The following is a 72,089-nucleotide window of genomic DNA, read 5'->3' as shown; positions in this document are numbered from 1 at the left end:
TCATGGCATTAAACTATCATGAAAGACTTTTGAACTACTTGCAATACGTACTCGAGGGTTCATGGCATCTCTATGTAACTCAAAGATAAACAAAAGATACTCTTGATTTAAATATATCAAAATGACTCAGGATAATTGCATCGATATATATATGAACTGTTTACAGTAAATGCGAAGGTTAAGTTGAATCACTTGCCTTGAGATAGACTGGTCTGGTCTGACTGGTAGGAGCAACAACTGGAGCTTCACTCGACTTTTATGGCAAGTTTTCCCTCGTCTCGAGATCCTACATAAATAATAATAATCCTCATTATAATATATTCTTTCCATCTTAACCTATTTACAACCCGAAATTAAACATGGATGGCACTTAGGCCTATACACACTTAATTCATATCCACCATTTATATTTTCAAATGTACACACGTAGCCACATAATCACATATCGTATATTAATACCAAATAACATCATATACACCATAATGCCACACTAGGCTTGGATGATCTCGACTCACCACTTAAGTTACTTGGTCGCTAACTAAACGAAGTCTTCGAATTTGGGCTTCCTAACTCAATGTGCCTTTCCTAAATTATCCAAAACCTATTGACCCTCACTTGTGCCTTTTGCTCTACTGACCTTATACTATCTTACAACTATGGTGGTCGACCTAATACTCACTTCTAAGTGTCCTAAAACTATGTGATAAGTGAAAGTGCTCACTGGTGCAAATTTCAGAATGGTAACTAAGGTTTCTTGAGTGCATTAGACACTCTTAAACTACAAGTTTTTCTTCAAAATTTTTACACAAGACTCTCCTGACCTAAGGGCATCTCACAAGCTTGATGTGGCTCAAAGGCCTGGCTTGGGCCTTCTTGGGCCTAAGCTAAAAGTCCAAGGTACCCCTGTTTTTCTGGGCAGAAAATGCCCTGACTTGAATTAACTTGTGACACATGGTTCTAGCTCATATCCTATGAACTATGGTTGGAAAAACTTCTCTGACATACCCTCTAACTAAGGCCCAATTGGGCCTAATGAGGGCCTACCCATGACATGGCCAAATCTCCCTATTTCTAAGTTGCAACAAAACTGTCCCCTGCTGGACAGATTTTGTTATTCTACTTGTACACCTAACCAAATGACATGCAAACCTCCAACCAACTCCTAAAACCTATTATATACTCCCCATACTAACTTCTGGTGGCTTGGGCCTCAAAGTGCACATCAATGACATGGTCAAAACTCACTCTAAACCTCAGGGTACTAAACTGATTTTTCTGCAGAAACTATAACTCTCATTTTCCAAGGTTTTGACTTGACAAACCCAATTATCAACAACTAAATACTTAAACCAAGACTTATACTTGGTATTCTACTGAACTAACTCCCTTTTTCTCAAAATACCCTTGGTGAGATCATCCTTACCTATGGTGCAACTATGGCAAAATAAAAGAGACTACTCTTTACAAATCACAAACCTTTATGCTCTTGAAGCAACAAGATATATATATATATTTATTTTTTTTTATAAAAGATAACCACGAATTATTACCATGCAATAAGAAGTATAAATCAATATTAATACATTATTCCTACTGAAATTAAGGCTCACTAACAACCATGAATCTAAATGATCAAAACTTCCAAAAATATCAAAAGTGATTTGCATGCATGCATGCTTTCGGATCTTTCAAGCCAAATCAACATGATTTCCAAATAAACTTTTATCATAATTCAACATGCAAGCCTAACATGGATTACAACTAAATGATCAACTAGCATGCAAAAGGATTTTATCAAGATTTTACTACAACATTCATGTTATCATCACAAAATACACAAAAATGTTAACAAGGCAACAAAACACCATCCATTCGGCTCCTATCAAGTCATGGCCGAATGGATTAGGGTAAAAACAGCATTCGCATAAGTGTAACACTCTTATGTCTAGCCATTCTTGACCCTATGATACTATAACTCATGGTGAAAGCCTTAGATTCACAAGAATCAAGGAGGTTCACTTTGAGTTTAACAAAAACATCACCATGCAAGGTCAAAACATAGGTTTTTCACTCTAAACTTTTGAAATATATAAGAATAACATATAGGGAGTAAAATTACTTGAATATAAGATGATTGTTTGGGTGAAAGAATGAAGAAATGAAGGGGATGGAGGGCCTCGGCTATGGGATGGCCGAGAGGGAGGGTTGAGCCGAGAGGGAGGGAGGAGAAAAGGGGAGGGTGGAGTGAAAATGGAGTGATCATCACTTTAGTTTTGTTTTTATGTCTTTGACTAGGCTAAATGTGAGTGGATTTAGGAAATGACAAGAGTAACCCTCTAGCTAAAGTTAGGCAAATTTGCATGCAAGGTCAAGGAGGTAATTTGGCTAGCAAAATGTGAGTTAGTGGGGTGGAGAATGTCTTCTTTGCCCTTTGGTTAAATAGAAGAGAGTTTGCATGCAAGGTTATTCATGTAATTTAATAATTATGACAACTAAAATTTATAATAATTTATTTTTATAAAATAAAATACAAGTTCAAAAATTATAAAATTTCTACCATAAATTAACTTGTATTTTTAGAGACTTTATAAAATCATTTTCACAATTTGTGTACAAAATGTCTTTTAAAAGAAAATTTTTCCAAAGCTTAGAATATTCCTTATAAATCAAAAATAAAGAAATTAAATAAATTCTTGCTTTGAAAAATCATATACTACCCAAAGCAAATTTATAATGCAGAAATTTTCACTCACACAAACGTACAAGCATTGAATATATTTTTATTTAACTTAATATTATTCACAAATAATATTACATAAAATGCCGGTCGTAACATTATCTCCCCCTTAAGGGATTCTGTCCCCAGAATCTAAGAGAACAGATGAGGATACCGGGAACGCATATCAGACTCTAACTCCCAAGTCGACTCTTCGACCTTAGGGTTCCTCCAAAGTACTTTCACTAACTTTACTGATTTATTTCTAAGACTCTTTACTTGCCAGTCGAGTACTTTAACCGGTTGCTCCACAAATGACAGGTCTGCCTGAATTTCTACAGGTTCATATTCTATCACATGGCTAGCGTCAGGATTGTACTTCTTAAGCAACGACACATGGAACACATTATGCACATGCTGATACTGAGGTGGTAAGGCCAACTCGTAGGCCACCTTTCCTACTTGACTCAAAATCTCAAAAGGACCTACGTATCTAGGTGCTAACTTTCCTTTCTTGCCAAATCTTATCAACCCTTTCCTAGGTGACACTTTTAGCAACACAGCTTCGCCAATTTGGAATTGAACATCCTTACGCGCTGGATCCGCATACTTCCTCTGTCTATCTTGAGCAGCAAGCAACCTTTTCTGAATTAACTTGACTGAGTCATGCAACTGTTGTACCAATTCTGAGCCGAGAATTCTTCCTTCTCCTACTTCATCCCAACTTGTTGGTGATCTACATTTTCGCCCGTACAAAGCTTCATATGGTGGCATGCCGATACTGGAATGATAGCTGTTGTTATATGAAAATTCAATCAATGGCAGGTGGTCGTCCCAACTTCCAGCAAAATCGATTGCACAACTGCGCAACATGTCTTCAATTGTTTGAATTGTTCTTTCACTCTGGCCATCAGTCTGCGGGTGATACGCCGTGCTCATATTCAACTTCGTGCCAAGACATTCCTGGAATTGCTTCCAGAATCTTGAGTTAAATCGGGGATCTCTGTCTGAAACTATTGATACAGGTACTCCATGCCTTAATACGATTTCGTGCACATACAGATGAACCAACTTGTCCAGTGACGACTTCTCATTTATTGGAAGGAAATGCGCCGACTTCGTAAGACGATCAATTATAACCCATATTGCGTCATGTCCGGACTTTGTTCGTGGTAGTCCTACTATAAAGTCCATAGCGATATTTTCCCATTTCCATTCTGGAATCTTCAGGGGCTGAATTAATCCGCTTGGTCGTTGATGTTCTGCCTTTACTTTCTGACAGGTATAGCACTTCGCAACCCATTCTGCCACGTCTCTTTTCATATTTGGCCACCAAAAGTTCTTCTTTAAGTCTTGATACATCTTGGTGCTTCCCGGGTGGATTGAAAATTTCGAATGGTGGGCTTCATGGAGGATCTCATTCTTTAATTCAGATACATGGGGAATCCATATTCTGGATGAAAACCTTAGTATTCCTTGCTCATCCCTTTTAGTATTAATCTCTTCTCCAGATAACTGATTTTTCTCTTTTTCCATTACTTCCTCTTGATACTTCTTTATCTTTTCCAGTAGTGTTGGCTGAAAGGTCATTGCATGACAAACTTCTTTGACTTTCCCATAAGCACAAAGTTCCAATTCAAATTTTCCGATTTCTTCGGATAACTCTTTTGATGTTATCATTATATTCAATCTTTCCTTCCGACTCAGCGCATCGGCCACTACGTTCGCCTTTCCAGGATGGTAATTTATCGAACAGTCATAGTCCTTAATCAATTCCAGCCATCTCCTCTGCCTCATATTGAGCTCTTTCTGAGTAAAAATGTACTTTAAACTCTTGTGATCCGTGTAGATTTCACACTTTTCTCCATAGAGATAGTGTCTCCAAATCTTGAGTGCGAACACTATGGCGGCTAGTTCCAAGTCATGCGTCGGATACTTTAACTCGTGCGGCTTCAACTGTCTTGACGCATATGCTATTACCTTACTGTGTTGCATCAACACACAACCCAAACCCTTATGTGAAGCGTCGCTGAATATTACAAAATTCCCTTGATCATCGGGAAGTACCAACACCGGAGCTGTTACCAACTTCTGTTTTAACTCTTGAAAGCTATTTTCACATTCTGCACTCCATTCAAACTTTTGATTCTTTCTGGTTAACTTGGTCAATGGTGTGGCGATCTTCGAGAAATCCTTGACGAATCTTCTATAGTATCCGGCCAATCCTAGAAAACTTCGCACTTCCGTAGGAGTCCTTGGCCTCTCCCAACTCATAACTGCCTCAATCTTCGCCGGATCCACTTTAATTCCATCATTTCCAATAACATGCCCCAAAAATTGAACTTCCTTTAACCAAAACTCACATTTGGTAAACTTGGCATACAACTTCTCTTGTCGGAGTATCTCCAATGCTATCCAGAGGTGCTGCATATGTTCTTCTTCCGATTTAGAATAAATAAGGATGTTATCAATAAATACCACGACAAATTTATCCAAATACTTCTTAAATACTCGATTCATCAGATCCATGAATGCGGCCGGAGCGTTGGTCAATCCAAACGGCATTACTAGGAATTCATAATGCCCATATCTGGTCCTAAATGCGGTCTTGGGAATATCTTCTTCCTTGATCTTTAATTGATGGTATCCCGATCTCAAGTCAATCTTCGAAAAACATTTTGCTCCCTTTAACTGATCAAAAAGGTCATCTATCCTTGGTAGCGGGTAGCGGTTCTTGATCGTTACTTTATTCAACTCCCGGTAATCTATGCATAGACGCATACTCCCATCTTTCTTCTTCACAAAGAGAACAGGTGCTCCCCATGGCGACGTACTTGGTCGTATCACTCCCTTATCCAATAATTCTTGTAGCTGGCTCGCCAACTCTTTCATTTCTGCTGGTGCCATCCTATACGGAGCCTTTGAAACTGGTTCCGTGCCTGGAGCAAGGTTGATCTCGAACTCAATTTGTCGATCTGGTGGTAAGCCTGGTAGTTCGTCGGGAAACACATCGGGGAACTCATTAACTACAGGAATATCTTCCATGCTAGGGCTGCCTCTCTCTGAATCCACTACATATGCTAGGAACGACTCACAACCTTTTCTAAGTAACTTCTTAGCCTGAATAATTGTAAGAAATAGTCGCTTTTGCCTCTGTCCCTTAAATACTACCTTCTCTCCACTCTTCGTCTTTAAATACACTCTCTTGGTCTTACAATTTATCTGAGCGCTATTCTCTCCTAACCAATCCATTCCTAAAATTATATCAAACTCTCCCAGCTTGAAGAGTATCAAGTCGGCCGAGAACTTATATCCCGAAATATCAATCTCACATTTTGGACAAAATTGATTCACAGGAATCTTCTCTTGGTTCGCAATTACCACATTTACTACCTCACTCATAACCGTTTTATCACATTGGATCTTATCAACAAAAGATTCTGATATGAAAGATCTTGTGGCTCCCGAATCAATCAATACTTTGGCTTTGACATTATTGAGTAAAAGTGTACCTGCTATCACCTCAGAATTCTGAACAGCATCTTTCATCTTTAGATCAAATGTCCTTGCTGTTGCTTGCGGGGTTGGTGCGGGTGGTGGAGGTAATGCCAATACCTCAGCTGGCACGCTTGCACTGGTACTTGCCACGTTCATCAGAGCTCTGACTGGTCCTGTTGCCTTACACTCCCTAGCCATGTGTCCAGTCTTCCCACATTTGTAGCACGTAACTCCTGGCTTCGGCATCTTGCACTCATTTGCCAAATGTCCCTTCTGATTGCACCTATAACAGGTCATACTCAGCTTATTGCATACTCCGGGGTGCCTTCTTCCACAGTGCTTGCATTCTGGCCTCTGGAACCTGTTTTCTCCAACTTGCCCTTGGCTTGCCTGATTGTTCCCTTTTGATTCTTGCCTTTTGCCCAAATTTCCTTTCCTTTGAAAATTTCCGCCCTTCTGGAAACCAATCCTCTTTACATTCCGATCTTGCGAACTTCCAGCTTCAGACTTTTCTCCATAAAATGGAACCTTCCTCTTCTTGTTATCCCTCTCTTTCCTTGACTTCATCCCATTATTCTCAATCAGAGCAGCTTTCTGTACTACTCCCGCATAAGTTTCAAGCTCAAACATAGCCACCCTATCTCTGATCCAAGGCTCCAATCCTTGCTGAAATTTCTTTGCTTTTTCTTCCTCAGTGCTAGTATACTTTGTCACAAACCTTGACAACTCAGTGAACTTCTTCTCATATTCCAGTACAGTCATGTTCCCTTGTTTTAACTCAAGAAATTTTAGCTCCATCTGATTCTGCATGTACTTAGGGTAATACTTGTCCAGAAATAACTCCTTAAATCTCTCCCAAGAAATCTGCTGAGTGACTTCCATAGCTTTTACTGATTCCCACCAATAAATGACTTCTCCCTTCAAGAAGTAAGTGGCATACAGCGTCTTCTGATCGTCTCCTAACTGTACCAACTCAAAAGCCCTTTCCATCTCCTTGATCCATGTGTTTGCTATCACTGGATCAGTGGTATCATGAAATACAGGTGGATTCACACTCTGAAAAGCCTTGAAAGTGACAATTTGTCTTGGTGGTACTGGTGGTTCAGGTGGTTGATATGGCTCACGGTTATCTTGGTTTTCAATTCGTTGTTGAAGAGTTAGTTGTTGTTGAGCTATAGCATTGGTTTGCTGTTGCAAGGTTTCCAGTAGTCGAAGAATATTTGGGTCTGTGGTGAAGGTGGTTGTTGGATTCTTCTTTTTGGGAGGCATGATCCTGAAATAAGAGTTGTGTCATAACAAATATGAATGATAAAATGATTCGAGGGTATCGCATGGCATTCTTGTTTACTTATGGGGTCAAGTTTCCAGATATGATGACAAAACATAAAATAACAGTTGAGAGCAGATGGAACAATAGCACATAATTATTGAAATTTTAAAGGTCACAGTACATAGGATTGGGACATAGTCTGATTCTAGAAATAACAGGCTTATTTAAAGGAAAGACGGAATCAACTGGGGATTCCATAGAGTCTGATAGTACAACAACATGAAAGGTAAATGGAAAGAACTAAGGCTCCACTCCATCTGAACGGGGCTTGGTAGTCTTTTCCTCTCGGAGCGTCTTCACAATGCTCTGGAGCTCATCCGCCACCATCTGAATGACATACTGGCTGGTACGGTCCCGGTGTGCTGGCATCTCCTCAAGCTTAGTGTTGACATACCGAACCAAGGTCTCAAGTCTCGCAATCATCTGCTCCTTGGGCTTCCCTTCGTAGTTTCGGCTGTCCGGATACACGTTCTTCAGTCGGTCTATCAGTCGGTCGTACTTGCCCTGAAGCATGTCGAACTCGCGCCTCAACTCAGCATACACGGAGAAAGCAATAGTGTCGTCCGACCCAGAGGATGACGAGGAATGCGCCCTTTGCTGACAACCAATAAGAGGAGTATTAATAATAATTTACTTTACCTTCTCTCTCGCGTAATATCTATAACCTACACACAAATCCTATAACCTATTTGGGCTGTCCAGGGACTCTAAACCGTAGCTCTGATACCAAAACCTGTCACACCCCCAACTTAAATAGCAAAATAATTATAGCTATTACATCATTTTAATGAGTATTACACAACCAAAATCCAAGATCTTACAGTTTAGGGTTTGGAACAGCCCAACACTACCAACTATTACATCTGATTACAAATACCGAGTCCTCACACAACTATTATTACTTATTCTACCTGAGCTCGAACATAAGCATCAGCATCACAGGTCTTACGGGCAGTCTGCTTGAATCTAACCATGGCTGCTAGCTGTAATATCAGGGTAAAGCAAGAAGTGAGCCAAAAGCTCAACAAGTGCTAACAATACAACGCAAAGCATAAATCGAGATATACCTTTAGGAATGACAATGGAATGACATAATCAATGATAATCGAGAGATAAAACTTATGTGAGTTGGCATCATTTTGCTTGCATCAAAACAAATTTTAAAACCATTCTTAATCAAAATCATTTTATGACGCTACGGATTACAGCCGGTGATCAGCCGCGAAGTAATCCCGAACCTCGCTGGGTTCTAAAACATTATTGGGAATCCCTAGGCAACTTTTAAGCCTAATATAAGTGTGGAAAGGACTCGCGTCTCAGTCCAGATCCACCATTCAAGAAAACATTTGTCCCCCTTTGGGACTGAAAAATCCACCTTTTATTCATTTTGAAAACTGATGCCGATTTATGACAAAATCTCTTTTGACTGAAATCATTTTTTTTTATCAGGGGATTATAGATCAACTTGAAACACTGGAAATATGACACTAAATCTCAGGGCCATGATCCACTAGACTTTACTATATTAGGGTAATCGAGAGATTTCCATAAACAAGAATTTTGACAAGGAAATTAAGCAAGGCTATTGGATAATATGAAAGAGTAATGCCAAACTAGGCTTAAAGCAATGGTTGTAGACAAGGTATAGGTATTAGAACATCAAGAAGATAAGCATCACTGGTTCCAATAGGATAGAGGTGCTAAAATATAAAGGAAGTGATCATCAGCTCAAGATATAACAGGGTATCAAGCTTTAGGGTAAGGATAGGGTTATCAAACAATCATGAATGAATTTAAGAAAAGATTGGCTTTTAGGTATCAAGATAAAGTTTCTATCGAGGTTATTTCAAGAGTTGAATCAAAGCATCAGGGTGCAACATCAAGATTTCTCAGGGATCAATAGCATGATAATCAAAAGGATCAATAAGGTATTATAACACATCTCTATTTTATCATGGCATTAAACTATCATGAAAGACTTTTGAACTACTTGCAATACGTACTCGAGGGTTCATGGCATCTCTATGTAACTCAAAGATAAACAAAAGATACTCTTGATTTAAATATATCAAAATGACTCAGGATAATTGCATCGATATATATATGAACTGTTTACAGTAAATGCGAAGGTCAAGTTGAATCACTTGCCTTGAGATAGACTGGTCTGGTCTGACTGGTAGGAGCAACAACTGGAGCTTCACTCGACTTTTATGGCAAGTTTTCCCTCGTCTCGAGATCCTACATAAATAATAATAATCCTCATTATAATATATTCTTTCCATCTTAACCTATTTACAACCCGAAATTAAACATGGATGGCACTTAGGCCTATACACACTTAATTCATATCCACCATTTATATTTTCAAATGTACACACGTAGCCACATAATCACATATCGTATATTAATACCAAATAACATCATATACACCATAATGCCACACTAGGCTTGGATGATCTCGACTCACCACTTAAGTTACTTGGTCGCTAACTAAACGAAGTCTTCGAATTTGGGCTTCCTAACTCAATGTGCCTTTCCTAAATTATCCAAAACCTATTGACCCTCACTTGTGCCTTTTGCTCTACTGACCTTATACTATCTTACAACTATGGTGGTCGACCTAATACTCACTTCTAAGTGTCCTAAAACTATGTGATAAGTGAAAGTGCTCACTGGTGCAAATTTCAGAATGGTAACTAAGGTTTCTTGAGTGCATTAGACACTCTTAAACTACAAGTTTTTCTTCAAAATTTTTACACAAGACTCTCCTGACCTAAGGGCATCTCACAAGCTTGATGTGGCTCAAAGGCCTGGCTTGGGCCTTCTTGGGCCTAAGCTAAAAGTCCAAGGTACCCCTGTTTTTCTGGGCAGAAAATGCCCTGACTTGAATTAACTTGTGACACATGGTTCTAGCTCATATCCTATGAACTATGGTTGGAAAAACTTCTCTGACATACCCTCTAACTAAGGCCCAATTGGGCCTAATGAGGGCCTACCCATGACATGGCCAAATCTCCCTATTTCTAAGTTGCAACAAAACTGTCCCCTGCTGGACAGATTTTGTTATTCTACTTGTGCACCTAACCAAATGACATGCAAACCTCCAACCAACTCCTAAAACCTATTACATACTCCCCATACTAACTTCTGGTGGCTTGGGCCTCAAAGTGCACATCAATGACATGGTCAAAACTCACTCTAAACATCAGGGTACTAAACTGATTTTTCTGCAGAAACTATAACTCTCATTTTCCAAGGTTTTGACTTGACAAACCCAATTATCAACAACTAAATACTTAAACCAAGACTTATACTTGGTATTCTACTGAACTAACTCCCTTTTTCTCAAAATACCCTTGGTGAGATCATCCTTACCTATGGTGCAACTATGGCAAAATAAAAGAGACTACTCTTTACAAATCACAAACCTTTATGCTCTTGAAGCAACAAGATATATATATATATATATATTTTTTTATAAAAGATAACCACGAATTATTACCATGCAATAAGAAGTATAAATCAATATTAATACATTATTCCTACTGAAATTAAGGCTCACTAACAACCATGAATCTAAATGATCAAAACTTCCAAAAATATCAAAAGTGATTTGCATGCATGCATGCTTTCGGATCTTTCAAGCCAAATCAACATGATTTCCAAATAAACTTTTATCATAATTCAACATGCAAGCCTAACATGGATTACAACTAAATGATCAACTAGCATGCAAAAGGATTTTATCAAGATTTTACTACAACATTCATGTTATCATCACAAAATACACAAAAATGTTAACAAGGCAACAAAACACCATCCATTCGGCTCCTATCAAGTCATGGCCGAATGGATTAGGGTAAAAACAGCATTCGCATAAGTGTAACACTCTTATGTCTAGCCATTCTTGACCCTATGATACTATAACTCATGGTGAAAGCCTTAGATTCACAAGAATCAAGGAGGTTCACTTTGAGTTTAACAAAAACATCACCATGCAAGGTCAAAACATAGGTTTTTCACTCTAAACTTTTGAAATATATAAGAATAACATATAGGGAGTAAAATTACTTGAATATAAGATGATTGTTTGGGTGAAAGAATGAAGAAATGAAGGGGATGGAGGGCCTCGGCTATGGGATGGCCGAGAGGGAGGGTTGAGCCGAGAGGGAGGGAGGAGAAAAGGGGAGGGTGGAGTGAAAATGGAGTGATCATCACTTTAGTTTTGTTTTTATGTCTTTGACTAGGCTAAATGTGAGTGGATTTAGGAAATGACAAGAGTAACCCTCTAGCTAAAGTTAGGCAAATTTGCATGCAAGGTCAAGGAGGTAATTTGGCTAGCAAAATGTGAGTTAGTGGGGTGGAGAATGTCTTCTTTGCCCTTTGGTTAAATAGAAGAGAGTTTGCATGCAAGGTTATTCATGTAATTTAATAATTATGACAACTAAAATTTATAATAATTTATTTTTATAAAATAAAATACAAGTTCAAAAATTATAAAATTTCTACCATAAATTAACTTGTATTTTTAGAGACTTTATAAAATCATTTTCACAATTTGTGTACAAAATGTCTTTTAAAAGAAAATTTTTCCAAAGCTTAGAATATTCCTTATAAATCAAAAATAAAGAAATTAAATAAATTCTTGCTTTGAAAAATCATATACTACCCAAAGCAAATTTATAATGCAGAAATTTTCACTCACACAAACGTACAAGCATTGAATATATTTTTATTTAACTTAATATTATTCACAAATAATATTACATAAAATGCCGGTCGTAACAGTTTTGACAAAAAACTTTACGGTTTTTCAAAATCAAATATGAATAGTGTTGTGCCTTGCGTTGGTATGTTTTTTAACACTTTGGATGAAGCCAAAAATTTTTATAGAGATTATGGTAGAAGTGTTGGATTTGAGATTATTATTAGGAGTACTCAGAGACATTCACGGGGTAATGGTATCTCCTCTCGTTTGTATATTTGTCGTAAGGGTGAAAGACTAGGTTCTAGTACGAAATTGGATGTTGATGATGAAAGAAAGGAAAAAAGAAGGATTAGAGATGTAATTCCGAGAACAAATTGTAGTGCTCGAATGTGTGTCACTCATAGAGTTAAAAATGATAAATGGGAAGTAACTTTAGTTAAATTAGAGCATGATCATGATATGGTAACCTCAGATAAAGTACAATTCATGCCAAGGTCCAAAAATATAGATCCGGTTACCCGAGCATTGCTTGAGTTATTTGATAAATCGGGCATTGAAACCGCTAAAGCGATGAGATTTCTTGGTGAAATATGGGGTGGTATGGAAAAACTTGGATTTTCTAATCAAGATGTTCGTAACGTAATTCGTGATATTCGACGACGGGTGTTCGATTCCAGTGATGCGGAGAGTGGGATGGCATTGCTGCGAAAATTGAAAGAAAAAAGTTTTGGAAACTTTTTCTATCGAGTTGATTTGGATGAAGAAAATAGAGTTAGAGGTTTGGTTTGGGTTGATCATCGATCATTGAACGCATACACGAATTTTGGAGATGTTATTTCATTTGACTCCACATATAGGACAAAAAGGTATTGTATGCCGTTTATACCAATAACCGGGGTCAATCACCATTACCAAAATATCTTGTTCGGGTTTGCACTCATGCGGGATGAGACGGAGATTTCATATAAATGGGTTTTGAAGACATGGTTGGAAGCCGTCGGAAACAAACCTCCCCTCACTATTATTACGGATCAAGATATAGCATTGGGAAATGCTATTGCCGAGATTTTACCGGATACCAAGCACATATTAAGTTCGTGGCACATAAGTAATAAATTTCCCAAAAAATTGTCGGCTTTGTACACACAATATCCAGAATTTAAAGGGAATTTTAATGATTATTTGTACAAGTCGTTGTCACCCACGGAATTTGTTGGTAAGTAGGAGGTTTTGGTTGATAAGTATGGACTCGAGGATCGTGTTTTACTAAACGATATGTATGCCATAAAAGATAAATGGATTCGTGCTTACACAAAAAAATATTTCTCCGCCGGTATGACCACCACCTCAAGAAGCGAGTCCATGAATTCATTTTTTGACGAGTATGTGAAAGCTTCAACCGGGTTGAAAGAATTCATTGAGAATTCACAAAAGGCTTTGGAAACACAAATTCTTAATGAGGTTAAAGCCGACTACGAGACCGAGTATAAGGAAAGTTGATTGATATTTAATTCCGCCTTGGAAAATCATCATTCTTCTATTTACACAAAAGAAATGTTTAGGCAATTTCAAAATGAGCTTAGAAAAAGCACATCTTATGTGGTAAATAGTTGCAAAGATGGTTCCAATTACATGTGGAAGTTGTATTTAGTTGAGAAGTATAATGTGCCGGAGAATCTTAGAAGAAGGTATCGGGTGATGGTTTCTTTGGAAGGAAATATTGATTGTGAATGTAAAAAATTTGAACATTCCGAGATGCTTTGCAAACATATCCTACGCTATCTTGACAAGAAACAAAAAACTATGATACCAACAATTTTTATCAAATCAAGATGGACGGCGAGCGCAAATAAAATTGATGGTTTTTCGCCTTATAATCCTCCCGTTCTTGTTGATGTTGGTGATTCAACAACGGCAAGGTATAGTGCTTTGTGTAAATCTTTTCAAGGTTTGGGTGCTCTTGGAAGTTGTTTAAAACCACGATACAATTACGTCATGGATTTGATTGAGAAAGGAAAATGTTACATGATTGAAAAGTTTCGTGAAGAAGAAAATAATTCAAGAATGGAGGAGGAGTTCCAAGTTTGTGATGAACATGATCCAATATTCAATCCTCCAATGTCACAAACAAAGGGAAGAAAGACGGATTCGGCAAGGTATAAAAGTGGCATTGAGACGTCAACAACAAAGAAGAATTTAGGAAGGTCTAAAAGTGGTATTGAGACGTCAACTAAAAAAATCCGTTATTGCGGCTTTTGTGGTGTGGCCGGACATGATAGGAGGCGTTGTCTAAAAAACCCAAATAGAAATTTTAAATGATTTAATTCGCAATTTATTTGAATGTAGAAATTTAAATTAATGGAATGTAATATTTGAATTTGGAATGTAATATTTGAATTTGGATTTTTAATATTATTTGGTATGTATTTGAGCTATTATTTACTTTTTTTATAAGTACAAATTTTAAAAAAATTAATGGCTGAAAAAACAGGGGAGCTAATTCCTCAAAAATCGAAGCTAAGCAAAAACATGGGAAAACAAGGGAAACAGGGGACCTTCCGCAATGAATCATTGCTGAATATCTTTCCTTCCGCAATGATTCATTGCGGAAGGTCCCCTGTTTCCCCTGTTTTCCCCTGCTTTTGCTTAGCTTCGAATTTTTGAGAAATTAACTCAATTTTAAATTTTTTAAAAATTCAATATTAAATGGAAAAAAGTCAGAAATGGTGAAAACAAATTAGTGACACTATTTTTTAACAATTTCAGTGTCTCCTCTAATTTTTGATTAATTTTTAATAAAAGTCCATTTTTTTATTTTTTTTCTTTATTTTTAATTCGAATTAATACAATTAAAGGAAAAAAATCAAAAAAAAAAGAAAAAAGTCAGAGATGGTGAAAAAAAATTAGTGACACTATTTTTTGATAATTTCATTGTCTCCTCTAATTTTTGATTAATTTTTAATAAAAGTCCATTTTTTATTTTTTCTTTATTTTTAATTCGAATTAATACAATTAAAGGAAAAAAATCAAAAAAAAAAAGAAAAAAGTCAAAAATGGTGAAAAAAAATTAGTGACACTATTTTTTGATAATTTAATTGTCTCCTCTAATTTTTTATTTTTTTTAAGAATATTCCATTTTTTTATTTTTTCTTTATTTTTAATTCGAATTAATACATATTATTAAAGGAAAAAAATCAAAAAAAAAGAAAAAAATGGAAAATGGTGAAAAGAATTTAGTGACACTATTTTTTCATAATTTCAGCCTCTCCTCTAATTTTTAATTAATTTTTAAGAAATGTCCATTATTTTTCTTTTTTCTTTATTTTTAATTCGAATTATTACATATTATTCAAGTAAAAAATCAAAATAAAATGGGAAAAAATGGGAAATGGTGAAAAAAATTTAGTGACACTATTTTTTCATAATTTCAGTCTCTCCTCTAATTTTTAATTAATTTTCAAGAAATGTCCATTATTTTTATTTTTTCTTTATTTTTAATTCGAATTATTACATATTATTCAAGGAAAAAATCAAAATAAAATGGAAAAAAATGAGAAATGGTGAAAAATATTAGTGACACTATTTTTTCATAATTTCAGTCTATCCTCTAATTTTTAATTTGAATTTATTCATATGTAGTGACCAAATTATAAAAAAATGAAATAGAGTGACCAAAGTGTGAATTTTGCAGAAGTTTCAAGCTTCCGCAATGATTCATTGCGGGTGGGACTTGCTTCCGCAATAATTCATTGCGGAAGGGTACTGAAACCTGTAGACTGCAGGTTTTGCTGTTTCTGCAGCCTGCAGTTTCCTGCAATTACTAGTTTTCCTGTCCCTGTTTCTACGCTACAAACTCAACAATAAAAATACATAACCAATCCAACAAATCAAACACCAATCCAAATTAACCAATCCAACAAATCAAACACCAATCCTCATCGAAAATGATAAACATTCTAACCATTTATTCTAACATTCAAAAGCTAACCAAATCAAAAATCCAAACCAAATCCAAATCAAAAATGCAACCCAAATCCATACGAACAATTTTAACCATTCTAAATAAGTTCATACCAATATGAACAATCGAAAAACTACCACAAGAACCAACATAAGTATACAAATACAAGTCCAATAAATCTTCTAATACAAATTCAAAGAAATAAATCATAAACCCAAATTTCTTTGGGTCAATCCCCATGCTGAAAGATGACGAGCACGCCCCCTACGCAATTCCCAAGTAATGCGATAACGAAATGTCTCTACATCATCATATGGATGCCAGACAGCGTGCTCCAATCTAATCCCATTAAGAATAGCATCCACATACTTGCATACATAGACGCCGCAGTCAACTCCAGTATCTTGCTTCGGCCTAGCCGTAACTATAGGCATCTTCATGAATTTCTTTGTAAATCTCTGGGGGTCCAAGTAATTTAGCCAGCACGGGAGGACTTTCTCCTACAATTTCAAATAATTAGTAACAAATATGAAATAATTAAGCATGACTTCTTTTCTATAAGTTTGTATTATGCAAATATGCAAATAATAAATCAAATTAAGGGCTAAAAGACATGAATTCTTTTCTATAAGTCTTTATTATGCATTTTATCCTAAATATGCAAATAATAAATCAAATTAAGGGCTAAAAGACATGAATTCTTTTCTATAAGTCTTTATTATGCATTTTATCCTAAATATGCAAATAATAAATCAAAATAAGGGCTAAAAGACATATATTCTTTTCTATAAGTCGGTATTATGCATTTTATCCTAAATATGCAAATAATAAATCAAATTAAGGGCTAAAAGACATGAATTCTTTTCTAATTATGCATTTTATCCTAAATATGCAAATAATAAATCAAATTAAGGGCTAAAAGACATGAATTCTTTTCTATAAGTCTTTATTATGCATTTTATCCTAAATATGCAAATAATAAATCAAATTAAGGGCTAAAAGACATGAATTATTTTCTATAAGTCTTTATTATGCATTTTATCCTAAATATGCAAATAATAAATCAAATTAAGGGCTAAAAGACATGAATTCTTTTCTATAAGTCTTTATTATGCATTTCTTTATTATGCATTTTATCCTAAATATGCAAATAATAAATCAAATTAAGGGCTAAAAGACATGATTAGAGGTTACTATGAAGTAATATTGGACGTAGTAAAGCATCTTGAAATTACTGAAGGGCCCATTCTCACGAAGTGGATCAACTAATAGAACTTTCATCTTGTTCAGGTCCACAATAAACAAGATCCAATGACCTCCAGTGCATGTAGGAAATAAAGCATAACCACATAACTAGATATCTGGCCCTTGAAATTGCCTATGGTAGGTCTTAAAGAAGTCAATCTGTTCCGCAAGCTCCACTCCTGTCTTCTTGTATGGATCCATCTGTAAAATAGACGTCAGTAACAACACAATTCAAGAAATAATAGACATTTGTAATTAAAGAGAGGTAGGTATTAGATGTTAGTACATTCAGATTTGTGCTAATATTCTTTGTCTGGTACATGAGGAAACTAGGAGCAATGAAAAACCTCTTTGCCAGCGAATGTAGATCCTCGTTTTGCAACATATACCTCTCTCGAAGCCTTACCAACTCCATATAAGCATTGACAACATCATCCTCCAATTAATTCCCGGGTGCCAGGGTCTGCACTTGCTTCTTACTAAGGAACATGGTAATATTCGTGTGCCTTTAAAAAACATATGGCAGATCACCAGCCCACCAATGTGTAAAAATCCAGTCGATCTTTCGGTTCTTAATTGGCCTAGTCAAATCACCTCGTCTGTCCTCACCACCACGCCTCTCCTTATCTTTATAAAAATCTTCACTTCTGTCGATCTGCAAATACATGTCAAAATAATGAACACATGTAACAGGAGTAACTAAATATGTCAAAATGCATTAATTCTTTTAAATTGTACCTCGAATATAGAGGCTAACTTAGCAGGAACACTGGTAACATTACCACAAAAATCAACAAATCCTCGTGTAACAGGAGTACCACTAGCAAGCTGCAATTAAATCAACAAACATCATGCAACCATTCAAGAGTAGTTATACATGATGAATTTTAACTCAACACTGAGAAATAAATGATACCTCCATATCAACAGGATGAAAAGCAATCGGGAGAGATGGTGTAGCAGAAGCAGGTATAGCACTATCAATCTGCAGTAAATATGAATCAGCAAAATAATTTAGTCCCACATAAGAAATACTAACTAAGTGGTGGTTGTGATTAAATATACTGATTAGTACCAGAACGCCGGGAGGATGAGTGACAGGAGTGGTCAGCTGTGTCAGAGGAGCACCAGTCTCAACCTCCTAAAATAATAAAAAATATTAATCACACACAATGCTCACAATGCACAAATGCAGTTTTAAAGAACCAAATTAATACACTACCTCAACACCGACTGGAACAGAGGTAGAAATGGGAGAGGATGTAGGAGGTGGAATAAATGTAGGAGGGGTAGCGGATGTAGGAGGTGGAACAGATGTAGGAGGGGTAGCGGATGTAGGAGGTGGAACAGATGTGAGAGGGGGAGCCGATGTGTGAGGGGTCTGCTGGGAGGGAGGAGGTGTTGTACTACCGATAGGATGGGTAGTATGAACATCAATAGTCTCACCCTACAATAACATGTTAATACATATCAATGCATTATTTAAGAAGAGAGTACCATATCAATGCATTATTTAAGAAGTTTATCAAGGAGTACCTGGCGTAAGCGTTTCTGGGAGACATGAAGTGGGTCCTCGGAAGACTGTGCATCACTAGTCTCAGCCTGCGGTAACATTTACAACATTTCAATACATTATCAATTGTAAACAAGTTTATTGTGAAATTTCTGACAAATAAATAATACTACCTCGCGTGCACGTTTATGAGATACAGTGCCATGATCAGGTCTTTTAAAGGAGGGTCTATCAACCAAATGACCCCACCACTCGGTCATGACTCGATCATATCGAGTCAAAAAATCAGGAACCGACTCATAAAACCAGTCTCCAACATCATGACTGTGTACCACCTGAGCCAACCTCATAGCACTCTCCAACTAAAATATAAAAAAATGATAAATAATTAGGGATTTTATTCCTAAAAATGCAAGATTTAATCAATTTAAGGGGTAAAATACAATAAATTTTTTTTAAGTCCTAAATATGAAATAATTAGGCATTTTATTCCTAAAAATGCAAGATTTAATCAATCCAAGGGGTAAAATGCATTAATTCTTTTTTAAGTCCTAAATATGAAATTATTAGGCATTATATTCCTAAAAATGCAAGATGTAATCAATCTAAGGGGTAAAATGCATTAATTCTTTTTTTTTAAGTCCTAAATATGAAATAATTAGGCATTTTATTCCTAAAATGCAAGATTTAATCAATTCAAGGGGTAAAATACATTAATTCTTTTTTTAAGTCCTAAATATGAAATTATTAGGCAATTTATTCCTAAAAATGCAAGATGTAATCAATCTAAGCGGTAAAATGCATTAATTCTTTTTTTAAGTCCTAAATATGAAATAATTAGGCATTTTATTCCTAAAAATGCATGATTTAATCAATTTAAGGGGTAAAATGCATTAATTCTTTTTTTTAAGTCCAAAATATGAAATTATTAGGCATTTTATTCCTAAAAATGCAAGATTTAATCAATCTAAGGGGTAAAATGCATTAATTCTTTTTTTAAAGTCCTAAATATGAAATAATTAGGCATTTTATTCCTAAAAATGCAAGATTTAATCAATATAAGGGGTAAAATGCATTAATTCTTTTTTTTTAAGTCTTAAATATGAAATTATTAGGCATTTTATTCCTAAAATTGCAAGATTTAATCAATCTAAGGGGTAAAATGCATTCATTCTTTTTTTAAGTCCTAAATATGAAATAATTAGGCATTTTATTCCTAAAAATGCAAGATTTAATCAATCTAAGGGGTAAAATACATTAATTCTTTTTTTAAGTCCTAAATATGAAATTATTAGGCATTTTATTCCTAAAAATGCAAGATTTAATCAATTTAAGGGGTAAAATTGCAAGAGTTAAGGAAGAGTTATAAAATATACCGCATCAACCATATTCTGCTGGTTATACCAATCACGAGGCTGTATCTTAGTGGCATGCTCAGCTACAAACGGTGCTATCTTCAATTTACTCACCCTCCTATAACAGTACATGTACTCTGTCATCGGTACATGAGCCCCCTCTGTAACAATAGGCATACTCGTGTCAACAAAAGAATCACACTCCACTATAAACTGTCTCAACAAAACAGTATGGTTATCCGGTTGCATACAGGACAACCTCTCCACACGTAGAAAACCGTGATCCACCGGCTCCTCAGGAATATGCTGCAGCATACCGAACTGTCTCAGAACCCTGTCCGGCATGACATACTCCACCATCTCAAAATGAATCATCGCTATGCGACCGAGTGCCGTATGCAACATATCCATCATGTCAGTATCATAATCATCGGCACTATAATCAATCCTCCTATAAAACCTCCGATATGGCTGCCATGTCAACCAACTCATCTGAAAGCTTTCAAAATCTCCCTGATAACCTCCTGTGTAATGGTGAGGGTTACTCCTCCTGTTAGCTACCGGTCTAGCCCACGTTGTAGCCCTCGGCAACACAAACCTCGTACGCGGTGCAATCTCAGGACGACCAGGCAATACCCTCTCCCAAGCCCACAACATCAACAACATAGCACACCCGTTCAGACTGCCTGAAGACTTATGCACAGCCTTCGACAAACATCTATACAAGTAGCTCAGAACAGCAGCCCCCCAAGCATAATCGATAATATGATCAGTGTCCTGTATAACCTGTAGATATCGGGGGTGCACCACATCCCGAGATAAGGTAGGAAATAATATACCTCCAATCAGAAACAGAAGATATGCCCGGGTGTAAACTATAGGATCCTGCTGAAGAAACTCTGGACTCTGCTCCCCTCTGGCCTAGAACCATATCTCGTGCGTAACTTGTGAAGAGTCACCCCGCCTCGACCATACATATCAGCCTGCTCCTTCTCAGTCATCCTCAAATCCTCCCAGTTGGTCACCCAATACGGTTTCGGATTATCAAGTTCCGTATGGGTAACAGCACGACCAGTAATAGGCAGCCCCAAGATCATGTAAAGATCATGTAAACATCCTCCAGTGTAATGGTCATCTCACCAAATGTGAAGTGAAATGAGTTAGTCTCTGGCCTCCACCTCTCCACCAGTGCAGTGATCAAGCGAATATCATTCTGCGGAACAACCAAGGGGTTAACAAACACCCCGAAACCCCAGCATGTAAGCAAATGTATCTGCTCCTCATCCAATACCCAGTTACCCATGTTAGCAGTCAACTGTCTAACATCGAGCGTCTCCCTCTCACCCCCATGCCATATAAGAGTACTAATGTGATCATCCTGCATGGTCAGCAATGATCGATCCATAGGCCCGCATTTCATATTCATTTTATCTGCAATTTTCAAAACAAGAATTATTTCAGTTTGATATTATAATGCACAAATAAGGGCAGAATAACAAGCAACTAAACAAATAACTGCAAATAAACAAGTAATTAAACAAGGATAGATTATGAACAATTAATTAACAATTAAACAAGTAATTTGCAATTAAATAAGTGTAAACAAGGATATCTTTAAATATATCTTTATTTCAAATTCAAATTAATTATTCTAATCATATATAGTCATTTTCATTAGCCCAAATTAAACAAGTATTTAAACAAATATATATTTAAATACTAAGAAATATCCTTAATTGAAATTATTAATTCAAATTAACCTAATAATTATTCATAACTATTCCAAACCATTTATCATTAATTTTAAATATTAACATAATTATTCGAATGAAATTCACAACTCAAAATTAAACCTAAATTCATTTCTTAACTAATTTATTTCAAATTAAAAAATTAAAATGACCTAATGCTTATTTCAAATTATTACTTTAAATTCAAATTAATTATTCTAATCATATTTAGTCATTCTAATTAGCCCAAATAAACAAGTATGCCTAACTCATATATTTAAATACTAAAAGCATGCCTAATCACCCATAATTATCCCAAATCATCTATCATTAATCCTAAATTTAATCTAATAATTCGAATTAATATGTATATAATTACCCTAATTATTCGAATGAAATTCACAACTCAAAATTAAACCTAAACTAATTTCTCAACTAGTTTATTTGAATTAAAAAATTAAAATAACCTAATTAATCCTAACCATAATTGTTATAAAATCCGAAATTTAACCTAAATTCGAATTAAATCACCACAAATAATGAAGAACATAAAATTCGAACTAAAAAGAATCAAATCAACATATAATTCGAACTAAAAAGCATAACATCAACATTTAATTCGAAATAATCCTAACCCTAATTGTTAAATAAACCTAAATTCGAATTAAATCACCAAAAAAATCAAGAACACAAAATTCGAACTAATAATCATCAAGTCAACATATAATTCGAAACAAATTTAAAAAAAATCAAGTACATCATGTGTGTGTATAATCAAGAACAATCTTGTGTGTGTATGTGTTTATAGTCGTATATATACATACATCATCTCGTGTGTGTGTACGGTGTGTGTGTATACGGTGTGTGTGTATACGGTGAGAAAAACAAACCTCAGAAAATCGAGGAGGGAGAAGAATAATGAATCGCCTGAAAATAACCTTGAAATCGCCTGAAATCGGTGTGGCTGTGTGTGTTTTTAGTGTTTTAATCGAATGAAAATTGTTAACAGTCGCTGGTTGTGTTTATCAGTTAACGACTTCCGCAATGAATCATTGCGGAAGTATTAAGGACAAAAGGGTAATTTCGATCTATCCGCAATGATTCATTGCGGAAGCCTCTGACCTTCCACAATGATTCATTGCGGAAGGGCTCCTCCGCAATAAATCATTGCGGAAAGATGGGTTGGCTACGAAATATTGCGGAAGGGCTCCTCCGCAATGAATCATTGCGGAAAGATGGGTTGGCTACGAAATAGACCCCAACCAACCATGGTTGGGGAAGGGCACCCATATATATATATATATGTTGTCAGGAAAATTAATATATTTTTATTTTTATTTAATATTATTAAACATTATTATTGTCATATTCCAATTTTTTTCAAATAGATTAAACAAAAAAATTAAATATAAAAAAATCTTGATGGTATATACATAATCCAAACATTTCATTTCATCTATTTATCGCCATCTTTTGTTTTAGTACAAGGTGGACGCAAAAATTATACCGACACCCACTATAAATTCTGCACATTCTGAATCATCCCCAATTTCAAATATAAGCATATTAATGGAGTTGCTACTACTTTTTTAATGTTATCATTCTTCTCCCAACGCTAAATATTGTCAGTTCGGCTTCATGCCACATTTTTCAAAAGTTACCGCGCTAATTTGTCCTGCGGCTTACTGTCAGTTCCCAAAGGCTACCAATGAAAATTTGGTTTACCACCTCACCCATCGCACACGAAACTCGGCACAATACTTGCCAGTTTGCCACATCAAAGTTCAATATGTTAGCTACCTTTTATTTTTTAAGTCGAAAAGAATAATAAAGCAGTTGGCCCCAACCCAAGTAGTTCGCCATGTAAACCCAATAATTACAAGAAACAAAAGGCTAAATATAGGCAAACTGAGAAACTCTAACATCCAAAATCGTATTTTAATAAATAGATTCTGTTAGATAAGGCTACAAGAATGTACTACCTAAGGTGATATATATATATAGGTGCCAAAGATCAAAAAGAACAACAGATGAGACTCTGTTCCACTGGGACACAGGTAAAGGTAAGATATATATAATATCTCAGAAATGACTCCTCTCGGATCTAATCATTTTACTAAATGGCGTAGGCACAAAACAATTGAGTTCTTCAACCTGAGGAATTTTTCTTTGCTGCAGCATATACACGGTAAGCAGCCAGCCCAACAAGCGTCACTGCAGTTCCAACTGTAATAGAGTATGACAATAATCAGAAACTAGAAGATTACTAACTAAGCTGATAAACTACTAGTACGAGACTTAAATTGGATAAAGCGTTACAAAACCTAAATATATACTGCTTCTGAAATAACACAGCAAAATTGCTGATATGAACCGAATATATCAGCAAGGACAATGGAAACAAGCCAAATTTTGTGATATCCTAAAAAAATGATCAAATTTTCATACTTTTCAGCACCTTTTAATCCAAAAGTGCCCGAAAATGTCGAATTGCACTTGTTTAGTTAGTTTAATACTTTTGTCACATTTGTTTCTCTTGTTAGGGAATAAATTATATCATTATATATACTTGTGGGTCACAGAATCAAAATATAGAACGTATGTACGCAAGCTATGATTGCTGCTTACTTGTATACATATACTGCAGAACAAGTGTACCGATTTACGCTACTGCATGCAGATGACATATACTACGTCATAAAACATACCTGATACAATCATTAGCGAGCGATTAATAAGTTGATTGTACTGCTTGCGGCTTTTCATAGCTTCAGTTTCAGGAATGCTCAGATGAGGGTGCTCTGCAGCTTTAATAATTCTCCTGAATACATTATTAAGATCTCCTAACTTTGTACTGATCGGTATAGGAGCATCTATCCCCATATTCTGACTGACCTGTTAACAAAATCGAAAAACGTAAGTGCAGTCAATTATAACCAACAGTTTCAACAAGAAAATGAAAATTAACAAATCTACTCGCATTACACTCACTCTATCTCATACTAACTCCGTCCCTTTTTGAGCCATTTGCTTTTGCAAATAACTTTAACGCGCTTAGAAGAGATACTTGTACATAATAATAATTTTTACAATATTTGTTGAGCTTTAATTTTTTTATACAGAACAAAAATTAAAACAAAAATATGTACAAGTACCTCTTCCATGCACCTTAAAATACAAATTTAGAGATTTACTTTTTATAGGACGAAGCTCCAAAATGAATTTCACTATATATTGTCAATTTAGTGTTCTGTCATATACTCTACTATTTTCCCAGGGAAATATATATTGCAGAAGGCTTAATTATGGGTTAGGAAAAGGGCTCATTGTGGTCCATCACTACTGAAATTAAAATAATACTAGGCCTCCCTTCTCTGCTACAATAAAGAGTTTTTTTTTAATTTGTTTCAACTGCAAATGTGCGTAGTTATATTATTTTAAAAAAATACTTCAACACCTTAATTATCAAACATTATGCCATGTTCAACCAAAAGTTTAGGATGGAGAATTGAGCTTTTATGGAAGTGCAGTTCGTTTAGTTTTGAGTCTATTGGGATGAACCACAGTGATCCACTATTGCACTGCATCTTTTAACATAAAGAATAATACCCTAGTTGAATCTTGAAGTGCCGCCATATGTGGATCCAGATCATCTTTAGCAGCAACAATCAGACATGGAACTTGATAACCAGTAGCTTCCCCGCAACTGGCTACTTTTAGCAGCAAGTCAGTTGTTTCTTTCCACGATGGCTCATAAGAACTGAAAGAGAAAAGGTCCAAACATGTTTAATGGCATGGGCAAGATCTGAAGCAACTACAGTCTGTCAGTGGATTACAGCTGATTACATTATTCAGGATATCATAATATTTATTTAGGAGATGCTAACCAACAAATTCAGTACTGAAATTAGGGATAATAAACTGATTTTATTAGCAGTTTTGATCAGGCTGTAATCAGGAACAGTAATTAGCAGCATCTGAGAATACATTTAGGCAGTAATTAGATATAGTAATTAGTTGATACTTAGCATATAGTTAGGCTATAATTGTGCCATAATGTATGTATCTTTTGTGTATATAACTGAACAGAAATACAGAGGTAAGGTCATTGAATCCAACTTTGATATGGTATCAGAGCCATAACCAATCTTTTAAGTATATTTTCAGTTTCTATAGCTTTGGATATTAGTTTTCGGTTCAGCAAATAAGTGCTGATCCTTCAGTTCTTTAGTAAGCATAATGTCAACCAACAATGGTGATATTTTTGGTCTACGTTTTACTGGGAAACTTTATTCCAATTGGGAATTTCAGTTTCGTCTCTTCGTCACGGGAAAAGAGCTGTGGGGTCATGTTGATGGTAGTGAATCAGCTCCAACTGATGCTGCTAAATTAGCTGAATGGAAGGTGAAAGATGCTAGGGTCATGTCATGGATCATAAGTGCCGTTGATCAGAATATCGCGCTGAATTTAAAGCCATATAAGACTTCTAAGGAGATGTGGGAGTACCTAAAGAAAGTGTACAATCAAGATAATGCAGCCAAGCGCTTCCAAATAGAGTATGATATTTCTAATTATTCTCAAGGCACTTTATCTATTCAAGAGTATTATTCTGGATTTCAGAATTTATGGGCTGAATTTACTGATATTGCTTATGCAAAAGTGCCAGCTGCATCTCTTTTAAGTGTTCAACAGGTTCATGAACAAAGCAAAAGAGATCAGTTTCTTATGAAACTACGTCCTGAATTTGAGGTAACTCGCTCTAATTTAATGAATCGTGCTTCCTCTCCTTCTCTAGATGAATGTTTCAGTGAGTTACTTCGGGAAGAACAATGTCTTGCTACACAATCTGCGATACAACAAACCAGCATGCCCGACCAGGCAATTGCTTATGCAGCCCAAGGAAGAGGGAAGGGCAGAAACATGCAACAGGTTAAGGAATATGGGCATATTGCAGCAAATTGCGCGAATAAATTCTGCAACTATTGTAAGAAACCTGGCCACGCTATTAAAGAATGTCGTACTCGTCCTCAGAATCGCCAATCAAATGTGGGTCAAGCTGCAATCGGTAATCAAGCTGTAGTTGGTTCAGTTACTGCTGAAAAATCAACTCTTACACCAGAAATGGTTCAACAAATGATTGTTTCAGCTTTCTCCGCCTTGGGTCTTCAAGGTAAGGATACTTCATCCTCTTTATTTTGGCTTGATTCAGGAGCATCCAATCATATGACAAGTTGTCCCAATACTTTAACTAATGTTCGCAATTATAATGGCACGTGCAATATTCAAATTGCTAATGGCACTCAATTACCTATTCAAGCAATTGGTGACATCAACTCCTCAGTAAAAGATGTGTTTATATCTCCTAACTTCCAACGAGTCTTATTTCAGTTGGACAATTGATTGATAATAACTGTGATGTGCATTTTTCTCGTGATGGTTGTGTTGTGCAGGATCAGGTATCGGGGATGATCCTTGCGAAAGGGCCTAAAGTTGGACGATTGTTTCCTTTGCACTTTCCTATTTCTAATGTTGTTTCTTTGGCTTGTACTAGTGTGAATAAACATGGTGAAATATGGCATAGACGTCTAGGACATCCTAATTCTCATGCTTTGTCTCATCTTGTGAAATCTGGTTTATTGGGTGATAAAGATCAATTTTCTTCTGATTTGTCTTTTGATTGTTCAACATGTAAACTTGGTAAAAGCAAATCTCTTTCTTTTCCTTCTCATGGTAGTCGTGCTATAAGGTGTTTTGATTTGATCCATACTGATGTATGGGGCATCACTCCTGTCATATCACATGCAAAGTATAAGTATTTTGTTACCTTCATTGACGACTATAGTAGGTTTACTTGGGTTTATTTTCTTCATTCAAAATCCGAAGTATTCTCTATTTTTAAGAAATTTGTTGCTCATGTTGAAAATCAGTTTTCAACAAACATTAAAGTCTTAAGATCTGATTCTGGGGGTGAATACATGTCCCATGCATTCCATGATTTTCTTCAACAAAAAGGAATAGTTTCTCAAAGATCTTGTCCTTATACACCTCAGCAAAATGGGGTTGCTGAACGTAAAAATCGTCATTTATTAGATGTTGCAAGAACTTTATTGCTTGAATCATCTGTTCCTACAAAATTTTGGGTTGAAGCCTTAAGTACAGCAACTTATTTGATCAATCGAATTCCTTCTAGTGTGTTGGCTTTTGAATCTCCATATTTTCGTCTTCATGGTAATCATCCTGATTACCTTGGCATGCATACTTTTGGTTGTGTTTATTTTGTTCACTTGCCATCTCATGAACGTCATAAACTATCTGCTCAATCTATTAAATGTGCATTCATGGGATATAGCATTCCACACAAAGGTTTTATATGCTATGATGCTTGTTCTACCAGATTTCGTGTTTCACGGCATGTTATTTTCTTCGAAAATCAATCATATTTCACTACTCATGTTGAGCCCATGCCTGAGAAAGTTATTCTTCCTAGCTTTCCTGAATTAAGTAATACTTCTGAAACACTCAAACCAACTAAACCAATATTAGTGTACGAGCGACGACGTCCAACTTTGCCACTTCGTGAGCAACATCAAGAACCTGAACCTGTACAACTTGACACACAAAATGTGTTTTCTGAAACTGCTCCTCGGCGTTCTTTAAGAAATAGCAGGCCTCTTGATCGGTTTGGTTTTCCTCACACCTCACTTAAAGCTACTCTTAATACTATTCATGTTCCTAAGTCCTGTGCTCAAGCTGCTTCTCAGGAATGTTGGAAACAAGCAATGCAAGAGGAAATTCAGGCTCTTCACGAAAATCACACATAGGACATTGTGCCTTGTCCATCAAATGTTAAACCAATTGGGTGCAAATGGGTATACTCAGTGAAGTTCAAATCCGAAGGTTCACTGGACAGGTATAAAGCTCGCCTTGTAGCTCTTGGAAATCGTCAAGAATATGGACTTAATTATGACGAAACATTTGCTCCCGTTGCCAAGATGACCACCGTTCGGACTGTTTTAAAGGTTGCTATTTCTCAACAGTGGCCTTTAAGACAAATGGATGTGAAAAATGCGTTCTTACACGGCGATCTAAAAGAAGAAATATACATGACTCCACCTCCTGGGATGTTTACTACTCCTTCATCACAAGTTTGTCGCCTCCATCGATCCATATATGGACTGAAACAATCCTCACGTACATGGTTTGATAAGTTTCGCTCCACTTTACTTGCTTTTCAGTTTAAACAAAGTCAATATGATTCCTCCCTCTTTCTACGCAAGACTTCTACTGGAATAGTATCGGTTCTAGTTTATGTTGATGATATCTTGATCACAGGCTCAGATTCTGCCCTAATACATGAGTTGCAAGAGAACCTCAAGGCATCCTTTCATATGAAAGATCTTGGTTCTTTAAAATATTTCCTTGGTCTTGAGCTTCATCCTACTTCATCTGGCATGTTGCTGAATTAACAAAAATATGCCCAGGATCTGATTTCTTTGGCTGGTCTTGATTCTTGCAATTCTGTTCTTACTCCTTTGGAGGTTAATCTCAAGCTTTCAAAAGACGACGGAGAGCTTCTATCTGATCCATCATTGTATCGACAACTTGTCGGGAGTTTAAACTACTTAACAATTACTCGCCCTGACATTGCTTTTGCAGTACAACAAGTCAGTCAGTTCATGCAGGCACCTCGTCATCTTCACCTTTCTGCTGTCCGTCGTATTATTCGGTATCTCAAGGGCACTTCTGCGCATGGATTATTATATTCAACAGATTCTTCTTTACAATTAGCTGGATATAGCGATGCTGATTGGGCCGGATCTGTTGATACTCGTCGTTCAGTTACTGGATGGTGCATGTTCTTAAGTTCAACCCTCGTTTCTTGGAAAAGTAAAAAGCAAGATAGAGTTTCCAAATCTTCCACGGAATCTGAGTATCGTGCTATGTCTGCTGCTTGCTCTGAGATAACATGGCTTCGTGGGTTATTAGGTGAACTAGTTTTTCCTCAGCTTCATTCCACCCCTCTTTATGTTGATAATACAAGTGCTATTCAGATCACCGCTAATCCCGTGTTTCATGAACGTACAAAACACATAGAGGTGGATTGTCATTCGATACGGGAAGCTTACGACAAACATGTGATTACTCTCCCACATATTTCAACAAAACATCAAATTGCGGATATTTTCACAAAAGCGCTTTCTCGACCTCGACATCAGTTCTTAGGTGACAAATTGATGCTTCAGGATCTACCAGCATCAATTTGAGGGGGGATGTCAGTGGATTACAACTGATTACATTATTCAGGATATCATAATATTTATTTAGGAGATGCTAACCAACAAATTCAGTACTGAAATTAGGGATAATAAACTGATTTTATTAGCAGTTTTGATCAGGCTGTAATCAGGAACAGTAATTAGCAGATTCTGAGAATACATTTAGGCAGTAATTAGATATAGTAATTAGCTGATACTTAGCATATAGTTAGGCTATAATTGTGCCCATGTATGTATCTTTTGTGTATATAACTGAACAGAAATACAGAGGTAAGGTCATTGAATCCAACTTTGATTGAATCCAACTTTGATACAGTCATCCTTTACATACCAAAAAAACATACATGGTTAACTACCTACTAGCATAATTACATTAAAAAATATCTTTAAGAAGGCGCACACCGATAGCAAATGGAGTATGTATTTGGAACCTTGAGCTCCTTTAGTACGTGACAACCGCGTAATAATAAGCTTCAATCTTAACACTTTCAGCCTTTAGACTTAGGTTTGCATCATATTTTTCATAAACAGAAAAATAGTGAACGTAGTTTTCTTGCTTTTTCTTGCTTAAGAATTCATTGGGGGCATCTACTACTGCAGTGAGCATATGGTGCACAGTCTTCCTTTCCCGTGTTTTTACCCATTAAGAGTTCTTTCTCTTAAATGGAGGACATTAACCGTTCTGACTTTTACGTTACATGCAACACTGCAACTACTATATTCTGTCATCTGTCAACAACTACTAAAAAGGACCGATAATCATTTCCCATATCAATTGATAAGCATGGTATGTATTGATATTTAATAGAATGATTCTTATCTATTTTCACTTTCATAATCTCAAGAAACAACCCACTAAGGACCACTACTATATTTTGTCATCTGTTAACAATTATTAGAAATGACTGATCATTTCCCAGTTCTATTGATAAGCATGGTCTGTATTGATATTTATCAGAATGAATCTTATCTATTTTCACTTTCACATATCTCAAGAAACAACCCACTAAGGACTGATCATTTCCTAGTTCTATTGAGAAGCATGATCTGTATTGATAATTTGATAAATATTAGAAAGATTCTTATTTACTTTCACTTAAACTTTCTTATATCTCAAAAAACAACCTGCTTTGACAAAAAAATTAATGTTCTTAATAAACTAAGGATGCACAAAAGTTGTATATTGTTTTAAATCTAATTAGGAAAATCAGAAGGCCAATTTTTTATTCTTTTGATTACATAATAACGAAAACCCGACTCACCATATAGGCAATTGTTATCTTCTGCCAATCGAGTACTTATTCTTCTCCCAAAACCATACACATCAGCTATCTCAAGAAAAAGAAGCTGAATCTAACGATCTTGAATGATTCTACTTATGGCCTTGATGCAAATTCTATTTCTACAATGTTCAACTATTAATATAGTTATATTTCTATCTACCACAATATTGTAATGATAAGAAGGTAATATTTACCTACCTATCATAAATAAAAACAGCAATATCACAAGCTGCTAATGCATCTTTATTATATAGTAACTGTTTAACTCCCTCTTCTGGAATCTCTCTCAAGATAAGAGTTTTCGACCCCTGTTATAGGAAAAAGTCATTTAGAGGATGATTTGAAAAAATTCCAGCATAAGTATATATTAAACGAAAAGCACCGCATCACTATTTTAGCCTTGCATATGTACTCATTGAATTACTAGCAAAAAGAAGAGTAGGAACTTCATCAAATATGTAACTCATTGAATATAATTAAAGTTGGAGAAAAAATATAATTTTAAATTTTATTAATTAAATATTGCATTCTGCAGAATGCTTGATCAAAACAATGACATGACCAACCTGACTGTACCTCAATTTTAATATATTTCCTAATGGGGAAGCATTAGCTGCTTAACATTTTGTTTTTTGTTTAAACATCTATGTAAATGACACAAAACTCACTCTCTTTCTCCCTCTCTCTCTCTCTCTATATATATATAATTATATATATATATATGATGAGATATATATATATATATGTGATGAGATACACTGCTTTTTGAATACTTGAATTTGGAAGGTAACTGCGACTTTAATATCTGCTGTATCTTGCTTCTCATTTGAAAGCTGGCATCTCCAAATATTATTTTTTTTGTTTCCCAAAATGTTATGCTCATCCTATTTTGTTGTTTAATAAAATAATTCGTCATATTGAACACACTTGGCATCTAACCACAATTTTATATAGAAACTAAAAGTATTTAATCAGGCAATGTCAAGCATTGAGAATAAATAAGTACAGCTCTTTTTCCTCACAGAGCTAACTTAATTGTCTTCTCTAGTTCCTTCAACAAAGATATTCAGAACATATTAAAACAAAAGAACTGAATTTAAGAAACTAAAGAAATCAATTATGCAAATAATGTCAATCATGTAACATTAACTATAACTTATATACGAAACAACTATCAATACTGTCTTGCCCACCTTTTATAATCTAATAACGTAAACAAATGTACCTGAAGTTGATCGACTGTGTTAACCGCAAAAAGATCCCCATTGTCTGAACCATAACCATCAGAGAACGGCCTGCAATTTCGAATGGTTTACACAAAAGTCTTCAATATCATGTAAAGTTACAAGTCGGAAATTTCACAAGATCTTGTTATATTATTCGATTATTAAAAGTTGCAAAATGTTGAAGAGTATAAGTTTTGGAGTGAATGGTTACTTAACATGGTATCAGAGCTTGTTTTAGGGAGGGTCTCAGATTGAAGTCCTCCCACCCACATTTATTTAATTTAAATATTTGCTGAATTGGTATTGGTAATTGATATATGTTTGAAGAGTATAAGATCCTACATTTTAAGGTTTTAGAGCAAATGGTTGCCTAAAAGAAAATATGTGCTCTATGGATACAGGTACATATACTGATTTACAGTATGAGTTACCTTCCAATAAAAGACTTCAGTAGCGCAGACTTTTCTGCCCCTTCTGGACCAAAAACGAAACACTGAAAAACATTTCTATCAGACTGTTTCTTTTTGCGATCTATGCCTCTTCTTCGCGTGACACGGATGGCAGAAGAAGGATCCCCAGCATAACCAATATACATCAGGTACTCAACACAATATATTGGGTCCCTCATGGTCATCAGGGCCCACTACAACAACATTACATATTTGTCAGAACTTACGATTCTTATCACTTCGGCTAGTAAACAGTAAAGCATAAATTGAACGTTCGTTAATAATTAATAAGCTTCATGTGCATACATAAATGTTTAGGCTAAAACTACAATGAGAACTATTTTAGCATGAGAACTATCTTAGCATGAGAGCCATTGTTCTGAACTTTTTTTACACATTGTTCTACAAATCTAGAAAGTGCAGAACAATGTTTTCATGGTTCTCCATCTGATACGCGATCCTGTATGTGTATATATGAAAGTGGATATTTTTTGTACAACTCTCTTTCATTTACAGATATGTTAAATTGTAATGTTAGCAATTGCCAACAAAATTGCTAATAAAATTCGTTCAATTTTGAGGCTCTATAAAAGGTGTAAGTTTACTACCACCTTCATTTTGTAAAAAGAAGTTGTCCTTGCTCCAACCAATCAAGTGAGTAACCATTAACCGATGTTACTAATTTACACTAGTTAGATGAAGACATTAAAATTTGTCCAAAGAAAATCTGTTGATAAGAATATTAACTACAGTAAGGGGAAAGAACCTAATACTACATCCTGCCAGACGTTTTATAAAGACAGTAGTACAATTAGTATTTCAGAATTATTAATTTTTTTCTTTTGGTGAGTTTGTTGGAAAGACTGATCGAAAGAGAATCAATTTTGAATAAGGGTCTCAGAGATTGAATATAGAAACAATGATGTTGACTTTTAGCTTGGGACAATATATTGCGAAAAGGAAGGTGGGTTCCGATAAGAACTACAAAATATATCAACCGACACCACTAACAAAAGAATAAATTTTCCACACCTCAGATAAAAAGCCATCAAGTGAAATCCCCCTTAATAAGGTTCTCTCAGCAGCATTTTCATACGGTGCTTCACTCCAAGGACTGTAGATTCACAAAGTCAACAAGGAAGGTATGTCAGCTGGCACTGTTGAGGTATATTATAAACAAAACATGAATACAACTAGTCAACTATGCATGACGAGTAATTTGATTATGAAATAATTAGATAATCATCTTCAAAGGAATTCTACATCTTGAACAATGCTAGTAATTTAATGCAGTATGCATATTACCTATGAAAGTAATATCCAATAGGCTATTTAAGATTTAGCCTGAGAATTTTGAAGTCTGAATTACTGGGTTTTGATTGTATGTGTCTTTATCCTTAACATATGGTGTACGCTCAGGGTTGTTGAGCAATATATAATCCTAAGTGGATTTTCACAGGGGCATATTCGAAATTAAAGTGGCTTTGCCAACTCGAGAAATTTTTCAGATTAAGACCCTAATTTTATCAATCCAAAAAATATAACATATATATAAAGTATCTCTATTCAAAAGATGCAAATATGCAATACAATGGCAATATTGCTCTTCAACTCACAACCGTGCCTCGGCACGAAGCTATTCCTCGCATTATTACAGCAAGCATCAATAAATCTAAAATAAACCACAACATAGAATAGAATATATCAAAGGAGTTTATCAATTTCACGCCTAATGTTATTAAGTCTGTTCTGGAAGATAAGCAACACAGCAAACTTTTAAATTTGATCCGACAACTATTTTCACTGTATGCAAACAATTCAAGCTTCTTTGCTTCTAATCTAGGGGTCCAATTATCAAGTCAAACTAAAAACTAGACTACCTTTTAGGGGCTGTAGAAAAAAGATCCTGAAGCTCAGCCATTCGAAGCACTCCATCCTGATATCAAGTCAAGCAACATTTTCAGAATGATAGAAAACAATTCAATGCATTATAGAACTCATGAAAATGCATAATCTCAAAGAAAATATACTTTCTTAAAAGAGATATGTTAGATATATTTGATAATGTCATGGCTAATATGTTTTATGTTTAGATTTCAGATCTTATTTGAACAGAACAAATCAGTACTTAACTGATCAGTACTTATACTGGAAGTCAGAACTTAAGGGATATCAGTACTTATGTTATCAGGAGATAGATATCAGAACTTAAGTGCTGAAGGACGATCAGATAAGGACAGTAGCTGATTAAAGTTAAGAAGATCAAGATAAACATAAGAAGAGATATGCATGAAGAAGGAATTCCGTGAAGAATGGAATACTTGGAATAGAAGATATCTGATTGATATATTTTAGGAAGCAGAATTATATTCCATATCAATTAGCGAATATCTTGTAACTGTGTAGTATATAAACACAGGCATAGGGTTTACACTATAAGTGTTATCATTATCGAGAATATTATTTAATATAACTCTAGCAGCTCTCGTGATATTTTGTTCATCACTGAGAGATAACAGTTCCAGATTGTAACAGAGTTTATTGTTTAAATAAAGTTTGTTTTCTGTTACATAAGTTCTTGAAGTTTGATTTGATTGTAATAAACACTGTATTCACCCCCTCTACAGTGAAAGTGTGACCTAACAAGTGGTATCAGAGCTATCTGTTAACACACATACAGTTAAAGATCCAAACACAATCATGTCTGACACAGAAACTCCAACTAAGCCTACCAAAACTGAGGAATCATCAAAGACATCAACTCAGAGTCGATATGAGACTATCAGAGTTCCCATATTGAGACCATCTGAATATCCCATATGGAAGGTAAGGATGACCATGTTTCTGGAAGCAACAGATCCAGAATACCTTGATAGAATCAAGGAAGGGCCTCACAAACCTACCAAGCTCGCTGTTGTAGTTGCAGGTGAAGCAGCAATGACCGTACCAAAGGAAAAGAATGATTACACTGCTGAAGATATAGCATCTATTGCTAAGGATGCCAAGGTACGTCACTTATTGCATAGTGTCATTGATAATGTAATGTCAAACAGGGTAATCAACTGCAAGACTGCTAAGGAGATATGGGATGCACTGGAGACAAGGTGTCAAGGAACTGAAACAGTTAAGAAGAACAGGAAGACAATACTCACTCAAGAGTATGAACACTTTGACTCTAGGACTAATGAGTCATTGACTGATGTATATGATAGATTTGTCAAACTCTTGAATGACTTGTCATTAGTAAATAAGGAGTATGATCTTGAAGATACAAACCTCAAATTCCTGTTAGCTCTTCCTGAATGTTGGGATTTGAAGGCAACAACAATAAGAGACAACTACAATCTTGATGAAACAACTCTTGATGAAATCTATGGAATGCTCAAGACTCATGAACTTGAGATGGAACAAAGAAGCAAGAGGAAAGGAGGAAAGTCAAGGACAGTTGCTCTCAAGGTTGAAGAGGAATCCCCCAAACCACCTTCCTCAAAGAAAGATAAGGGTAAAGCTCTTATCATAAAATCTGATACTGAGTCATCAAGTTCTGAGAGTGATGATGACTCAGATTCTGAAAGCTTGCCTGAAACTGATGCTGATGAGGAGATGATGAAGCTGTGTGCTCTTATGGTGAAAGGAATCACAAAGATTGCATACAGGAAGTTCAGGAAGGGAAAGAAGTTTTCCAGGAAAGGCATAAGTTCTGATAAGAAGAATTTTAGAAGATCTGAAGGAAGAGGAGGAAAGTCTGATAGAGGAGATTACGCTAATGTTAAATGTTATAATTGTGGTGAGAAAGGCCACATATCTCCTGATTGCAAGAAAACCAAGAATGACAAAGGCAAAGCTCTTGTCACAAAGCAGAAAAGCTGGACAGACACCTCAGACTCTGAAAGTGAGGAGAACTATGCATTGATGGCAAATGCTGATAAATCAAGTTCTGAGAGCAGTTCTGAAGCTGCTGAAACAAAGGTACCTCAGACTACTTATGCTTTTCATACTGATGATATTAATGAGTTGAGAAGATATCTTAAAACCATGTTTGTTAGTTATAGAGATCAAACTTTAACATGTGAAAGATTAACTTCTGAAAATCTTGCTTTTAGGAAAAGAAATGATTTCTTAGAAAAAGAGTTAGTCATGTTTCATCAAACTCAGCAGGATAGAGATAATGCTTTTTATGTTAGGGATGAAGTGCTAAAAATGAATGAATCTCTAAAAACTGAGTTAGAAAAGGAGAGAGAGATTATCAGAACTTGGACTAACTCTGGCAAAACAACTCAAAATTTGCTAAGCAGTGAAAACTGGAAAGAGGGCTTAGGCTATGGAGAAAATAAAAAAGGAACTGTAGAAATTAAGCCTGTTGATAAGCAAAAGCCGAAGTTAAAACCTGTTAAGTTTGTAACTGAAAAATCCGAAAATGAGAAATCAGAAGTTAAAAAGAAATTAGCTTCTGACAAACTAAAACAGGAAAAGACAGCTGAAGTTAACATAGGCTTAATGACAAAGAAGCAGCTTAAGCATAAGCTGAAAGATGTTAAGAATGCAAACAAGGTAAAATCACCTAAGAAAAACAGGAATGGAAAGGAAGGTGTGAATAAAAGCAATAACTATAAATCTGTTCCTGATGCTCCTAGGAAAGCATGTCATAACTGTGGAAGTTCTAACCATCTGGCTTCTTTTTGCAGGAAGAATAAGAATATTAACTCCTTATCTACAAAGTCAGGAGTTAAGAGTCAGTCTGTTAGATACAAACCACAAAATCCTTGTTTTCATTGTGGTAGTTTATGGCATTCCATTTATACTTGTAAGGAATATCATAGTTTGTACTATGATTATTATCAAATAAAACCTTCTTTAAAGAAAGTTTATGTTGTTCCTTCTAGTATAAGTTCTGATAAGAAAACTGTTAACATAAAATCTGATGTTAAATCCGCTGCAAATGTTAACAAACCTAAAAAGGCCAAAGGATCCAAGCAAGTCTGGGTCCTTAAAACTAATAATTAGTAGTCTTTTTGATTGCAGGGCAACAGGAAAAATATTTTAGTTCTGGACAGTGGATGTTCAGGACATATGACTGGAAATAAGGCCCTGCTATCAGACTTTGTGGAGAAAGCTGGCCCAAGTGTTTCTTATGGAGATGGCAACATTGGAAAAACTTTGGGATATGGCAATATCAATCTTGGGAATGTCATTATTAAAGATGTAGCTCTGGTCTCAGGACTTAAACACAACTTACTGAGTATAAGTCAAATCTGTGACAGAGGTTATCATGTTGATTTCTTTGCAGAACATTGTGAAATAGTTAGTAAATCTAAAGGAAAAATTGTTCTGAAGGGATTCAGGCGTGGTAACATTTATGAAGCTAAGCTTTCAACAAGTTCTGATGGTTCTGCAATCTGTTTAGTGAGTAGAGCCTCAACTGAAGAAAGCTGGAATTGGCACAAGAAACTCTCTCATTTAAACTTCAACAAGATAAATGAATTGATCAAGAAAGATCTTGTGAGAGGACTGCCAAAATCAGTGTTTGTTCCTGATGGTCTTTGTGACTCATGTCAGAAGGCTAAACAAAGAAAATCTTCGTTCAAGAGCAAGACTGAATCATCAATTCTTGAGCCTTATTATCTGCTTCATGTTGATCTATTTGGTCCAGTGAATGTCATGTCTATTGCAAAGAAGAAATATGCGTTGGTCATAGTAGATGAGTTCACCAGATACACATGGGTGTATTTCTTGCACACAAAAAGTGAAACTGCATCTATCCTGATTGATCATGTCAAACATCTGGATAAATTGATCAAAGATTCTGTGAAAATTTTGAGGAGTGATAATGGCACTGAATTCAAGAATTTGATAATGGAAGAGTTCTGCAAAAATCATGGAATAAAGCAGGAATTTTCTGCTCCTGGAACTCCACAGCAAAATGGAGTTGTTGAAAGGAAGAATAGAACTCTAATTGAAGCTGCACGAACAATGCTTGAAGAAGCAAAGCTTCCAACCTATTTCTGGGCTGAAGCTGTGCAGACTGCTTGTTTTACTCAAAATGCAACACTCATTAACAAGCATGGAAAAACACCATATGAGATGGTGAAGAACAAGAAGCCAAATCTCAAATACTTTCATGTATTTGGATGTAAGTGTTTTGTTCTCAAGACTCATCCTGAACAGCTATCCAAGTTTGATCTAAAAGCTGATGAGGGAATCTTTGTAGGATATCCACTTTCTACAAAAGCCTTCAGAGTCTATAATTTGAGAACAAAAGTGGTCATGGAATCTATCAATGTCTCTTTTGATGACAAGAAGATCACTGGACTTGAAGATTGCATTGATCATGATAAGCTGAGATTTGAAAATGAAGATTCATATTCTGATATCTCAAGTCCTGACAGTCTAAGTCCTGATACTGTAAATTCTGATGGATTAAACTCTGATGTTATTGAAACTGTGGTGACTACGTCAAAGGAAGATGCACCAATGCAGGGGGAGCATACTCAAGATATTATCACATCTCAAGAAGCATCAGAACATACATCTGGCTCTTCAAATTCTGATTCGTCAAGTTCTGATAAGCCAAGTACTGACAGTGCTGAAAATCTAAATACTGAAGGATCCAACTCAGAGAGCATAGTTTCAGGGGGAGCATCAGAAAATGAAACAGAAGACAGCATGAATCATGGGGGAGCATCCAGTTCTAGAGAAAATCTTCCATCTGCAAGGAAGTGGACAAAATCACATACACCTGATTTAATAATTGGAAATCCTGAGGCAGGTGTCAGAACTAGAACAGGTACTTCGAATGAATGTCTTTACAATTCTTTTCTCTCTCAGTCTGAGCCAAAGAAAGTGGAAGAAGCTCTTCAAGATGCTGATTGGGTGCAAGCAATGCAGGAAGAGTTGAATGAATTTGAAAGAAACAAAGTCTGGACCTTAGTGCCAAGACCCAAGAATAGATCGGTTGTTGGTACAAAGTGGGTATTCAGAAACAAAACTGACAGTGATGGCATAATTGTAAGGAACAAGGCAAGGCTGGTTGCAAAAGGATATTCTCAACAGGAGGGAATTGACTATGATGAAACATTTGCTCCAGTTGCTAGGTTAGAAGCCATAAGGATATTCATGGCTTATGCTGCTCACAAAAAGTTTACTGTCTTTCAAATGGATGTGAAAAGTGCTTTTCTCAATGGAGAATTGGAAGAGGAAGTATATGTTGAACAACCTCCAGGCTTTGTAGATTCCAAACATCCAGATTATGTCTACAGGCTTGATAAAGCACTTTATGGACTTAAGCAAGCTCCTAGAGCATGGTATGAGACTTTAGCTCAGTTTCTTCTGGAAAGTGGATTCAACAGAGGAACTATTGACAAAACATTGTTCTATCTCAACCATGGCAAGGACTTACTTCTGATCCAGATTTATGTTGATGATATTATTTTTGGGTCTCCAAATGACAAACTTTGCAAAAAGTTTGCCAATCTAATGCAGTCAAGATATCAGATGAGTATGATGGGAGAACTTAGTTATTTTCTGGGCCTTCAAGTCAAGCAGAGTGAAGAAGGAACTTTTATTTGTCAATCTAAGTACACCAGAAACTTGCTGAAGAAATTTGGAATGCAAGACTGTTCAAGTGCATCCACTCCCATGGCCACTGCAACAAAACTGGATAAGGATACTGGTAATTCAGTAGATATTACTGATTACAGAGGTATGATTGGCTCACTTCTCTATCTAACTGCTAGTAGACCAGATATCATGTTTGCTACCTGTCTTTGTGCAAGATTTCAAGCAGATCCAAGAGAACCTCACTTAACAGCTGTAAAAAGAATCTTTAAGTATCTTAAAGGAACAGCTGATCTAGGATTATGGTATCCTAGAGAATCAGATTTTAAATTAATAGGTTACTCAGATGCAGATTTTGCAGGTTGCAAAATTGACAGGAAAAGCACAAGTGGTAGCTGCCAATTTCTTGGAGGCAGGTTGGTTTCTTGGTATAGCAAGAAACAAAAGTCAATTTCCACATCAACTGCAGAAGCAGAGAATATTGCTGCAGGAAGCTGCTGTGCACAGATTCTCTGGATGAAGAATCAGTTACTAGATTATGGGTTAACGTATTTCAAAATCCCTATTTACTGTGATAATCAAAGTGCTATTTCTATGACAGGTAATCCAGTTCAACACTCTATGACAAAGCACATCAGCATCAGGTACCATTTCATCAGGGAACATGTGGATGAAGGTACAGTGGAATTGCATTTTGTTCCCACAGATCAACAAGTAGCAGATATCTTCACAAAACCACTGTGTGAAGCTACCTTTTCAAAATTGGTAAATGAACTTGGAATGATTTCAGGTTCTTTCTCTAAATCTGCTTAAACTTGTTCTATGTTATCAGACTTTATGATCAGTATTTACAGAATTAATCTCTTTGTATATTCTGTGCATTAATTGATAAATGTCTTTAAGTACTGACTGTTGTCTGATATATGTTTCTAAACTCTGATAAGTGATATGTCTGTTTCAGTAACTATTCTATCCTATGAGGATAACTGTGCTAGATACTGACCTACTAGTCTTCAATAAACAAATGATCCCATGAAAGAAGTAATTATTTCTGTGGAAATCTTATGACACAAGCAAATTCTGATAACTGAGCTTAGTTAAGTTTACTTTGTATATCTTATTACTAAGTCCCAAATTAGAATAATGCTACTCATTTGTTTAAGTTCTGATTCTAGTAAAACTGCTGAATGTACTAAGTGCTGATAAACCTCACTTATCAAAAGAAAAAGAAAAAAATCAAAGAATAATATCAGGTACTCCTTTGAGATCTAGAGTAAAAATGTGAATGGGACGACCCAAGTGCATTGCTGGTATTAAGTAAATATGCATTAGAAAAGCAAAATATTTTTCTTGGTGACTGTTCACACTCTATGATTACTGGAGAAATACTCTGATAATAGCATAAATTCTGATAAACAGTCGTGACTCACTTACACTGAGAAGCCTCTGTAAAATAGAATTTCAAAAGATGCATAAAATTAGCACAAAAACAGTTGAGGTGGACTCATGCATGAACTCGTTTATCAGTAGGTTTCAGGATAATGACAGTTCTTTAGTAAAATTTTAATTATGACTTATTTCTAAGATGTACTGAAGTAGATCAGACTTTACTCTTTGTCGGTTATTTAGCTTAATGCACACACACATCACTCCATATGAATGATGAAATTTCTGTGGTGATCTATGTTATTTTAGATAAACAGTCATTGTGTCACTTCTGCACAAATTCTGAGGACAAGTTCTAGTTACACGTTCTGATGATTAAGTTCTGACGTTCATAACTAAGAACTTGTATGAGTATTTACTAAGATAGATATTCCTTGTTCGAGTTAAGACATTATGTTCTGATGACTGTTAAGTTCTGGTATAGGTCTAAGTTCTGATTTTTCAGTCTAACCCTTTACTTGACTTATTTATGAGTAAAATTTGGTAACAGTCTCAGATTAATTTCGAAATGTTGAAGTGGAAGATTAATAGTCTATGGTTAAAACATAATGGCACTCGTCCTTGAACAGTTCACTCTTGTTACATGTGCCCATTCCTTTTCCAATGACTGTTATTCTTTTTCAAGGTCTAGGGAGACGAGGTAGAATTAATTCTACCTGTCTGCATTCAATATCTTTGTGTCTCTTGGCATTCTCTTGCCTATATATGCAACCACTTCACATCAGTCTTTCCATCACATTCTTCTCACACACTTATCCTCCTTCTTCTGTCAAAAACACAATGGTTCGATACAACATGTTTTTGAACACACAAACCTTCACAATGGAGCTCAGTTGTGCCGAGTGGCAGCAGGAGTGGCATATAACAGCCATTCCTGAGGAGATCTGGGACTCTGTCCCACAGGAGGTGCTGGCTCACCTTCTATTCTTCGAGATGGATTATCATCGCCATCTGGAGCGCCTGGAGGAGGAAAGGCGGGAAGCTATCCGTCAGCAAGAGCGAATCATTCGACTCGCTATCTTGTTTGTCGAAGATAGGAAGAGGAAGATGACTTAATCTCGTCTTCTTCCTGTTCTTCTTCATCCTCAGCTTTGTCAGGCTTCTTAGCTAGGACTAAAGCTGTTGACGTTAGGATTAGAAGCTTAGGGAAAATCTTGTATTGATGTAATTTCTATTTCATATATGTATTGACTTGATATATTAATGAAAACTGTTTTTACTTCAAGATTTTATCTCTGAGTTATTTTATCTGTGTTGTTAAATCCTGCTTGATAAGCTGATGACCATTTAAATTTTGTCTTTATTTAAGTTCTGATTCTTTGTCAGCACTTATTCATCGAAATTATCTAGGTCATTTTTAACATGATTCATTTTCAGAATATTAATGTTGCAGTGAAAAATAATTCAATCAGTGCTAACGGTTTTAATTTTGAATTAAAACTGTGTCTCTTGATAACTGAAATGGTTTTTCCTTGAAACAAGGCAACTAGGTAAGTAATCATTCCTGTTTTCTCGAGCCCAGTAACTATCCGTTATTACTGCATGTCTGACAGGTGTCCAACGGTAACATTTTTTTTTCAGAGTATAAGAACAACAGAGAGAAGATTTCCTTAATCTTTTATTTTCTTTATACTTTATCTCTCTTCTTACTTTTACTCTCTTTCTCATTCTTTCTCACGTTGGTTTTTCATACAGATATTATCTCAAACACCTAACAGGCATACTTGAATTTCAATATTTTTTCACATGGCACCAAAGGATTTAATCATTGATGGAGCAAAGTTTGTTCCAAACAACTATGCTGCAATTCTTGATCATGCTGAAGCTCCATCTGAATTGCATTTTGTGCAAGATCTTCTTGCACATAGTGAGGTTGGGTACGCCTTAACTCAGCCTGAATTATACTCAAGTCAACAAGTTCTGCGGTTCTGGAGGACTGGAGTTTATGATGATGGTGGTAAACGAGGAACTCCCAGTATTATCTTTCAAGTGGGTGATTCTTCCTATGTAGTCACTCCTGGTACAGTACGAAGAGCATTACATCTTCCAGAAGATTGTACCTTCTCTATACCAGAGGAATCAGAACTTCGGGGGTTAATGACTGATTTGGGATATGAAAAGAGTCTGACGAAACTTGGACAGTTGAAACGGGCTAATATCAGAAGAGAATGGAGTTTCTTCTTCGATTGCATCACCAAGGCTTTTGGCAACAAGTGTTCAAATTTTGATGTCATCCCAATTCTGAGTCAGCACATCGGGTATGCTATTATCCATCAAACTCATTTTGATTTTGCAACTGGAATAATTGGTTTTATTGGGGATAGGATGACAGAGGATCGAGATGTTGTTTATTTTGCTAGATTCTGTCAACTTATTTATACGTATTGTACTGCTGAACCCCAGTTAGTCAGCACTCAAACCCCACCTTTTAAGGTTGCAAAAAGGTACTTTAACGACCTGATAAATGCTGACACAAAGAAATCAATGGTGAGACAATTACAGATTCCTCAGTCTGTGAAACAGATTCTGGTAAATGCTGATCCAGCTACTTACAAATCTGTTTACTCAAATGTTCAACCAACTCACCATAACCAAAATCCATCAACCTCAGTCCCTACCTCTAATTCTACTCAACCTACCCTCAGAACTTATCTCAAATCCTATCTCTCCACTTCACAGACTGCTCAACATTCTTCTTCAGCACCTACTGTGAAGCCTACATCCTCTAAGCCAAAGAGAACAAAGACTGTTCCTCAAACATCTCAGAAGAAGAGGAGGATTACTTTGAGAGATGAATCAGATTCTGAGGATCAGATTCCATCTTCAGAACCTATGATAGATGAAGCTGAGAAGGCAACTTCTCAGAAGGATTCTGCAATTGGGGGTTCTAGGCTTCTCAAGAGGCTTAGACGTATGACGGTTCCTGCAACTCCCAAGGAATCCAAATCAACAAGAAAGTACAAGAAACAGAGGGCACAGAGGCCAGTTTCAGATGATGAGGAGGAAGCAGCTAAGGAAGGGGATCAGGAATCTCTGATCTCACAAGACAAGGAATTTGCTCCAGTCACTTCTTCTCCATCAACTCCATCTCAGGAACCTGTATCTGACAAGGCTAATTCACCTTCTATATCTCTTGTTGATCCAGGCACAAGTGCTGAAATTGATATTCAGAACTTGGTTGTGCCTGACATACTTTTCTTAGAAGCTCCAACAGCAAATAATCCTTCCACAACACCTGTTACTGATGCTGTTCAAACTCCTGAGTTATCACTAACACCTTCTCTGCATCAAGATGATGATCAGATTTTAGGTGAGCATCCGGATATGGCTGTTGATCAGAACTTAGTATCAGATCAGCAATTAGAGGATGTTGAAGCCTCCATTGCTACTCATACAGTTGTCTTATCAGAAGATACTGATTCTTTAAGTTCTGATGCTGCAAATGTTGGAGATACTGGTGAAGCTGCTACAACTGTAGATGCTGATGCAGCAGGTCCTTCAGGACATACTCCTCCACTGACTCTTCCTAAGTCTGAACTGCTAAAGGAGTTTGTTATCAGGGATACACCAGTACCTTGGAGTGAAACTCCTGCAGGTCAGGAGTGGACTAAGGAATGGAACTCAGTTTCATGTGTTCCAAATGCTTTACATCTTGCTGAGCACTTGACTAAAGCTAATGAAATGTTACATTCTGATGATTTTAAAATCCAGCTTAGAGTCACTGCATTGAGTACTAAACATCTACAAGGTCTTCATTCCAACACTCATGCAGAGCTACACAAGATTCAGGAGAACTTTATTAAACAGGAACAAGTTTGGAAACTTGATAAGAAAAAGTTCTTCCAACCTACCATTGACAGGGTTGCTTATATTGAGAAAACTCAAGAGAAGCAACAAGCTCAGATTGATCAAATTCTGACAAATCAAGCTTCTCAGCAATCGCAACTTACTGAAATCCAGACCTCAGTGGAACTACTTATCTCTCTTTTATTACCTGCTGATGCCAAAAAGGGGGAGAAGGTAATTAAGTCCAAATGCAAAACCAACAAGTCACTGCAAGGAAAGGATGATGGAAAAGATGACCAAGGAAACTCTGGAATGGGTAGTGGTCATAGTCAAGGTAGAAGGTTTACATCAAGACAAGCTAGTCACAGAACAAGTTCTGATACTGGGAAAAGAATAAGTTCTGCTGCTGGTAAAAGGATAAGTTCTGATGAACTTCTAGATCTTGATGAGGAAATGTCAAGACAGTTATTTCTTCAAGAAAATCCAGGGATGGACTTGGAAAGTTTAAAGGAAGAAGAAGCCAGACTTAAATCAGAGAAAGTCACATCTAAATCTGAAGCTTCTGGTAAAAAGTTACTTCCAAAACCTAAAGGCATTGTGATCAAAGAAAGGATACATACTGAAGAAACTTTGGCTAGATCACAACCACAGATAGATCCAAGATCCAAAGGTAAAGAAAAGGTTGGTGAACCTATCAAGCCTTATGTACCTCCTGAGGAAGAAGAAATTACTGATGGAAAAGATAATCTTGCTCTGACTTCAAGAAAAGTTCTTAAAACAACCTCTGACATGGCTCAAGTTGTTCAGAGTCAAGAAATTGTAAGTTCTGATATTCAGAAGAAGCAAGTAACCTCTGACAGTGCTCAAGTTAACTTGATATCAGAAAATAAATCTAAAACACTCCTACCAGGATTCACTAAAGCAAAACAGACTCAATCTTTGAAGACTACTTCAAGTGGTTTTGAAGCAAGAGTAGTTACTGGAAAGGAAGCTAGAGATAAAACTGGATTGGGAAGTGCTGATGAAAGAAGAGTACACAACACTACCGATGATCCAACTTCCTTGAGTGAACCAGGTATTGGAGCAACTCCTGAGAGATTGAATCAACTAGAATCTGTACAGATGGTTTACCATACCTACTTGAAAGAATACATCATGTTGTATTTCATGACAGATGGTAGGGTTTATCATATAAGACAAAATGCCATTCCGTTGAAGTATTTTGAAGAATTGGAGCATGTATTGTTCTTACTTCAAGTGGATGACAGAATAACAGAGACTGCTGCAAACTACTTAAAGGAACAGATTCAGAGACAGAAAAGACTTTATTCTGTTAAGTCTGACAGCAGATATGTTCCAAAGTACAGAAATCACAATGGTGATGTTGTTGATATGAAGCCTAATACTGCACAGATCAGAACATATCTTGGTATTAAGGGGCTTGAATTCAATCTAGAGTCTAATAAAGCTTATGTCATAAGACTAGATCGGGAGTTGAGGAAAGCAAAGATTAATGATCTCAGAGCTGCAATATTTCAAACTGGTGAAGATACTGCAGAGCTTAAAGATGTCAAACGGAGAATGATTGATGAACTCAGATATGCTGAGAAATGTTTGTTGAAGAATTATCTCAGAACAACTCCTGACATCAGAGAGATCAGAAAATGATGAAGCCAAGTCGAAGATCTACAACTGCTTAAATTCTGATATTTATACAGATTGAAGTTGTTATCAGAAGTTGAATTGGTAAAAACTTTAAGGACTGTAAGTTGTAGTTATCTTGTCTATTTCTCATGCATTTGTACTTAATGTTTTTGACATCATCAAATATCTGTTAAACTTGTATATTTTGTTAATTTACAAGTTGGGGGAGATTGTTAGATATATTTGATAATGTCATGGCTAATATGTTTTATGTTTAGATTTCAGATCTTATTTGAACAGAACAAATCAGTACTTAACTGATCAGTACTTATACTGGAAGTCAGAACTTAAGGGATATCAGTACTTATGTTATCAGGAGATAGATATCAGAACTTAAGTGCTGAAGGACGATCAGATAAGGACAGTAGCTGATTAAAGTTAAGAAGATCAAGATAAACATAAGAAGAGATATGCATGAAGAAGGAATTCCGTGAAGAATGGAATACTTGGAATAGAAGATATCTGATTGATATATTTTAGGAAGCAGAATTATATTCCATATCAATTAGCGAATATCTTGTAACTGTGTAGTATATAAACACAGGCATAGGGTTTACACTATAAGTGTTATCATTATCGAGAATATTATTTAATATAACTCTAGCAGCTCTCGTGATATTGTGTTCATCACTGAGAGATAACAGTTCCAGATTGTAACAGAGTTTATTGTTTAAATAAAGTTTGTTTTCTGTTACATAAGTTCTTGAAGTTTGATTTGATTGTAATAAACACTGTATTCACCCCCTCTACAGTGAAAGTGTGACCTAACAAGATAAAAACCCACTCTATTGTAGCTTTTATCACAACAACAAAAATCAAAGTCGACTCAAAACTTCCATTTTTACAATGAACCAAATAACTTTACCCTCACACTACGACAAATTCCTTAGTTACAGTTCATACTCCTGCCAACTTCTAGAAGCCTATCATTTCCTTGTTTCTAAAATTAAACTATTAAACTATGTTCCCGAGTTTTCATGTGAAGAAAGAAAAAGAAATTAATTGAAATTTAAGGAAAAGAATTTGTACAAAACTTTCTTTCACATGTTTATAAAGTTTTGTAAGGAAAGAAAGGAATGTGAAATTAAAATAAAATGTTCGATGATTTTATGTCTGTAAGTTTTGTTTCTCTCCAAATCTTTCCACTTTTGAGTGGAAAATGATTCAGATTATCTTTAAATTTCTTCCCCATTTTTCTCTATAAAATTCTTTGGCACACATGAAAAAATTAAGACTAGCATAGTTCCTATTCTTTATTTTCTTTTCTCTTCTCTTTAGAGCAAAATTGCCAAGAAAAGGGGAGCAAGTGAATGAGATAAAAAAAACACATTCATGTCAATCCATGTCCCCTATCTCGGCATGACAATGAAAACAACTGGTGGAGATAAGATTCCATGGAATGAAGCAGCGTTGGAAACTTCCTGATATTTTTATTTTTCTTGCTAAATTATTGAATATAATGAAAACAACTTTAATATTTGAAATAACTAAAGGAATCATCCATTGATCAATGATGGACCTGTTGAAAAGAATTTACAGCACCAAAGCTATTTAATGGAAGTTAAGTTCCTGGCCACCGCTCTACTACAAACTTGAAAGAGATTAAGATCCCATAATTCCCAGTACAAGTGTATAAACAACACATTAGTAATAAATTACTCTCAACTTCCACCTGGTCAATGTAGCAGGAAAATTCTTACAATACTGACAAGTGACCTTGTACAGTTGTACTTGATCACTGCTTTAGTTTCTATTATCACATAGCAAATAAATCAATTGCAATAGATGGCCAGTGCTCATAGCCTCAGAAACATACCATATCTATGAACATGTTAATGCCCATAGGCCACAAGCTTAATTGAAGGTGGTAGACATAGCGAAAACATGACCTCTAAGATGGTTAAAACTACAATAAGAAGTACTTACACCATCGATATCGAATGTGGAGAAAACCTCTTTGAGAAACTCAACAGCTTCATTTGTCAACTCCACGCTCTATACAAACAACAAACAAGGATTAGTACTTGGATGAAAGATTACACCACCTAGATATATTAAAGATGATACAAGAGAAACCAACTAGTTATACAGTAATTATATACATAAATGTACATTGGTTCCATGTAGAAAACCCGTCAATCTCTAAAGTACATGTCATTTGTTATACATAACGTCACCAGATTAAATACTATATTTGTACTATGAGAATCAAATCTATTATTTCAAAATTATAGGTGAAAACTAAATTTTTTTTGAGAGATTGTACTTACTCGTATTTCAGGGCTTAATAGGCCCTGATCTCTGTAACAATGATTCTTTCAAAGATTAAAACTAGATGAGGGATCAGAGCTTGCAAGCGCCACATGTAAATGTTAGTGATTAGCTATTCGGGTTTTTTAAGTGACTGATTCAAGTGCAACCAAGTCAGTCATATTTGTGAAGTTTCAGAAACAATTAACCTGATTAGTAAGCTTCTTGTAATAATATATAGCAGTGTTCCACAGAACGGCCTTACCTAGGCCCATTTTTAACTTTTCAGCAGATTAATAGCTCTTGAAGTATTTGGACAAACATAGAAGGGGTCAGGGTAATCGGTTGCTGCAACATACCGTACCGTGGAAACTTTCTGCAGTATGTTGACAGTGGGGTTTTTTATGTGAATACTGGGGGGGCATCATTTACATGGAGCGCAGAAACTTTCTTCTGTACAGTATGTTGCAGCAACCGATAGCTCCGGACTATCTCCCAACATAGAAAGTTAATAGTAAATAATATATAAAAGCAGAAAATAATTTTTTGCTTCATGCCAAAAAGTTAGTTTTCACGTATACAATATAGTATTCAGCCATATTGGTGATCAACAATGGATGATTTTGACACACACAACCTGAAAAGGCTAAACCCAAGCTCTGAGACCAACTATTAAGAATCTTGAGTATGCAAAGGCAAGTTTCTGTAATTTAATTTTTAAAACGAGGGGAATCTTGGGAGTATCAGGAGGAGATGGTAAACAGGTAAAAAATACAGAGGTTCACAGAGGGGGAATATCAATGGAGAGAGATTAGAAGCTAGAGACAACTTTACATGAGAGAAAACAGAATACGGGAACAGATAGTCTATGTAAACCAGCAAAGATTACCTGATCAGGAGCCTTCTTAATTGGAGCTGGAAGTTGGTCTACATCGAGTCTAACTTCATTATTGTAATGAAATTTTCGTAATACAGTCCATGCTGTCCCCACTTTGCCTCTCTCTATAAATAGGGCATTGAGAAAGAGGAATCCTGCCAACGTAAGACCGTGATAATTGACACCTTTCGGCACTTGTTCTTGAACAAGATTCTTGACATTTTCTAAATCAGAAGGTTGCAAAGGAGCATTGAAACACTTGAGCTGTAAAATTCTTCATTATGTTATCTAAGAATCTCTCTCACTATTAAAACATTGTATGTAACAAGTTTGCCAATAAGTGCTGATAAGAATTTCAGCAAAGCACATTACAGAAAAATATACCTGAAAATCATTTAACTCTGCATCATTAAGCGCGCCATCCCTGTCGTAGTCACATAAAATGAATATTCTTTTTAAAGCCCTGGAACATTGTGGCTTCAGTGTTTGTAATTCCTGATCAAACAATGGAGCTGTGGGATGAACTACTGCTTTCTGAGTACAGTAGAAAACCTCGTAGACCTGCATAATTGGATTGCAGTTGTTACCTTATAATTGCGAGAAGATGTCATAGAAGAAGTGATGTGATATATTAATGGTCCAAGGTAAAGGTATCTTCAACAATAAACTGAACCTTTAATAAACACATTAATTTCACAATTTATTGGAACAATAGAAGCAAGAAAGTGGCACAAAAATCCATCGGATGTTAATTCCTGAAGAAACAAGGTAATTATATAAAATACCTGAATATTTCTCAATGCGGAACATTCAATGCAAGTCTCAATCTCCCCAAACTGTTGCATAATAGGTGACATTGCCTGCTCCAAATCAGCTATTTGTTCTTCATCCCTCAAATCAAGCTTACAACCCACCACTACAACCGGCACATTTACCTATTCAGATACGTAGTTTAACTCTATAAAAAAAATACTACAAAATAAAATAAATACGACTCTAAAGTGAGAATTGTAAAACTATTTTGCGCTTTTTGAGGCATAAATACAGTTCTTATTTGAAAAAGAAAAAAATAAATACACGTTCAACATGATCAATTTTACTGTCTTGCACAAACCTCTAATCCTCGTAACTGAGGAAGCCAATATGTACTCAAGCGATCAAGAGTGGTAGGCTCGTCACATGCATACGTTAACACCACTACATCAGCCTGCCTCAATTCCTCTTCTACTTTAACTTTATTTTCTACACTGAAATTTGGCATAAACAGCACAGTTCAGAAAATTGAAGAATAACTAGATTCACAATAACAGGGGAACACTTTTAATAGAGTTCAAGAAAGGAAAAATGTCAGTCACTCTATTAACCATTTACTTTTTTACTAATAACATATTCTTAAAACTGTTCATTTCGATTTAAATCAAAAAAAATCACGAGTTAAATACAATTCACCACACACAGTGAATAGTTCTTAGTTCTTTTCTTAAATTGATTTGCACTTTGTGTATATCTAAAAAGCAAGAGCACATGTGCGTAGTCCCGAAATAAACGGACTGACAAGCACAATAATATAGCAATACGACATTATGGCAATACGACATATGTATGAAATTGACAAGCACGATAATACGGCAATACGACATATGTATGAAATTGACAACCAGGATAATATGGCAATACGACATATATAAAAAACAATACTTCCTCCATCCCCTTAAACATGTCTCTTTGAAAAAATTCCGCATTTTAAAAAAGATTAGCCGGATAATTTGTTTCTTTGTTTTGCACTAATCATTGCATAGAATTAAGTTGAATTGTATCTTTGACAGTAGGTATTATAAAACATAAAAAATTATTAATAAAACTCCGCCAAAATTGAATAAAATGCGTAAGTTAAAATAAACACTTTTTTAATTTGAGTGTTCGACGAATATTCAATTAATCATATGAAAACTAATTTGAGTGTTCAAGTATCCTACTTAGTAACAATTTACGATACCAAAACTAATTCGAGTGTTCAAGTATCAGACATGGTTCAATTTATGATACGAAAATTAATTTAAGTGTTAAGTACCCGACATAGTTACGTCACCATACGAAAACTAATTTGAAGGTTGAAGTATCCGACATAATGACGTAAATAATTCAATTTACGATATCAAAACTAATTTGAGTACGCTGACACAAAATTCAATTTACGATATAAAAAGAGGAGAGAAGACGAGAATGAGACCTGGACGAAGTATCGACGACAGTAACCGGAACCTTCTCGGGAAAAAAATCTTTCCGCAGCTTCTCCGCCGGAAGCACCGGAGGAACATTGACCGGAAAAACATTGTCGAGGGTGACAATTAAGCTGGATTTTCCGGTTCCTTTGTCGCCAACGACGACTATACGAAGACCGCGCGAATTCAATTTCGAATCTCCTGCCCCGGCCATTGATAATTCACAAAATTTTAATTTACTGTAGTAAATAAAAGGAGACTTTAAAAACGACAAGAAACTAGATAAAACGACAGCAGATTCTTATTGGCCGTAGTGTGTATGTGTGAATACGAATCATGAGGTTTATATATGCAGTGTAGGAAGCTTGGGAAACAAGGTAAAAGTATATAGAGATGCAGGCTAGTAGCTTGCAGGAAGGGGAGTTCGTTATTTCATCTGTTTCGTGATCTTGTTTGGTTTAGTTGCGGCAAAATTAAATTTAATTTTTCTATCTGATTATTTATTGAGTTATTAGTCAAAAGGGTAATGAACTGTTTTTTTTGCAAATTAACCTTGAATTTTTTTCACACAGAATCCCCTTAGACTTTATCATAGGAAAATTTTATATCCAAAACAACATTTTTAGTTTCAGAACAAAATTTATTGAAATGACAAAATTGCCTCATGTTAGCCTAATAAAAGGAAGCAAATAAAAAATAATAAGAGCATTTTCGTTTTTCAAGTAACTTTTTGTTTTGAAAATTAAGTTTTTGCTTTAGAAATAACACTACCCGCTCAGTTTCAGCAAATATTAACTCTAGTTTTTTTTTGAAATAATTAACTCTAGTTAGGTATATTAGAAAATAGGATCCAACACATTGAGCAAAATGAAACAACTTTTCATTCATTTCGACGGCATCCTTCAGCATTGTCGACGAGTAAAATGCCACTATTGTCACCCAAATCAGTTGCGACTAAAAACTTTATTATAAAAATACAACTATTTAGTTATTATATTTTATCAAATATATTGTATCAAGTGAAATATTACTCTTATAATCCCTCTGTCCCCCTAGGAAGTATACATTGGGGACGGGGAGCCGGCACGCATTTTAACGCTCCTTTATAACATATTTGCATAAATTATTCTAATTTTTTTTTCTTCTGAATTAAAATTTGATATTTGAAGTTTAATACAAAAAAAAGAAAGTTTTAAAAATAAATTAGGAAAGTATGTTTTTTATTCACCTTAAAATGCGTGTCAAACATTGAAAAAAAATTGTATACAATCTGATGGGACAGAGGGAGTATAATTTAGTTCCCGAGTATTCCCGGATATTGCCTACTGCGCACAATGCATAATATATAGTCAACTAATATCATTTTTTTACGTTGTATTGTATGACATATAATATAAATTCTTATTCAAACAATTTTTAGTTTATTAAAATAGATTTAATATTGTAGTGATGAAAATTATGAGATAAACAATCGAGAATGTCTATAATGTTGTTCTTGAGTCCTTGATCCATTTTTTAGTACGCAACTAGGCTTAATTTGCCTCAAAGAAATAGCATGAGATAAACAATCTTAAATGTCCTTAACACAGATACCAACGAACATTTCTTTCTCCATATTTATGGATCTCATACAAAAAAATTTTGCAACAAGTTTTAGTAAGCCTTCGTCAAGCACCTTCATGGCCTCTTGACTAAACTCAGATCATTATCATTAAAAGCATAATTGGTATACAATTTCTCATTTTAATTTTTTTAGCTCAACAGTGACTAACCAAACATATATAACAAGGGCTAAAGAGTTATCCACGAGTAAGTTTTCTGCATGATGGACTATGATTGGGGCAGCAAGCTAAGACTCGTCATTCTGGTTCAAGATAGCTAGTTTTAGAACTTCTTCAACGTCGGAATTTTTCGTTCAACCACAAAATGGGGAGAGGCGTAAGGACCTTCTCAAGGCCAAAATTATCATTTAAATTAAAAGGCAGCCCTTTGCCTGATTTCATATTCAAAAAGTGATGTTCTGATATAATGATGTGTTCCCTGAGTATGATGATATCCTAAATCTCCGTTTACTATTTTAATCATGATTTTGTTATAGTCGTTATCTCCCAAGTAGACAAGTGTTGTTCGTAAGCCCCAATTAGTAGCATGCATATCACTTCTACCTTTCATTGGACGTAAGGCACCCCATATCTTATTGTCTTTGTTATCCCTAACAATTATGCCAACTCCATTCAAGTTTTCACACTTAAGATATTTGACTAGAGAGCCGAAGTTGACATTGATTTTGTTAAGTTGAAATGAAAATTCACTAAAAAATGGCTAAATTTGACCGAAAGAATTGTGTCGGTCTTTTTCAGACTAATCAAATTTAGCAAAATTGATCAAATTTATATTAAATTTGACTACCTAAAACTGACCGATGAAATTTGACCAAATTTTAAAAAATTTAAAATTTGAAAATTCTTAAATTTGGAACGTAACGTGCAGCAACTTCGGTCGTTCAACAAATTAGGCTGAATTCAGTCAAATCTATAAATTTGACAGAATGCGGTCAAAATTAAAAAACTCACAAAAGGCTGTCAAATTTAACTGTAACACATATTTGTCAAATGCAGTAATTTTCCCGTGCATTCTGCTGACATTAGGCAAAGAAATCCGCTCCAATATTAATTTTATAATTTTATTATTTGATATCACTAATCAACATACAACTTATCTTATATATATAATTTATAACACCAAAATAATTTCATATCATATTTCATAATTATTAATAACATTTGCATTACAGAGATATACTTATATAGCTTAACTAAAACTTTCGAATCAGATTTACAATACTATTTTTTCATTATTTAGTTTGACAAAAATGGTCATCAGGCATTATTTGGTTAATGAAGATGCTCCTGTCATCGGAATAACTTTTAATGTTTAAAACTCTTTTCTTCCCAAATATCCACAAGTAGATTTTGTTGTTGTTAATGTTGCAGCTAATAAAATCGAATTACTCTTAGAAATTTCACCTATGGAAAATTAAATATTTGTACCAAATCTAAAATAATAAATATTTATATCCAAGTTCAGATTTCATAACATGGTCGGAAGTTTCTCTTTTAGATCCATAATAAGGCCTTTTACGTTCAGATATATCATGTGGTCGTAGGCTAAATATTTTACATTTAGATATCATTAACTAAATTTGTCGATTAACTTTCTTACGCTACACACGATCATGTTGTACATAAGTTTTAATACAACTACCATCATTAACCATCTCTTGCACATTTATAAATTGAATGAGTGATAAAATTTTAATATCCATACATATTATATATTATCTTAAAGGCTACTATTGCCAATATAATTTTTACCCACTAATTTGCCCATGACCCATAATTCATGACCCACTTTATTTTTTTAGACATTAAACTTTATATTATACACATATTCATGGATCTTTCATATTTAAATTCATCTTAACACATATAGAAACTAACCTGACATATCCATCTATACATTTCAACTACTCCCTGATTATAGCAACTGATTACTACGTTCAATTTTTTTTTGAATTTAAACCAGAGCCATATTATTGTATCAGTTTTATCTTTCTAAAATATTCAAATTCATGAATCTGTATTACCTCTCACAATTTCTTCTCTATTATCTTTGTGAATCTGCAATATGTCATACATATATGTTTATCCATGTATTTGATTTCTTTGCTTATATGAGACTTACAATTTCACAATTTTGAATGGTTATTTTGCAGATGAGTACCAATGGTTGCTTGTGAGAAACGTTCAATCATTGTATTTCATTAATGATTCAAAAGTATGCCCATGTTATCATTGTTTTTTCTTATACTATTTTATTATTATTTTTCGTGAATCTTTTGATATATCTCGATTCCAACTGGGATGCACAATCGAGTGACCTTCTATTCTTATCATGATTCAATTAATTTTTTGATTATGTAAAAACTTAAGTTTTGCACTCCAACTGTTTGATGTTAGATCTAAATAACTCCGTTTTGATTTTTTTTCTTGCAGAATGGTATTAATATGAAAGATGATGATGTGGAATAAGATATCTCGACTCTATTTTATAAGGTACATATCTGCTATTGTATGTATTTCGGTTATGGTATAAAGTTAATGGGTGTAGATTTATTGATATTATGTATGTTTGTATTTCGGCTCTATTTGTAACTGAAATTACATGAAATGGTTATTTGTTGTTATAATGCAAGATTATAATTTCCTATCACCTGCTATTTTATCACAATTCAATAGAATCATAAATGGTTACATATCATCATATTTCATTACAAATTAAACAAATTCAGAAAGTATAAGCCTTATTTTTTGTAAGTTGAACAACCTTGAAAAGTATTTGATTTTGTTGATCAAGAACTACATCATTTTTTACATGAAAGATATAGAATTCAGAAGTATTTAGATATTTAAATTTATAGATTTCTCTATTCTCCCCGGAGTTAGATGGAGGCAGATGAGGAAAAAGAAGGGAAGTTAAAGGAATACAAACTTTCATAAGTATAGAACAGAGACCAGAGTTTAGCATATTCCTGGTGGGATGACTATTTAGTATGTTTGCCAACAACTCCATTTGTGCAGGATTTTGTAATTACCTAGATTATCATGCTTCAACTTGCAAGTTTATTTTAATGGGATGTTATGTTAGCTTGGAAAGGTAAAACTCTTTTTTTCCGCTTGGATAACACATTTTCACTTCTTATGTAGCTTGCTGCACCAGCATAAACACAAACATGATTGTTAAGTGTTAGGACACACAACACTGTAGAAGGGGGTTGAATACAGTGTTTATACAATTAAATCGATTTAACACAAGTATGTAACAAAAATTAAGTATATTGAATAAACTCTGTTACAATAAGAACTGTTGTTCCCTCTCAGTGATGAACAAATATCACTAAGAGATGCTAGGTTACAATGTATAATCTTCTCGATAATGATAACACATATAGTGTAAACCCTAAGTATGTGTTTATATAATACACAGTTACAAGATAACTTCTAATTGATATGGAATATAATTTTGTCTCCTAAAAATATATCAATCAGATATCTTCTACAAGTCTTCCAGTCTTCTAACTCTTTCCATGCATATCTTCTATTATTTTAGTCTCGATCTTCTCCTGTAAATCAGCTTCATTCCTTAACTGAAAGTCTTTCCGCACTAAAGTTCTGATATGACCTTAAGTTCTGATATTAAGTTCTGACTTCTAGTAAATCTTGATTTCAGTAAGTCCTGATTTGTCCTGTTGTTAAGTTCTGAAAACTAAACACAAATCATATTAGACATGACATCTCAAATATATCTAATAATCTCCCCCAACTTGTAAATTATGCAAAATATACAAGTTAATAGATTTGATGATGTTAAAAACATTTAAGTACAAATGTAATAAGAGTTTAACTAGATAACTAACTACAACTTACAGTCCTTGTAGCTTTTACCAATCTCACTGAGTCAATCTGAATCCAAAATGATTCTTGACAAAGCTTAATATCAGCTTTTCTTCTTTATTCCTCAGGATTTGAGAAATTATAGTCTTGACTTGCTTCATCTCTTCATTCTGACTTCCAATCTGGTAGATTGCAGTCCTTAAAGCAGAGATATGATTTCTTTCTAAACCATCACCCAGTCTTATTACCTTTCGATGAGAAGAATCTTCATTGTAGCACATGCATTTCTCATTCAGTAACACTTCAAGCTTAGCAGAATCATTCTTTATTGGAATTTCACTTCCATCATCTTCAACTATGTTAGGAATGAATTCTGTAACCCTTGAACCAGAAATTCTTGCTTTATCTCTTATGGTCTTCAATATGAAATTGACCATCTCCTGGTAATATCAGACTTTACCTCTAAAAGGTAATGAAAGAATTGAAGTTCTTTCAGTGATTTGTTTAGCACATCTGATTCTGACATTTGATATGTCCTTCCATCTTCAAGAAATAGAACAAGATTTTCTTTGACATTGTGCTTTTCATGAACATCCAATACCACTTGAACAGAGATAACCTTATCAAGGTGTTTTTGTGTAACATCTTCAAGAGGTTTGTCAGTTAGCAAAAATGGATCTCTTGTAAGCACTTCCACTCCTGTTTTGATCTTAGCTTCATTAGAACCTAGTCCGGCTCTATCCCTTGCTTCTCTGGCTTTCAATCCAACAGTCATGAAATCAGATAACAATTGGCTTTTCTTTGAATCTGATGGTTTGACATTCTTCCATAGAAGTTTCTTTTTTTCAGCTATTTTCATCTTGTCTAAATCAACTTGAGCTATGTCAGAGGTTGATGTCTTGATGACTTTATCAGAACTTGCTATTTCTGTTGTAGCTTGAAGTTCTTCACTATGAACAACTTGAGCACTGTCATAGGTTGTCTTGGATTCTTCAGAAACCTTCCTTCTTTTCAGAGTTTGAACATCTTCATCTTCAGCAAGAGTATCATCAGTAACTTGAACCATTTTGTACACTGGTTTCATCAGGATTTGAGGAATTTTCATCTCCAGTGACTTTATTGGTTCATCAACTTTTCCCTTCCCTTTGTCTTTGGGATCAATCTCAATCTGTGATCTTGTTTTGGGATTTGATGCCTCAGTATTTGATTTCTCCTTGATCACAATGCCTTTTACTTTAGGCCTTGGAGGTTTCTTTGCAATAGAAGCTTTTGGCTTTAGATTTGTCTTTTCAGCTTTAAATCTAGCTTCTTCCTTCTTGAGATTTTCTAAATCCATTCCAGGATTATGATTCAGAAATAATCTTCTAGCAATCTCTTCATCAAGTGTCTGAATCTTGGGATCTTTGTAGTAGACTGTAGTCTGCTTCCCTTTTAGCTTCAGAGTTTGCATGAACTTTTGAGAGTCTTGACTTCCACCTTGAATCAAAACATCATGCTTTGTCATCAGACTTTGCTTATCAGAACTTGATATCAGATTTTGATTATCAGTACTTGCTATCAGATTTTGAGTTTGAGCAGCTTCAGAACTTGTCTTCTTTTGAATAGAAGATATGCTTGCATCAGTAATTAGTTTCCTTGAAGAAGCCTTGCTGCTCTGCCCTTGACCTCTACTCTTATCAGAGTTTCCCTGGTCATCACCTTTGTCATCCTTCTTCTTCAGTATTTGAGTGGGTGTGCATTTGGACTTAACTACCTTCTCCCCCTTTTTGGCATTATCAGGTAGTAGGAGAGAGAGAAGAAGTTCAACTGAAGATTTGATTTCATCCAATTGAGCATTTTGAGAAGCTTGATTCTGTAGGACCTCATTAATTTGGGCCTGTTGCTTCTCCTGAACTTTCTCAATGGCTTCAACTTTTTCAGAAATAGGTCTGATAAACCTCTTTTTATCAAGTTTGGTCTCCATATCCAGCTTTTCAGCTTTTTCAAGAAGTTTATCAACCTTTTCATGAGTAGCAGAGTTTTGACCTGGAAGTGTCTTGACACTTAGAGCCGTGACTTTGAGTTGAGTCTTAAAATCAGAACTTGTCATCAGCTCATCAGCCTTAGCAATGTGCTCTGTCAGAACTTTAGAGCTTGGAATAAAATCAGTTTCATTCCACTTCTTGGTCCACTCCACACCTCTGTGAGTATCTTCCCAAGGAATATGAGCATCTTGCTCAACAAATTTCTCAATAAGTGCCTCATTTCCTAGAATGAGAGCTGGAGTATCAACATAAACACTGTCTCCAGTAATGAAAGAAGACTCATCATTCTATGATAAAACAAGTGTATGTGAGGCAATGGGAGATTCTGGAACTACCTCATCTAAATTCTGATCTTCAGGTTCCTGATCAAGAATTGGTGTGGATGGTATCTCAGCATTTAAGATTGGAGAATGAGTTGGATATGTCTGAGGTGCTGTAGGAATTTCCAGATAAAGAAAAGTAGAAATATTCCGATTGTGAATATCTATTACAGAACATGTTGCTTGTTCTTCAGCATCATATGTTGCTTGTATTGGAGAGACAGGAGGGGTGAGCACTGTATCAGGAATAGTGTCTTTTATTTCTGGAAGGGATTCAATAATAATTGGCTCTTTTGAGATCAGAGATTCCTGATCCCCTTCCTCAGCTTCTTCAATATCTTCTAATGGAGGCTTATCCAAATGCCTCATAGCCCTCATTCTCTTCAATCTCCTTGATGGTGAAGGAGTTGCTTGAGCATCAGAACTAGCAGTTCTCTTTCTCTTCAAATTACCTGGACCCTCAGCTTCAGCATTTATCTGTTGGGCTGACCCTTCAGCTTCTGTTTCTTTCTGAAAAACCATAATTTCAGCTTCAACAGTCACAGGTTCTGATGCATGAACCTGTGCTTCCTCATCTTCTGATTCATCCCTTAGAATCATATTTCTTCTCCTTGGTGAAGACTTAGGAACAGACTTTGTTCTAGAAGGTTTGGATCTTGATGCTTTAGTAGATTGTTGTTGTTGTTGTGAAGATTGAGCTGATGGTTGGAAGTAAGTTCTGATGGTAGGTTAAGTTGGTTGAGGTTGAGAGGTGGTTGGTTGCGTAGTTGTTGGAGGTGCTGATGGAGGTTGGGTTGGTTGGACATCAGGATATAAGGCAGCATAGGTGGCTGGATCAGAATTTACCAAGACTTGTTTGGCAGATGTAGGAATTTGGAGGGGTCTCAAAATAGTCTTCTTATTATCAGTAGATAATAAGTCAGTAAAGGCTCTCTTAGCAAGTTTAAATGGTTCAATTAACTCACTTGCTAGTTGGGGTGCATCAGAGCAACAAAAACTATAAATAAGCTGACAGAATCTAGAAAACTAAACTGTATTTCTATCTTCTGTCATCCTATCCCCAATAAATCCTAAAATAGCACTTGCATAATCAAAATGAGTTTGATTAATGAGAGCATACCCGATTTGTTGACTGAAAATTGGGATTGCATCAAAATTAGAACATTTTTTGGCAAAGGCCTTTGTGATACAGTCAAAGAAGAAACTTCATTCCCTCCTTATGTAATATCCGGGATATATCGTGTAATTATTTTTGATATTAATATGTGTGCCCAGTATCTATTCTGTAAGTTAATTGTTAAGTGTTATCTGTACTTGAATATTTAAAAATAATATTAATTGAGTATTTTAATTTTTATATGTCCAAAATAAAATATAGATAATTGTCATATCTTCCTAATTATTTTTATGTTGGTTTATGGATTTATAAGAATCATATGAAATTTCTAAAATCTTTTTCCGGGTAATTAAAATCTATTTTATAAAAACGGGAACCAACCGACGTCAACCGTTGTTATGTTTTTGGAACCCGAAACTCTTTCGAGAACTCCTTCCTAACCTAATTGTAACATTTCGAGCATTTTCTATGTTTCGACTTTTTCGATCCGGCTTACGGTTTGTCCTACGCGGGTCCCGGCGCAACATTTTCGATACAATATTCGTTTCGGTAAATCAATAAAACCCGTATTCTCGATAAACGGGAGCTTTTTATTAAACTATTCCAATTATCACTTCGTAATACGTGTAACCAGGCGCTGAGACCAAAACCGCAGTACAAATTGTACTGATTTGGATAATTATCCCGAAAACCGATACCGTTTGGATCAGTTTTTACAAATAAACGTACCGTTTTATATCCGGAATGATCCAACGGGATACTAATTTTCCATAATTATAAATAGCCTTTTACCGTATTTTATTTCGTATCAAAATCATTTGCAGATAGTTAATTATATAATTTTTAGAGAAAAACCCTAATTACATAAACTGTTCTAAGAATCAAACAGCAAAACGAAGGCGTTACCGATCTCTGTTTTTAAAGCTTGAGTAACCAAAACGAAGGATTTGAGGTGTTCTATCAGATTCTGAGCTTGGTTTCACTGCATAAATCAAGGTTATTTTTCTAAAAATTTATTTATTTTCGAATTTATTTTATTAAAAATATGAATTTTTGTTCGGATGATTGTTTGTATGATTTGATGATTGCATGTTGTAGAGCTTGTTTTCCTGATGATTTTCATATGTCATACGTCTGATTTGGAGTTCAATAACATGTTCAAATTTGAGTTTAATTTTCGATTTTCAAAATTAGGGTTTATAACCCGTATGAATGTTTTCAATTGAAATTTGGGGGTTTTTGATTCAGGGGTTATTAGCTGTTGATTTATAGTGGGTTGTGTTCCTTATAAAATTTGCAATCGATTGATATATAGCTCGTTAACAGAGGATGCTTGAATCGAAGGGAGTTGTGTTTTAAAGATTTGCGATGTTCGCCGAAAACCGGCGATGTTCTTGGCCAATTTCCGGCCAGAACAGGGATGATTAGAATGTTTTGAATGCATGAACAAGTTCCTGGTGTTGTGTAGTGTTGATCTGGAGGTGTTGGTGGGATGAGGACGCCGGGATCGTCTTCTCCGGCCACCCCCGACTTTTTCCGGCGACTGGACTGTAAAATTGCAGTTTGGTCCATGTAGTTTTGAAAACGATGCAGTTTGGTCCCTGTAGTTTCCAGACTTTGCAAATTTAGAATTCCTGTTTATAAAATGTTTAAAAATCATATTTCCTATTTATTTTTATTATAAAAATTCGTTTTTAATTTCTGAAAATTCTAAAAATTATTATTTTAATTCCGAAAATTATTTTTAATTCACAAATAAATCTGAATTAATTAGTTAATTAATTTCAGTTAATTTCTAATTGATTAATTGGTCAATTAATTCGAAAATTAATTGATTAATTGATTTAATTAATTATTAATTGATTTTTAATTAATTATTTAATTAGATTTAATTATTTAAAAATGATTTAAAAATTCCGAAAAATAGTTTCGAGCTTTAAAATATTATTCTAAATTATTTCCAAGGCTCGATGATTATTCTAAAATTGTTTCGGAACCAGAATTGGCCAACCGAACCCTGTTTATTAACCCGAAATTGATCCAATGACCCATTTTTTTTCGAAAAATGTTTTAAAAATCATTTTAAATACCCGAAAGCATATTTATGACCCGAGACTTCTTTATAAATGATATGTCATTGATTACGTGATGTATTATGTGTTATACGTGACCTGTTGTTTAACTATCGGTCTATATATTCGGTGTTTACTTGGTTATTGCATAGATTTCAATCCGTTAATCGGATTTGGGTAAAACGAAGGGTAGATAGAAGTATGTGTTGAATAGAATCCTGTGAGTTGATGATTGATAGATGCTTATGATATATGAGCAGAAGAGGCAAGGCATAGGAAAGGGAAACAAGTAGTTGGGGAGTAAGACGATTGTGATTGAAAGCAAGTGCAGGATAGTAAGCTAATATCAGGCAAGTATTCTGAATTTTCTCGAGATATTGTAATTCTTGATAGTCTTGTTGACATTGCAAGTGCTTTGAAGCACGGAAAAGTAAATCGTGATTTCAGTTATTGTTCTTGAGCTATGAACCATATTCTTTCTAATCCATTGATTATTGTATACCCAAACAAGAACCACAAATCTACGATACTACTCCACAAATACATACAAACTAAATACCAGACACTGAACTGAATTATTATATACTCAATCCATGATATCTTATGCTTTGAAAGACCAAATCCTTGAAACCATGAAACGTTATTTCCTTTGTTATCCAATTCTTTCAATACCCAGCATTCAAGCTTTGAAAGTACCTTGTTGACCCTTACAAGGATTTAAATCCTTTCATTGTTAAACATTTATTGTTGTTAATGATTTCGGTTATTGTTTATTATAGCATATTCTGTTATTATGTTAGAATTGGATTGTTTTTATAAAATTGTGGACAAGATTTGTGGTCAGACCATATAATGGTCAAGTTAGGCCAATGTGTGCCTTGGATCCAGTAGTTAGAGCAATGCTGTGTGCCTTGCTCGGGGTTAGTGCGTGACTGATCAGTAGCCTAACCTTGGTTTTTAAATTAAAAGTATAATATCCAATTCTAAATCATAATCCATTATTCACTTGATATCATAACCATATTCATCTGATGATCATTATTCTCAGTTTTGTCATTGTGACTTGCTGAGCTAGTAGCTCATTTGTGCGATGTTATTTATATTCTTTCCAGTTAAAAAGGAACCAGTTGGTAAAGAGGATCCCCAGTCCAGCGCGAGAGCTAGGGGTTCAGGTTGAGGAAACTGAGCTAGTAGGCTTCTTTTGGAATAATTTAAGTTTGTAAAAGTTTGTAATAATGTTTAATACTCAGTTTGAGTTTGAAATAGTTGGGATTTGAACGGTTTGTAATATATTAGTGTGTGTGTGGCTTGTGTGCATACTTTAACCTGTTGCGGTCCGTGGTGGTTGGTAAGTAGGGTCACTGCATATATTATTATTATCTTTATTATTGTTATAAGCAGGTTATAATTAAGGTGTGTGTGTGGACCCCAAACTTCTGACCCGTGTTTGGAGGGCGCCACAGGTTTGGTATCAGAGCTACAGGTTATAAGTCACTGACACAAGCCTAGGTTGACGGGAATGGGTAGAGGGATAGGATTAGAAGTAAGGTATAGGATGATAGAACGTCGAGAGGTTAAGTGTTATGGTATAACCGGTATTAGTATAGTTTGCGTCGTGGTACGAGATTCTATTATTATGATATGATTTCAGATAGCAGAGATGGCCGACTCTTTTATTCCCGTATCAGCTGATCACTCAGAGCTTTCAGTTGGAGTGTCGTTTTCGGATCCACGTCCTGTGATTCCACCAGCATTGGCTATTCTACCTCCACCGGTGTTGCAGCCCGTACCACTGCAGGCTATTCCACCTCCAGGCATGAGGCCACCTGTCAGAGGACCCCCACCTGATGATTCAGGCTTTACTAGTCATTCAGTCACAGGAGTACCTTTCCAGTTCTCTTCCTATCATGTCCCATATCATCAGTTTGAGGCTTGCCTTATGGAGCAGCGATTCCTACAGGGTCAGATCCAGGAGTTATTGCATATCATGTGTACCAGAGAGATGGGGAGTGGTGAGAGGCGACTTAGGGAGAGGCTCCAGGCATTTCGTAGAACAGCTGCTGTGAGGATTGCTGAGGCTACACATGAGGACATCCCCCCTGATTTCCTAGTAGAGTGGGCTAAGTGGGTTCTAGAGGAGCTTGAGGAGATAGGAGGTCCAGATTTGCCATGAGTTAGAGATTCAGAGATGGAGATGCTGAGCAGTGTTGTTATGGTTATGTAGTATGGATAGTAGTGTGTAGTGTGTATCAGTAGACTTTTGAGTTGTATTTATAGACTAGCGATGCTGACTAGTGAGTAGGTTGTTGTACCCTTTTTGCTTTTACTTCCGAAGCGTCTTTACGCTTGTACTACCCTAAAACTTTTGATCTATATATATCAGTACCTTTTTCCTTCCCAGCACTGTCATTTATTTTATTGCACCAGTTATACCCTGTGATACCATGTACCCTGTTTTCCATAACTGTTTATATTCTGTAAAGAAGCATGCAATTTACTTAGTTACAACTGTTTTCAAAAAGAGATATTCCTGTTTTACAAAACTTTTCTTTTATGCAAATATTTGATTCAAAAGCTAAATAAATTGATTGATTCTTTACAGAAAATGCCTCCCAAAAGAAATACCCGCACCAACACCCAGAATGAAGACACCAACAACAATAATAACCAAGATGATACAACACAGAATGTGAACCCAGGACCCATGGACCCAGCAATAGCCCAGATTCTTCAAATCTTGGCCCAACAAACAGTTCACCTGGCACAACAACAGCAGAGACGGACCAATCCCCAGGTAACTTTCAAAACTTTTCAGGCAGTAAACCCACCAGAATTCAAGGGTTCCTTAGAGCCAATTGAAGCAAATGTGTGGTTAAAGGAAATAGAGAAGGCTTTTTCCTTAGTGAAAGTAAAGGAAGAACAGAAGGTTGAGTTTGCAAGTTACTATCTGAAGAATGAGGCCACCTATTGGTGGGAAATGGTGAAGACATTGGAAGGCACAGATGTTATTAGTTGGGAAAGGTTCAAGGAATTGTTTTTAGAAAAGTATTTTCCTCAGTTTGTTCAGGATCAAATGGAGCTGAAGTTTTTAGAGTTAAAGCAAGGGAATATGTCGGTAACAGATTATGAGGGTAAATTTGAGGAATTGTCAAGGTATGTGCCGTCGTATGTTGATACTGATAGGAAGAAAGCTAAAAGATTCCAGCAAGGTTTGAAACCATGGATCAGAGGAAAGGTAGCCATTTTTGAATTGGATACCTATGCAGGAGTTGTACAGAAGGCTATGATCACAGAGACAGAGAGTGAGATGTTCCAGAAAGATAAGGAAAGCAAGAAAAGGAAAGTTGAGGGAAGTGAGGGTCAGTCACAAACAGGGAAGTTTTCAAACTTTAAGAAGGGCAAGTTTCAGCCAGGGAGAAATTTTAATTTCAGAAGACAAAATGCAGGAGACGGAGGCCAGGGCAACCATCCAGCTAATGTGAATCAGCCGAATCAGTTGAGATTAACTTTTCCAGATTGTCAAGTTTGTGGAAAGAAGCATGGAGGAGTTTGTAACAAGTTGAACGTGGTATGTTTTAAATGCAACCAGAAAGGGCACTACTCGAGGGAGTGCCGAAATCAGCCAGCAAGAGAGCCAGCAAATAAGGATCAACCTATCCGGAATCCAGCAGTGAAAGTTCCAGTCATTGGATTTACATGCTTTAAATATGGGAAGCCAGGACATATGGCCAGGGATTGCAAGACACCAGCCCCAGTCAGTAATGCATTAAGGATTATGGGATCTACCCCAACAGTGAATGAGACTCCAAGGGCTAGAGTTTTTAACATGTCGGTGAAGGATGCGATCCAGGATACGAATGTCGTGGTAGGTACGCTTAATGTGAATTCTTTATGTGCCAAAGTGTTAATAGATTCGGGAGCAACTCGATCGTTTGTTTCACAAGATTTTGTTAGTAAGTTAAATTGTCCAGTTGGGTATTTAAATGAAATAATGACTGTAGAATTAGCAAATCGAGAACGTGTAACTGTTAACCAAGTTTGTGGGAATTGTGAGATTGAGATTTCTGGTAGTAAGTTTTGTGTAGATTTGATACCGTTTAAGTTAGGAGAATTTGACGTTATATTAGGAATGGATTGGTTATCTAAGCATGATGCTCAGATAGATTGTCGAAATAAGAAAGTAATGATGAAAACGCAAGATGAAAGAATAGTAACGTTCAAGGGACAGAAGCAGGTAAAGAAGTTCTTAACGATGATTCAAGCCAAGAAGTTACTACGGCAAGGATGCGAGCATTTCGTAGCATATGTGATTGATAGAAGTCAGGAGCCAGCAAAACTTGAAGATATCCCAGTAGTGAATGAATTTCCAGACGTATTTCCCGATGAATTTCCAGGACTTCCTCCAGATAGAGAAATTGAATTTGCAATCGATTTAGCACCTGGAACAGAACCAGTATCCAAGGCCCCGTATAGAATGGCGCCCGTTGAGATGAAAGAATTAGCAAAGCAATTGCAAGAGCTGTTAGAGAAAGGAGTAATTAGACCCAGCGTATCCCCGTGGGGTGCACCAGTATTATTTGTCAAGAAGAAAGATGGAAGCATGAGACTGTGCATCGACTATAGGGAGCTCAACAAATTGACGATTAAGAATAAGTATCTGTTACCCAGAATTGATGATTTATTTGACCAATTGAAAGGAGCCAAGTATTTCTCTAAAATCGATTTAAGATCGGGATATCATCAACTAAAGATTAAACCAGAAGATATACCAAGGACAGCTTTCAGAACAAGGTATGGGCATTACGAGTTTTTAGTGATGTCTTTTGGATTGACCAACGCCCCAACAGCGTTTATGGACCTGATGAACAGAATTTTTAAGGAATATTTGGACAAGTTCGTTATAGTATTTATAGACGATATTTTGATCTATTCAAAGACGGAGGAGGATCATGCGGAACATGTAAGGACAGCTTTGGAGATTTTAAGGAAAAAGAAGTTATATGCTAAATTGTCAAAGTGTGAGTTTTGGCTACAGAAAGTTCAGTTCTTAGGACACATAGTCAGTAACGAAGGGATCAAAGTGGACCCGACAAAGATCGAGGCAATTACGAATTGGGAAAGACCGAGAATACCCACTAAGGTAAGAAGTTTCTTGGGATTGGCAGGATATTATCGACGATTCGTTCAGAATTTTTCAAGAATTGCAACACCATTAACAAAGCTTACATGAAAGAATGAAAAGTTTATATGGAACGACAAGTGCGAAGAAAGTTTCCAAGAGTTGAAGCGGAGATTAATCACGACACCTGTTTTGTCACTTCCAGACGATCAAGGGAATTTCGTAATTTATAGCGATGCTTCCTACAAAGGATTAAGATGTGTTCTTATGCAGCACGATAATATGATTGCGTATGCGTCAAGGCAATTGAAACCACACGAACAAAAGTATCCTACTCATGACTTGGAGCTAGCAGCTATAGTTTTTGCTTTGAAGATTTGGAGACATTATTTGTATGGAGAAAAGTATGAGATTTTCACGGATCACAAAAGTTTGAAATATATATTTACCCAAAAGGAACTTAATATGAGGCAAAGGAGATGGTTAGAATTGATCAAGGATTATGATTGCTCGATTAATTATCATCCCGGTAAGGCGAACGTGGTGGCAGACGCATTAAGTCGGAAGGAAAAGTTAAATGAGTTATCAGTACCTGAAGATATATATAAGGAATTTCATAAATTGGAATTGGAAATTAGAGTTTGCAAACCTGAGAAAGCGAAAGTGTATAGTATGACTTTCCAGCCGGAGTTGTTGGAGAAAATAAAGAAATGTCAGAAAGATGTAATGGATCAAGATATAAATCATTTGGTAGGTGAAGAATTATGCACGCAGAAGGATGATCAAGGCATTTTGAGATTTTCATCTAGAATATGGATTCCACCAGTGACGGAGTTAAAGAATGAAATTTTACAAGAAGCACATAGTTCAAGATATTCCATCCATCTAGGGAGTACCAAAATGTACAGAGATTTAAAGAAGAATTATTGGTGGCCAGATATGAAGAGGGAAATTGCGGAATGGATTAGCAAATGCTATACCTGTCAGAGAGTTAAAGCAGAGCATCAGAGACCAAGCGGATTGCTACAACCATTGGAAATTCCAGAGTGGAAGTGGGAACATATTACCATGGATTTCATAGTTGGATTACCAAGGACAAGGGCTAATCATGATGCCATTTGGGTTATAGTGGATAGACTTACCAAGTCAGCTCATTTTCTGCCTATAAATGAAAGATTTTCGCTCGACAAGTTGGTCCATATGTACCTAAAAGAAATTGTAGTTCGTCATGGAGTTCCAGTGTCTATCGTATCTGATCGAGATCCAAGGTTTAATTCAAGATTCTGGAAGAGTTTTCAAGAATGTTTGGGAACAAGACTGAATATGAGTACAGCTTATCACCCCCAAACGGATGGCCAAAGTGAAAGAACGATCCAGACAATCGAGGATATGTTACGTGTTTGTGCTATTGATTTCAAAGGAAGTTGGGACGAACATTTACCCCTGGTAGAGATTGCTTACAACAACAGTTATCATGCCAGCATTGGAATGCCACCCTATGAAGCCCTTTATGGACGCAAATGTAGATCTCCAATATATTGGGATGAAGTAGGAGAACGCAAGATACTTGGACCTGAACTGGTACAGCAGACAAAGGAAGTTGTTGAACTTATCCAGAAAAGATTAATAGCCGCTCAAAATCGTCAGAGGAAATATGCAGATCAATCAAGGAAAGACATGGAATTTAAAGAAGGAAGCTTGGTATTACTGAAAGTATCACCATGGAAAGGACTAACGAGGTTTGGAAAGAAAGGGAAGCTAAGCCCAAGATATGTCGGACCTTTTGAGATCCTAAAGTGCGTTGGCAAAGTAGCTTACAAATTGGCGTTACCTCCGAACATGGAGCACATTCACAATGTTTTTCATGTATCGATGCTTAAGAAATATAATCCAGACTCCAGGCATGTAATAGAATATGAGCCAATAGAGCTTCAGGCAGATTTATCATATGTAGAGAGTCCGATAGAGATTCTAGAAGAAATAGAGAAAGTATTGAGAAATAAAGTGGTAAAGTTAGTAAGAGTATTGTGGAGAAACCCAAAGGTTGAAGAGTCAACCTGGGAGTTAGAAAGTGATTTGAGAGAAAAGTACCCTCATTTGTTTTCTTAGGAGATTCTGAGGACATAATCCTTTTAAGGGGGGAAAGATGTAATATCCGGGATATATCGTGTAATTATTTTTGATATTAATATGTGTGCCCACTATCTATTCTGTGAGTTAATTGTTAAGTGTTATATGTACTTGAATATTCAAAAATAATATTAATTGAGTATTTTAATTTTTATATGTCCAAAATAAAATATAGATAATTGTCATATCTTCCTAATTATTTTTATGTTGGTTTATGGATTTATAAGATTCATATGAAATTTCTAAAATCTTTTTCCGGGTAATTAAAATCTATTTTATAAAAACGGGAACCAACCGACGTCAACCGTTGTTACGTTTTTGGAACCCGAAACTCTTTCGAGAACTCCTTCCTAACCTAATTGTAATATTCCGAGCATTTTCTATGTTTCGACTTTTTCGATCCGGCTTACGGTTTGTCCTACGCGGGTCCCGGCGCAACATTTTCGATACAATATTCGTTTCGGTAAATCAATAAAACTCGTATTCTCGATAAACGGGAGCTTTTTATTAAACTATTCCAATTATCACTTCGTAATACGTGTAACCAGGCGCTGAGACCAAGACCGCAGTACAAATTGTACTGATTTGGATAATTATCCCGAAAACCGATACCGTTTGGATTAGTTTTTACAAATAAACGTACCGTTTTATATCCGGAATGATCCAACGGGATACTAATTTTCCATAATTATAAATAGCCTTTTACCGTATTTTATTTCGTATCA

At 35.5% G+C, this 72,089-nt stretch overlaps 2 protein-coding genes across 2 annotated transcripts; one reads left to right on the top strand and one right to left on the bottom strand.

Annotated features, from left to right (window-relative positions):
* The first annotated feature begins 12,369 nt into the window (after positions 1-12,369).
* On the top strand, positions 12,370-13,476 carry LOC141677965 (protein FAR1-RELATED SEQUENCE 5-like). Its single transcript, XM_074484160.1, has one exon. It carries the CDS (start codon positions 12,370-12,372, stop codon positions 13,474-13,476), a length of 1,107 nt encoding a protein of 368 aa, XP_074340261.1.
* A 10,538-nt stretch (positions 13,477-24,014) lies between these two features.
* Positions 24,015-53,592, bottom strand: LOC141664391 (mitochondrial Rho GTPase 1-like). Its single transcript, XM_074470337.1, has 14 exons — positions 53,138-53,592; positions 52,022-52,154; positions 51,693-51,842; positions 51,292-51,468; positions 50,920-51,171; positions 49,707-49,775; positions 35,171-35,226; positions 34,323-34,404; positions 33,273-33,484; positions 32,841-32,910; positions 31,814-31,923; positions 25,666-25,816; positions 24,765-24,951; positions 24,015-24,282 (listed from the first exon to the last, which is right to left on the bottom strand). Exons 1-14 carry the CDS (start codon positions 53,341-53,343, stop codon positions 24,206-24,208), a joined length of 1,932 nt encoding a protein of 643 aa, XP_074326438.1. The 5' UTR covers positions 53,344-53,592; the 3' UTR covers positions 24,015-24,205.
* Positions 53,593-72,089: the final 18,497 nt, after the last annotated feature.

The sequence above is a fragment of the Apium graveolens genome, chromosome 1 (genome assembly GCF_009905375.1).
Source record: "Apium graveolens cultivar Ventura chromosome 1, ASM990537v1, whole genome shotgun sequence".
In the NCBI taxonomy this organism is placed as follows: Eukaryota; Viridiplantae; Streptophyta; class Magnoliopsida; order Apiales; family Apiaceae; genus Apium; species Apium graveolens.
The sequence above is the reverse complement of the archived record's forward strand: the minus strand, read 5'-3'. Positions and strand labels throughout refer to the sequence as shown.

Excerpts from the sequence above, each read along its gene's own strand:
- LOC141664391 (XM_074470337.1), bottom strand. The coding sequence starts at position 53,343 with ATGGCCGGGGCAGGAGATTCGAAATTGAATTCGCGCGGTCTTCGTATA. Across the intron at positions 31,924-32,840 it reads ACACAGTCGATCAACTTCAG|GGGTCGAAAACTCTTATCTT; the intron begins GTACATTTGTTT and ends TTCCTATAACAG. Across the intron at positions 24,952-25,665 it reads CACTTCAAGATTCAACTAGG|GTCAGTCAGAATATGGGGAT; the intron begins GTATTATTCTTT and ends TTTTGTTAACAG.
- LOC141677965 (XM_074484160.1), top strand. The coding sequence starts at position 12,370 with ATGAATAGTGTTGTGCCTTGCGTTGGTATGTTTTTTAACACTTTGGAT.